This window comes from Primulina eburnea, chromosome 3 (genome assembly GCF_022965805.1).
Source record: "Primulina eburnea isolate SZY01 chromosome 3, ASM2296580v1, whole genome shotgun sequence".
NCBI classification, from domain to species: Eukaryota; Viridiplantae; Streptophyta; class Magnoliopsida; order Lamiales; family Gesneriaceae; genus Primulina; species Primulina eburnea.
In genome coordinates this window covers 38,396,096-38,468,184 of record NC_133103.1, presented here as the reverse complement: position 1 = coordinate 38,468,184, position 72,089 = coordinate 38,396,096, and the positions used below count along the sequence as shown (strand labels likewise).

General features: G+C 36.3%; 3 protein-coding genes across 18 annotated transcripts in view; 2 read left to right on the top strand and 1 right to left on the bottom strand.

Annotated features, from left to right (window-relative positions):
- Window positions 1–33,252: 33,252 nt before the first annotated feature.
- On the bottom strand, window positions 33,253–33,948 carry LOC140827339 (lipid phosphate phosphatase epsilon 2, chloroplastic-like). The gene is given in 3 exon segments (XM_073189992.1): window positions 33,253–33,468; window positions 33,571–33,644; window positions 33,717–33,948. Coding segments are annotated over 3 exon segments (522 nt in total).
- A 6,814-nt stretch (window positions 33,949–40,762) lies between these two features.
- On the top strand, window positions 40,763–53,855 carry LOC140827580 (uncharacterized). 15 transcript variants are annotated; one of them, XM_073190305.1, is made up of 13 exons: window positions 40,763–41,158; window positions 41,768–42,005; window positions 42,631–42,781; window positions 43,114–43,366; window positions 43,543–43,668; window positions 44,343–45,253; window positions 45,361–45,544; window positions 48,819–49,012; window positions 49,358–49,414; window positions 49,514–49,609; window positions 53,413–53,472; window positions 53,562–53,600; window positions 53,686–53,855. In XM_073190305.1, the coding sequence occupies exons 3-13, from the start codon at window positions 42,707–42,709 to the stop codon at window positions 53,725–53,727; spliced, it is 2,037 nt and encodes a 678-aa protein (XP_073046406.1). In that variant the 5' UTR covers window positions 40,763–41,158; window positions 41,768–42,005; window positions 42,631–42,706; the 3' UTR covers window positions 53,728–53,855. The 15 variants fall into 15 exon arrangements, with proteins under 15 accessions (XP_073046406.1, XP_073046407.1, XP_073046397.1 ...); XM_073190306.1 differs by lacking the exons at window positions 49,358–49,414; window positions 49,514–49,609 and having other exon boundaries at window positions 53,686–53,854; XM_073190296.1 differs by lacking the exons at window positions 48,819–49,012; window positions 49,358–49,414; window positions 49,514–49,609; ... (1 more) ...; window positions 53,562–53,600; window positions 53,686–53,855 and adding an exon at window positions 45,658–48,723 and having other exon boundaries at window positions 41,832–42,005.
- Window positions 53,856–68,857: 15,002 nt separating this feature from the next.
- Window positions 68,858–72,089, top strand: part of LOC140827578 (U-box domain-containing protein 44-like) — a 3,680-nt gene continuing 448 nt past the window's right edge. Inside the window, exons 1-4 of one of the 2 annotated variants that reach the window (XM_073190288.1) lie at window positions 68,858–69,174; window positions 69,602–70,171; window positions 70,267–70,576; window positions 70,751–72,089. The exon at window positions 70,751–72,089 is cut by the window's right edge and continues 448 nt beyond it. In XM_073190288.1, the coding sequence (XP_073046389.1) occupies window positions 69,617–70,171; window positions 70,267–70,576; window positions 70,751–72,089 (2,204 nt within the window). In that variant the 5' untranslated portion in view covers window positions 68,858–69,174; window positions 69,602–69,616. Of the gene's footprint in view, window positions 69,256–69,601; window positions 70,172–70,266; window positions 70,577–70,750 lie in introns of both variants that reach the window. The other variant, XM_073190286.1, reaches the window with a different exon arrangement.

Sequence of the window (72,089 nt, the reverse complement as noted above, 5' to 3'; positions counted from 1 at the left end):
CAGTAGAGTCGACGAAGATCCTGATACATCTTTGTACTGCCTGGATGAATCGAATAAGGTGCGGTATGAGCCTCTGTCAGAATGTCTCGTCGAATATCATCGCCAATAGGAACACAAATACGGCCTCTGAAAGTCACCAAACCATCACCACTCGAACCAAACTCTGAGTTGCCTCTCTCCTCTGCTCTAGCTCTCAACTCTGTCAACTGAACATCAGTCGACTGCTCTTTACGGATCATGTCCGTCAAAGTAGTCCGAATGACCAACGCTGAAAGGCGAGCAATGGTACCTGGAATAACCAGATCTATCTCCTCTCTCTGCAAATCCATCAACAATGGCCTCTGAATCAAAGAACTCAATGAAGCACTCGACTTGCGACTCAACGCATCTGCCACAACGTTTGCCTTCCCTGGGTGGTAACTGATAGTCACATCATAATCCTTGACAAGCTCTAACCACCTCCTCTGTCGCATGTTGAGCTCTTTCTGCGAAAACAGATACTTCAAACTCTTGTGGTCTGTGAAGATCTCACACTTTTCGCCATACAGATAATGTCTCCAAATCTTCAGGGCGAAAACCACAGCTGCTAGCTCCAAATCATGCGTCGGATAATTCCTCTTATAGTCTTTCAACTGGCGAGAAGCATAGGCAATGACCTTACCTCGCTGCATCAGCACTGCACCAAGGCCTCTCTTTGACGCATCTGTATAGACAACAAAGTCCTCAGAACCACTAGGCAATGAAAGAATAGGAGCTGTCGTCAATCTATCCTTCAACTCCTGAAATGCACTCTGGCAATCGATGGACCACTCGAACTTCACAGTCTTCCTCGTCAGATTGGACAATGGCAGGGCAATCTTGGAAAAATCTGAAATGAAACGACGATAATAACCCGCCAAACCAAGGAAACTGCGTACCTCAGAGACAGTGGTAGGAATAGGCCAATTCTGAATCGCCTCTATCTTCAATAGGATCAACAGCAATGCCATCCCTCGAAACAACATGGCCTAGGAAAGAAATCTGATCCAGCCAAAACTCACACTTCTTCAGCTTGGCAAACAACCTCTTCTCTCGCAACAACTGAAGAACCACTCTGAGATGCTCTGCATGAAGCTCTCTGGTCTTGGAATAGATAAGAATATCATCAATGAAGACAATGACGAAGCTATCCAGATAAGGCTTGAACACACGGTTCATCAGGTCCATGAAGACTGAAGGGGCATTGGTCAAACCAAAAGACATCACAAGAAACTCAAAATGACCATACCTGGTCCTGAAAGCCGTCTTAGGGATATCAGACTCCCTAACCTTCAACTGATAGTAGCCAGACCGAAGATCAATCTTCGAAAAGACAGTGGCACCATGGAGCTGGTCAAATAGGTCGTCAATCCGTGGCAACGGATACTTGTTCTTGACAGTCACTTTGTTGAGCTCCCTGTAGTCGATACACAGCCGCAAGGAACCATCCTTCTTCTTGACAAACAGAACCGGAGCTCCCCAAGGCGAAGAACTCGGACGAATAAAACCCTTGTCTAAAAGATCCTGCAACTGAGTCTTCAACTCCTTCATCTCGGTAGGGGCCATCCTGTACGGAGCCTTAGAGATAGGAACCGTACCTGGAGCTAAATCGATAACGAACTCAACATCTCTGTCCGGCGAAAACCCGGAACATCATCCTCAAACACATCAGCAAACTCCCTCACAACATCAATATCATCTATATTCAACTTAATCAGTCTATCCACATCCACAATAGAAGCAAGAAACCCATCGCAACCTCTACACAGCAATCTCTCAGCCTCAAGACAAGAAATAAAAGGAAGGACCAGCGAAGTACCTGAGCTGGCGAGAACTCCTCCCTGGCCATCATCTGCAAAAGTCACCTTCTTAGCAACACAATCGATAACTGCACGGTAAGTCGAAAGCCAATCCATGCCAAGAATAACATCGAAAGCAACCATAGGAATAACAATCAAATCAGCGAAGACAACTCGCTCCTCAATACGAACAGGGCACGCAAAGACAATCGATGTCGGGCACAAGACATCTCCCGAAGGCAAAACAACACTAAGCTGGAGGGGAAGAACAGAAGGAACTATACCCAACGATCTCAAAAACAAATCAGACATAAAAGAATGAGTAGCACCAGTATCAATCAAAGTAGTAGCTACTCTGCCTGAAATCAAAATAGTACTAGAGATCAATGAAGAATCGTGATTAATACCTTCCTTCGACATCGCAAAGATACGACCCTGCACCTTCCCTTGGCTAGCTCCTCGTGGACAATTTCTGGCAACGTGGCCTGCCGTGCCACAACGATAATAAGTATGAGTGCCAAGTCTGCACTCTCCTCGATGATGCTTGCCACACTTAGGACAAAGTGGCTTCTCGAGATCAACTGGAACTGGTGGTGGTCTAGGACTCGATTCCATCTTGCCCTTGCCCTTGAAACGATCCCTGCCCCTCTGATTAGAACCCTGGCCTCTCTGAACAACAGCTTGATGCCTCTCTTGCCTCTCCCTGGCGATATCCTTCTCATCCTGCTCGGCCAACAAAGCTTTGGACACGATATCCTTGAAAGTAACAGCCTTGGACATGTTGATATCACGAAGAATCTCAGCTCTAAGGGCTCAAATGAAATGAGCGCCTTTATATTTGTCATTGGAAGCAATGTACGGAGCAAATAGACAACCCTCTTTAAACTTCAAAATGTACTCACCAACATCTAAGCTCCCCTGACGAAGCTCCAAGAACTCCGTAACCTTCCTCGCTCGAAGTGCATCGGGGAAATACTTGTCGTAGAACAGGTCAGTGAACTCTGACCACTTCAGTGTCGCAACAGTAACACTGACCTTCGTCGCATTCCACCAAATGCGGGCAGCCTTAACCAACATGAACACTGCACAGCTGATCCTGTCTTTGTCCTCATACTGGAGATGATCGAAGATAGCTTCAAGCGCCTTGACCCACTCGACAGCAACCAAAGGATCGGTGCTACCTGCGAATTCCGGTGGATCCATTCTCTTGAAAGCAGAAAAGACGGCATCAGTGCCAATAGCCTGAGCAACCTGACCTCTCACTTGGCCTCGACCCTGTCCTGCTCCTTGCAATCGGAGCAACTGCTGAATCTGATCGCTATGCACCTTAGCCTGCTCCTTAAGCAACTTGCCGAACTCGTCGACAACTCTCGAGGAAGAACTATCCTCACCCTCTGCCGCCTTACGCTTAGGAGGCATACTCTACAATTGCTCACAAGACACCAATCAATATATAACAATGAATAAATAGATGCAAGAAAACATACCCGGACAGTTGAAAGTAGACGAAGTCATATGCATTGGTCCGAAGAACACCGCTCTGATACCACTAAATGTGACTCCCTGACCCGTAACAATAAAAATAATACAGCGGAAATAAAATTTTCTTTTAAAATATGGAAGGAATTTCAAAAATACATTTCATAAAAATGTTTACAAAATAGCAATACATGATCATTTAAATGACGTAACAAAATACAAAATATCATTCCTATGATCATGCCAAAATCTTCCTTCCAACGGTGCATGCATATGACCCCTATCCACAGTCAACGTCCAGGGCCTCCACTCTGATCTGCATCACATGAATAAACTTAAATGAGAATAAATCTCAGCAAGTGGAACTCTTACATAACAATGATACATAGTATACTCTGTAAAACATGACTTTAAAATCATAAATACCATCAACTCTGAAACATGAATACTGTAGCAATAACTGTAGCAATAGCAATAGATAGCAATACGATGGTATTCTCTTTTCTATGGTTGGATTGATATCAATAGTATCGCTGTCTGTGGTTGCAAATATCCTATCGATATAAATCGATAACTGTGAGGGGATAAAAGCCTATGGTCGATGATCATCTAATTGCATGCAATGCTCTGACTATGATTAATCAATCCAATAAAACATTTGAACTCTGAATATCATTTAAAGCCGTCGTTTCGAAATCTCTATCTTTTGTATTCCCTTTTTAACAATAGTGAGACATACAATGCCTCCAACAGATAATCAATGAAATCAATACATAACAATGGATCAATGGAAGGGAATAACACTTTGAAACCTTTAAAACACAATACATATAATATCATGTGAGCAAAGGGATGAAATTCCACTTACAAACCAATCGAACACCTCAAACTTAGCTCTTGGTCACCACCTACAACAATAATCCATAAATAATACCAATATCAACTCTATATCCACAAATACAAGTCAAATAACCCATTAATCAACTCAAACATCAAGCCCAAGTCAACCCTTAACTCAAAACTTTAATAGAATCGCACCAAAAAGTTACATAAGCTTCCTTATACCACGGAGAACGTCGATCTCAAGTCGGAAATCCAAACAAACCCAAGAATCAAAGGTAGGAAGTGAATGAAATGGTAGAAAACCCTAAGAAAATGAGAGGAAATCGGAAATGAAGGGGAAAGATGAGGATAAGGTATGGCCAACAACTCCAAAAAGCAACTTAAAAACTCGCCCATACCTATACCGCGGGTGCGCTACCACAAGCACCGCGGGTGCGCTATGCCTTCGGCCAACCAAAATAAATCCCATGCACGAACACCGCGGGTGCGGTGCTGCTAATACCGCGGGTGCGGTCCTTGCACTGCCGCGGGTGCGGTGATGCCACGGCCTTACAAAACCAAAATGATGAATAGTACACCGCGGGGGCACTCCTCTAAGAGCGCGGGTGCACTCTTGCTTCGGCAATGAACAGTACACAACCAAATAAAATCAAACCGAAACACTGAAACGAACAACCAACAACATCTAATACCTCATGATAACATTAACCAACAATACTATAGCCCAAAACACAACTCTAAACATCTAAATCACATAACCCAAATAATATACAAAACTTAAATCGTACCGTATACCGGGCTCGGCTATTACATCGACGTGCCCAACGAAGCCTGCAACTCAAAAACTTCAGAACATGATGAACATCATGTTCATAAGATTGCATGTTTGAGCAGTCACACAAAAACAACCATAACTCACTCGTTTCTTATCCAAATATTTCGAATTTACTGTCAAATCAAAGGTATCAAAAAGTTCTACGTTTTATATGTTGAAAGTTTTTCCGAACAATCGGCCGAAAAGTCGCAGTATTTAAAAAGACAGCAAATTTCGAGTTTTCAGATATAAAATCGTTTCAAAACCGATCCAACAAATTTTTGCTCAAATTTTTTACAAAATACATGGATTTTTACGCATAATAAACATGAGAACATATAATATAACAATATTGATGCAGAAACAAAAGATTATACATGCCTTTTGATATTTAAAATTATCGAACCGACGATACCGAAGCGGGAACGGTACGAGGGTTGATCCAGGACGATCGTTGAACGATTTTCTTGAAGAAAAGTGACGAAAACTTGCTGAAAAATTACAGAGGATAGGGGCGGCTGCTAGAACTCCAAGAACCATAGGTTTTTGCTCTAAAAAAGAATCTGAATTGATGGAATAAAATGTGTGTGTGTGATGTCGTGTGAGAGTGTGTGTGTGAAGTGTGTGCGTGTGTTAGGAAATAAATTAGTGAAAGGATTTTCTAATTACTCAATTAACAATGCTAATTAAAGTGCTAATATTAATAAAAAAATTTAATTCCCACTACTAAGCAAAGTCCACTAATTTAAAATAATATGCACATTTGCTAAATTTTAAAAGTTTTAAATCCTAAAATCACCAAATAAATAAATTAGGTTTTGAAAATGCTAAAAACCCAATAAATCATTTAAAATGCCCTAAACCCAACTTAAAATAAAATACCACATTTTAAAATTGCCAAAATTGTCGTCGGTCTCTTTTCCTCGATCCCGCATCGAATAATCGCATGAAACATGAAACTAAAGAAAAAATTTTAACATGCATCACATAAACATAAATAATTTAAATAATTAAATTAAATGGATCATGCATCGCTATAAATCATTTTAAACTTGATTAAATAAGTTAACAATTAAATAAATACATGAGATTTATGTGTATTGATTTTGGGCTCTACATTTTATCAGTCATAGGCTTGTTTAAGGGTTTTTTTTTCCCTATTGTTGGTTTTTTCAAAACCGTCTGCCAAGTTGGATCCTTGTAAAAATTCTCTTGTTGGAAAATTTGGCAAAGAATTAGATTTTCCAGAAATATGTATAATGTCAAAATCAAAGCATGCTAAATAGCTTGTCATCTAACAAAAAATTTTTTAGATGCTATAATTTTTACATCTTTTAAAAAAATATCTTTTGCTGATTTGCAATCAACTCGTAATAGAAATTTTTTATTTAAAAGATCACTTTCAAATTTAGTGATACATTTAACAATAGAAAGAATTTCTTTTTTAATTGTGGAATAATTCTTTTGAGTATTATTCTATATTCCTGATGTATATCTAACAAGAATATCTTTAGATTCATTATTAATTTTTTAAAAAATATTCCTGCATATCCAATTTCAGATGCGTATGTTTCAACTAATTCGAATGCTTCGGGATTAGCAATAGCTAAACAAGGAAGTTATTTAACTGGCTCTTTTATTTTTGTATTACTAAAATATGACTATTAGTTCATGGTTGGAGATTTTTCTTCAACCTTTGAAATAATAATTTACAGTCTTGAACGCGATCTTTATAAAAATCTCTTATATAATTAAAACTACCAAGAAATCTTTGTAATTGATTTAAATCAGTTATTTTATCTGGAAATTTATCAGCAAAAATAATTGTTCTTTCAATAGGAATCATTATTCCATTTTCAATATAATATCCTAAGAATTCTATCTTAATTTTGAAAAGTTTTACTTTTTTATTATTTACTGCTAAACCTGCTCTTTTAGTGGCTTGGATAAATATATTAAGATGTTTAAAATACTGATCAATATTATCTGAATAAATAAGAACATCATGTATATAAATTATGATATAATCTATATATGGATTATAAATTTCATTCATAATATTTGGAAACTTCATTGGAGCATTTTTTAATCCAAATGCATAACATTCCATTCATAATGCCCAAATGGAACGGTAAAAGCTGTTTTATATTTATCTTCTTTTTTTAGAAGAATTTGATAAAAACCTGATTTTAAATCAAAGGAAGAAAATATTTTCTTTTAAATAGTATATTTAATAAATCTCTTTTATTTTGTAATAAATGTTTTATCTCTTTTAATGCTTTATTAAGCGGTTTATAATTAATAACAAGTTTAGGTGCCCCTCTTTCTATTTCAACAGCATTTTCTACATAAAATGCTAGGCAAATCCAATGACTATTACTTGGTCTAATTAATTCTTTTTAAGAAGAATATCTATTTCTTCTTTACAATATTTTAAAAGTCTTATCATCAGTAAAATCAGTGTGGCCCCATTGCATAAAATCATCATGGCCCCATTGCAATTGGTCTTGCTTTGGCAGGAATCTTATCCTTAGTAAAATCATTTATATAAGGAAGACTTGATTCTTTTTTTTGTTCCAAAAAACATTAGAAACCTATGCACATATCTTTTTAGATATGTTTTCTGAAATAATTTTATTTTTTGTTGAATTTTTTCTTTAATTTTTTTAAAAATAATTTCATCTTTTAATGAAATAACAAAATTTTATTTATTAGTTACTATTTTTTTTGTAAAATATTAATAAATTTTGATACTGGTATTGTTATGAATGGAAAAAACAAAAAATTTCCTTTAATATTAGTATATAACTTTTTCATTAATTTTATTAATGAGAAACAACATTTGAAAAAAAATGTGTTCCTAATATAACATGAGTAGATATTGTAGGATCGAGTGCTTACCGCTTTACCAAAAGCTATAGCTAGTGGTAATGGTACAACTCAAATCTTTTAAACCGCACAGCAGCACAAGCACCATGGTTCGATCGCTCTACCAAGCAAGGACAATTATTGCACCCAACAATCTCCCTCCCAATAATTACACTCCTTGCAATCAATGGGAATCGAACCCATGACCTTGGCTCTGATACCAATTGTAGGATCGAGTGCTTACCGCTTTACCAAAAGCTATAGCTAGTGGTAATGGTGCAACTCAAATCTTTTAAACCACACAGCAGCACAAGCACCATGGTTCGATCGCTCTACCAAGCAAGGACAATTATTGCACCCAACAGATATATTTTAATGAGAACAAAAGTAATATTTAAACAAACTCTTGAATTACATATTGCTATATCAAACAATTTATAATTAACTATAAGTGGGGCTTATCAGCAGCTGTTATGAATTGAGTAGTTTTTTTATAATATTTAGAAGGAACAATTCCTTCATTAATACAATTTACATCAGCTTATGTATCAAGGAGTGCTTCTATAGTAATTTTAATTTTTTTTATTAATAATAAGTGTTACTTTTGAGTACCACTTTTGGGAAATAATTTGATCAATTTTATTGATCTTTATCATTTGATTTATTTCATTATCTTCTTTAGATAAATTATGTTCTTCTTCTTCTTCTTCTTCATCTTCAGGAGTAAACTTTTTTCCCAAATATGATTATTATAAATAGTAAGAGTATTTACTCTTTCTTTTAAATGTTTTATTTCATATTTTATCTGATCTATTTCTCCTTATAATTCAGATATAATAGGTTCTCTTTGTTTTTGTTTTTGTTTTTCTAATATTTTATAATATGAATATAATTCATGTTCTTGTACAGTATTTTGTACAAGTTTAGTAGGCTTTTGATTCGCCATATTCAAATAATGTTCTATAGCTTTTCTTTTTTATATAGGCTCTTTTATTTGATATATAAGATCTAAAATGAAGGTTTCTTCATTTGATATAACATTTATTTCTAATTTCATACAATTTACGAGAAAAGTATCACAATCACAATCTGAATCACAAATTTTATTTTCTGATATTTCCGAATCATTATCTGAATCACTATTAAAATCTATAGATAATTCATAATCAATAATATTGATATAAAAGTTTTTTTGTTTTAAATTTTCTTCTTTATTTAGAAGAATATATATTAATGATTCTTTTAAATCATTGTCTATATTAAGATTATTAATATTTTTCTTGACATAACACTTATTAGCCTTATGTCCTATTTTTCTACATTTCCAACATACTGGAACTTTATTTTGCTTATTTTTTGTAGTCTGTTTAGACATTTTTTTGGAATATTTTTTAGATTTATTTTTATCTATAGAATAATATTTTTTTTTCTTTTTAAAAGGAAATATTTTTCTTTTCTTATCACTTTTAGGATATTGTATTGGTTGTAAAACTATTTGTTCACAAAAAGCACCTGTAATATTATGATTTTCTTCTTTTTGCATATCAAGTTGTCTTTTTAACTTGATATCACTGCAAAGAGTTATTCAATATACAGTTATTTCTGCAGATAAATCATCATAATGAGTAAAATCCAATCTATAAAGTTTGTTGAAGATTTAGATTTTAATCTATTTTTAACTATTTCAGCAAAAAGAACAGGAATTCCTGAAATAAATTTTTCTTTCAAAAAATTTGCATTGCAATCAATTCTAGTTAAAAAAAAATTCATAAAAACATCTTTATACCATCTGAATTCAAATAATGTTGGACCTCTCAAATTCATTAATTGCTCTTGAGATCTATCTAATTGAAGCTCATTAGCTCCAATAAAATTAGATAATATAGTATAAATAAGTGTATTTACAGCATCTGATTCTTCTCTACCATTAAGATCAATTATGGAAGAATTAAGAATTTTATTCTTTGTTTCTTTTGATAGATAAAAATTTCACCAACCTTGAAATTGACCAGTAAAACCAGTAATAATGGCTTGAGCAATTTGCCTATCATTTTTACGTTTTATTTTAGCGGCATAAAATTATATTAACATCTGTTTAATAGCAGTTGTTATCTGATATTTTGATTTTCCATCTATTTTCCATTCATTACTGGCTTCCCTATTAAATTGAACGTATTCTTTCTTCTCTTTAATTTTAAGATCAATTGATGTTGTCTTTTTATAAAAAGATTTTACAATTGAAACTTTATGCATTTTATTAATTTTCATTTCTTCATCAAAAGGGCTTGAAAAGTTTTCAAGTTGTTCAGTTTTGGTTATTACCGAAATAGAACATTTTTCTTTTATATTAATTTTTTGTAATATGTCTATTAGACCTTCCATGAAACCTTCATCTTTTTTAGAACTTAAAAGAAATTTTTCTTTTTTAAGATTAGGAGGGGGTGTTATCATTAAAGTTTTTGAACATTCTCCACCAGAAGTTTCTTGTTTAGATTTTGATAAAATTTCTTCTATCGTAGTAGTTCGATTTTTTAAAGAATGTAAAGTAAGATCAGTAAAATTATTTTGCTAAATTATATGGTCAAAATTACTATTTCCTAAGTCAGATTTTATAGGGGCATCATAAATTTCTTTATTACCCTTTTTAATTTGTAAAGTAGGAAAATGAGGATGAACTTCTAATGATTCTTCTCCAGTTTCATTGACATATAATTTATATGTTGATAGTATTTATAAAAGACTCATCTGAAAAAATTTGGAAATTTCTTATTTCTTGGGAAGTATAACTTCTCCATCCATTTTAAAAAATCTAAATTTGACTTAGTTTCTTCTACTCATTTTTTATATCTTAAAGATATATAGATTATTGTTTAGGTTTTAAACAACTTAAAAACCATTTTTTCTTGTTTTGATTTTTAATTTTATTTAAATTTTTTTGATTAAGAATGTCATCACTAATGACCATAACATTATAACCCATATCAGAAAAAGTAGGAGAATTAGAAGTTCTATTATTAACAGAATAACTTCTTTGAAATCTAGAATTACTAGATTCCGGAAGATCAACCTTATATTCTGGTTGATAAATATTTGCATTGGTTTTTTGAGTACCAGATATACTTTTTTTTTTAAAATCATATATAGAAGAGGGAGAATTTCTACTTTCTTCAGATAATTTAATACGTAGATGTCTTTGAGATGAGAATTTTATTTCAACGTCACTATCTACATATTGAAGAATATTGCAGTGTCCAAATTCAGTACACGTATAACACATGCATTTATTTATTAGTAAAGCATTTATTTAAGTTAAATTGAGTTTTAGCCATGCATGATTTATTTGAATGCATTGTTTTTAATTGTTTATGTGATGCACGTTAAAATGTTTTTCGAGTTTCTTGTTAAGGCGATTATTCGAGGTGGGATCGAGGAAAAGACCGGTGATGATTTTTAGCAATTTAAAATGTAATATTTTATTTTAAGTTAAGGATGGGACATTTTAAATAATTTATTAAGTTTTTAGTATTTTAAAAGCCTTATTTATGTATTTAGTAATTTAAGAGTTTAGAACTTTTAAAATTAGTGTGTAATTATTTTAATTGAGGAGTTTGATTAAAGTAGTGTGTATTAACCTTTAATTAGTATTTTAATTAGTTAATTTAGCGCTAATTTCTCCTAATAAAAAACCCACACACACGTTACACACACTCACACATACTTACACGTTTTACGCACACTAAAACACACAACACACCCTACACATCTTATTTTCAGATTTTTAAAAGAGAGAAAAACCTAGGGTTCTTTAATTTTCAACAGCCGCCCCTACCCCCCTGACTTTCCAGCGTATTTTCGTGTGTTTTCTTCAAAGATTTTAGCACCACGATCGTCCCGGATCAACCTCACATCTCTCCCCGCTTCGGTATCGTCATTATGGTATTTCAAATTATCAAAAGGCACGTATAATCTGTTATTTCTGCATCGATCTTGTCATATTATGTGTCGTATTATTTTTATGCGTAAAAATTTATGTGTGACGTTCGTCCTTTGAGCAGAAAATGGTTTGGATGAGTTTTGAGATAAGTTTTAGATATGAAAACTCGTTTTTGCTGTCTCTTTTAAATACTGTGATTTTCGGTCATGATTTTGAGAAAACGTTCAACACAAAAATTGTAGAACATTTTGATACCTTCGATTTGATATAAAATTCGAAGTATTTGGATAAAACTTGAGTGAGTTATGGTGATTTTCATGGGACTGCTCAAACTGCGTTTTCTGAAAATGTGTAATTGATGCGTTCTTGAAGTTTTATTGTTGCGTGCTTCGTTGGGAATCGACGGGTGATCGCCGCTGTGTTTAGGAATATGGAGTATGAGTTTGGGGTGAGTTTTGATGCTTCGTTCCGTGTCGATAGTTGTTGGTTGCATTAGAAATTGTAGGAATCAATTGGTGTCAAAATTTGAGTTTACGAATTGGTTGCTTGTTTGGCGTACGTCGTCATTTGGGACGTTTGTGGAGTCGAGTCAGTGACTTAGTGTCCTAGGGTGAGGCTCGAGGTGTTGTCACTGTCGGTGTAATCGAAATTGGAGAGTTTAAGTTTCAGAGTCGCGAAGTTCAGTACCCTCGATGCCCGAGCGGTAATTTCTTAACGCCTGAGCGCCACACATTCTATCGAGAGTTTTTATTTTTAAGCTTGGCGTCCGAGCGGTAATGTTTTACAGCCCGAGCGCCACTCTTTCTGTCCAAAAATTTGGTTTCCCCTTCTTTTCAAATTCAAATGGTGAGTTCATATCTTTTATGGTTGGGAAATGTTCACACGTCATTTTAGAGATTGTTCGGTGTTCGATGTCATGGGTTAGTACCATGATTTAACGAGGTCAAGTCACGAGTGATCTAGAATATCATAAGCTATCTATTTAATTCGGTGGTGAGCAAGAATACCTACGTCTAAGTATGCAAGTTAAGTGTTGAAATTCATGTTAGTATGTACAGCAGCGGCCCCAAATGATATCAAATGAATCCTTTAACACCAAGTAAGTATGTTGACGTGCAAGAAATTATTTTAAGTTTTTGAGGTATGCTAAATGTCTTGTGACCAAATTATGTTTAGGATTGAAAAGCGTTAAATTATGAACGTGGACCAATCCACTCGTTAAATTATGAACGTGTTTAGATCGAGATTGGAAAGCGTTAAATTATGAACGGGGACCAATCAACCCGTTAAATTATGAACGGGGATCTCATGTATGTGGCAGTGGATTCGTCCCTGTCAGCCCAGTACTGTGGTTAGTCTGATCAGGCGATTATGTTATGGGTCACTTGCTTTGTAACATATCTCTACGCAAAATGACGAATTTATGTATGTTCAAGTATGCAAGAATGTTTAAGAAAAGTTTATGTTGATGGCACGTCTAAGTATGTATGTATGTATGTTCAAGTTTAGTGCAAGTTCAAGTTTCAAGTATATATGTCCTATTTTAAAGTTGCATGTGATCTTATTATGTATTATTCGTTACTTCCATTTTATACGTGTTGAGTATTTAGACTCACTAGACTTGTTCGATGCAGGTGAGGATGTTTATGAGGAGGCTGGAGGTGTGGGCCAAAGAGCAGGCTTGGACTGAGCGAGAGGCTAAACCCGAGGACCGCCCAAGTTTTAAGCTTTTATGAAAATGTTCAAATACTTTTGTCAAACTTTATTTTCAGATATTTTGTTGCAACAACTTTTGAGACCTACAGTTTATTTTATCGAATTTTTAAGGTTCACGAATTATTTAAGAAAATTTTTAATTTTTCCGCAAACTTTGAGTAGCAAAAGTACGGTACGTTACAGTTGGTATCATAGTCGTGTTCTTGTAAAGGGTTATGCCTACTGCTAGGCGCAAGAAGCTCACGAAGGCACACCTCAAGTCTGTAAGTTTTAAAGTTTTGAGTTATGTTATGTACTAAGCATTAAGCCATGATTTCAGCATGTCTATATTTTAAGTTCAATTTACGTGCATCTTTTTTATTGATATCATGTTCATACATCTGGGATTTACGTGTTGGGTAAATTGTTGGAACAATATGCCTCCTAGAAGTCTAATTAACCGCGAAGCTAGAGAAGAGGGCCAAGAGCCTCGAGATGAGGAGAGGGCCAATCCCCCACCTCCACCGCCAGATATGCAGGCACAGATGCTTGCAGGCATGACTCAGTTCTTCGTACAGTTTGCTAGGAACCAGGCTGCGGAAAATACAGAAGCGAGGCCTTGACCAGAAGCAGTATACGAGAGGTTCAAACGGATGAGCCCAAAGGAGTTCTCGGGGACCACTGACCCGATGTTAGCTGAGGGATGGATTAAATTCATCGAGGTGATTTTTGCCTTTATGGAGTTGCAAGATGCAGATAGGGTTAGGTGTGCCACATTCCTACTGACTGGGGACGCCAGACTGTTGTGGGAGAGCACGTCAGTGGCAGCGAACTTGCAGACCCTCTCTTGGGATGGTTTTAAAAAGATATTTTACTCCAAGTACAACACTGAAGAATTACGATCCAGATTGACAAGAGAGTTTATGTCGCTGCGGCAGGGAGACAGCAGCGTGGCAGACTTTGTCAGGAAGTTTGAGAGGCTGTGTCACTTTGTACCCCTGATAGCTAATGATGCCCAGAGCAAGCTGAGGCATTTCATGGATGGATTGTGGCCGATCTTGCGCCGTGACGTCCGATTTGCTGGTCCTAGTACCTACACGGTTGCCATGTCAAGAGCTTTGGCGGCAGAACAAGATCAGAGAGATATTGAGGCAGACAGGCAGGGCAAGAGGCCCTATCAGGCTCCAGCGTAGCAACAGCAACAACGACCTCAGTTTGAGAGGTCGTTTCATGGGCCGCCAGGGAAGAAACCATATCAGGGACCGCCAAAGGGCAAGGGTACAATTCAGCAGCAAGGGGCTCCTTAGAAGCCAGTTGTTTTCCCGGTATGCCCTAAGTGCAACCGCTAGCATCCGGGGCAGTGCCTATATGGGTCAGGCAAGTGTTTTAAATGTGGAGCTACTGACCACATGCTAAAAGAGTGCCCACAGTGGAAGCAGCCAACTCAGGGCAGAGTGTTCGCCATGCATGCACAAGAGGCGAACCCAGACACGACTTTACTGACCGGTAAACTTTTCTACCTAAGCTCAATGTTATTTTTGCCTTGCATGTTTTGGAATTTTTATTTGGGATTATTAGGGTGCTAGTAATATTTTGAGTGATTTGGGATAGTAATTTTCTGCTATGTTTGATGTTCATGTTAGAATTTTTGGGATATAAGTTTGTGTTGTGCTAATGTCTCTCAAGAAATATTTTCATTAAGAGAATAACCACTCAGGTGCCACCCATTCTTTCTTATCACAGACGTTCGCTAGTCACTTGGATATCAAGACAATTGGTCTCGACGTGAATTACTCAGTCACAGTCCCATCAGGGGAAGAATTATCAGCTACTAGTGTGGTCAGGGACATTGATCTGGAATTACACGACCACATAGTGTATGCCGACTTGATTGTCTTGCCGATGCCAGAATTCGACATTATTTTATGAATGGAATGGCTGACGAAGAATAGATAGATCTTCGATCATGGTATCACCAGCTGAAAGTGAAAGACGCAGACGTTCACAAGACAGTCTTCAGGACTAGGTATGGGCATTACGAGTTCTTGGTGATGCCATTCGGACTGATGAATGCTCCAGCAATTTTCATTGACTTGATGAACCAAGTATTTCAGCCCTACTTAGATCAGTTCGTCATATTGTTTATTGACGATATTCTTATTTACTCGAAGAGCCATGAGGAGCACAGTCAGCACTTGAAGACAGTTTGGCAGACCTTGCAAAGTCGCAAGTTATTTGCTAAGTTCAGTAAGTGGGAGTTTTGGTTGGAGAATGTGGCGTTTTTGGGTAAATAATATCTAGCAGTTGAGCCGAAGAATACATCAATAATCCGCAGTTTTCTGGGTTTAGCCGGTTACTACCGTAAGTTCATTCAGGGGTTTTCGTCCATAGCAGTGCCACTCACTTCACTGACCAAGAAGAATGCTAAGTTCGTGTGGAGTGGCGAGTGTCAGAAGAGCTTCGATACTTTGAAGCAAGCTCTTATTTCAGCGCCAGTGTTTAGCCATGCTGACAGGGCAAGGTGATTTTGTGTTATACACCGATGCATCTAAGCTCGGGTTAGGCGCAGTGTTGATGCAGCAGGGTCGGGTTATAGCATATGCCTCCAGGCAGTTGAAGGTGCACGAGAAGAATTACCCGACGCATGACTTAGAATTAGCCGCCGTTGTCTTTGCATTGAAAATTTGGAGACATTACTTGTACGGCGAGAAATGTCAGATATTTACCAATCACAAGAGTCTCAAGTATTTCTTCACGCAGAAGGAACTGAACATGAGACATAGATGGTTGTTAGAATTGGTGAAAGACTACAACTGCGAGATTAGCTACCATTCGGGAAATGCTAATGTCGTCGCAGACGCCTTGAGCAGGAAAGTGGCAGTTGTAGCACAGTTGTCAGCACAGAGACCTCTTCAGTCTTAGATTCAGAGGTTTGATTTATAAGTTTATCGCAAGGGCAGAGCTCCAAGGCTGTCTAATCTGACAGTCCAATCTTCCTTGCTAGACCGTATTCGTCCGGGCCAGCCTTCAGACGAGCAGTTGCAGAAGTGGAGGCTGAAGGATGAAGCCAAGGGTAGTGTACTCTATACAGTGTCAGATGGTATTGTGAGATACAAGGGTAGAATGTGGGTGCCTAGTGTTGATTCGATCAGAGAGAATATTCTGACAGAGGCACACGCATCTCCGTATTCTATTCACCCAGGAGGTACCAAGATGTACAAGGACCTACAGAGTTTGTATTGGTGGTCAGGAATGAAGAGAAACATCCGCAGATTTGTGTATGAATGCCTCACTTGTCAGCAGGTGAAGGCAGAGCATCAGAGGCCAGCATGATTGGTTAAGCCACTCCCCATCCCAGAGTGGAAATGGGAGAACGTTACAATGGACTTTGTGGTTGGTTTGCCAAGGTCAGTCAGGGGATCCAATTCTATTTGGGTTATAGTGAATCGACTCACTAAGTCAGCGCATTTCTAGCCGGTGAAGACGACTTTCTCCGTGACGCAGTATGCGGAGCTCTATATCAAGGAGATAGATCGGTTGCATGGGATCCCAATTTCAATAGTGTCCAACATGGACCCGAGGTTTACATCGTCCTTTTGGAAGAGCTTACATGCAGCCATGGGGACGAAATTGCTTTTCAGTACAGCTTTTCACCCGTAGACAGATGGCCAGTCTGAGCGAGTGATTCAGGTTTTGTAGGATTTATTGCGAGCCTATATGATCGATTTCCAAGGGACTTGGGAATCGAATTTACCTCTAGTGGAGTTTACCTACAACAACAGTTTTCAATCATCTATAGGTATGGCTCCCTATGAGGCGTTATATGGAAGGAAGTGCAGATCACCAATTCATTGGGATGAAGTTGGTGAAAGAGCAGAACTTGGTCCGGAGATACTTCAACAAACTGCAGATGTGGTGGTCAAAATTGGAGACAGAATGAAGACCGCCCAGAGTCGCCAAAAGATCTATGCTGATAAGAGAAGGAGAGATCTAGAGTTTGCCGTTGGTGATCACGTTTTTGTCAAGATAGCACCTATGAAAGGTGTTATGAGATTCGGAAGAGAGGCAAGCTCAGTCCGAGGTTTATTTGACCGTTTGAGATCGTTTACAGAGTTGGGACACTAGCTTATCGTGTTTCCCTTCCGCCGAATCTGGCCGGGGTACAGAATGTGTTCCACGTCTCGATGTTGAGGAAATATCTAGCCAACCCTTCGCATGTTCTGAGTTACGAGCCATTGCAGTTGGCTCCAGACCTGTCATATGAGGAAAGACCCGTCGAAATCCTAGACAGACAGGAGCGGAGACTTCAGAACAGAGTGACCAAGTTGGTCAAAGTCCGATGGCTAAACCAATCCATGGAGGAAGCCACTTGGGAGGCAGAAGCAGATATGAGGATTCGCTACCCGGAGTTGTTCGGTAAGACTTAATTTCGAGGACAAAATTTTTATAAGTGGGGGAGTAACTGTAGTGCCCAAATTCAGTACACGTATAACCCATGCATTTACTTAATTAGTAAAGCATTTATTTAAGTTAAATTGAGTTTTAGCCACGCATGATTTATTTGAATGCATTGTTTTTAATTATTTATGTTTATGTGATGCATGTTAAAATGTTTTTCGAGTTTCTTGTTCAGGCGATTATTCGAGGCGGGATCGAGGAAAAGACCGGTGACGATTTTTAGCAATTTAAAATGTGGTATTTTATTTTAAGTTAAGGATGATGCATTTTAAATAATTTATTAAGTTTTTAGTATTTTAAAATCTTTATTTATGTATTTAGTAATTTAAGAGTTTAGAACTTTTAAAATTAGTGTATAATAATTTTAATTGAGGAGTTTGATTAAATTAGTGTGTGTTAAGCTTTAATTAGTATTTTAATTAGTTAATTTAGCACTAATTTCTCCTAATTAAAAATACACAAACACGTTACACACACTTACACGTTTTTAAACACTAAAACACACAACACACCCTACACATCTTATTTTCAGATTTTTAAAAGAGAGAAAAACCTAAGGTTCTTTCATTTTCAGCAGCCGCCCCTACCCCTCTGACTTTCCAGCGTATTTTCGTGTGTTTTCTTCAAATATTTTAGCACCACGATCGTCCCGGATCAACCTCACATCTCTCCCCTCTTCGGTATCGTCGTTACAGTATTTCAAATTATCAAAAGGCACGTATAATCTATTATTTCTGCATCGATCTCGTCATATTATGTGTCGTGTTATTTTTATGCGTAAAAATTTATGTGTGACGTTCGTTGTTTGAGCAGGAAATAGTTTGGACGAGTTTTGAGATAACTTTTAGATCCGAAAACTCGTTTTTGTTGTCGCTTTTAAATACTGTGATTTTTCGGTCATGATTCTGAGAAAACTTTCAACACAAAAATTGTAGAACTTTTCGATACCTTCGATTTGATATAAAATTCGAAGTATTTGGATAAACATTGAGTGAGTTATGGTGATATTCATGGGACTGCTCAAACTGCGTTTTCTGAAAATGTGTTATTGATGCGTTCTTGAAGTTTTATTGTTGCAGGCTTTGTTGGGGATCGACGGGTGATCGCTGCTGTGTTTAGGAATATGGAGTATGAGTTTGGGGTGATTATGGATGCTTCGTTCCGTGTCGATAGTCGTTGGTTGCATTAGAAATTGTAGGAATCAATTGGTGTCAAAATTTGAATCTACGAATTGGTTGCTTGTTTGGCGTACGTTATCGTTTGGGACGTTTGTGGAGTCGAGTCAGCGCCATAGTGTCCTAGGGTGAGTCTCGAGGTGTTGTCACTGTCGGTGTAATCGAAATTGGATAGTTTAAGTTTCAGAGTCGCGAAGTTCAATACCCTCGGCGTCCGAGTGATAATTTCTTACCGCCCGAGCGCCACACATTCTGTCGAGAGTTTTTATTTTTAAGCTCGGCGCCCGAGCGGTAATGTTTTACAGCCCGATCGGCACTCCTTCTATCCAAAAATTTTGTTTCCCCTTCTTTTCAAATTCAAATGGTGAGTTCATGTCTTTTATGGTTGGGAAATGTTCACACGTCATTTTAGAGATTGTTCGGGATTCGATGTCATGGGTTAGTACGACAATTTAACGAGGTCAAGTCCCGAGTGAGCTAGAATGTCATAAGCTATCTATCTAATTCGGTGGTGAGCAAGAATACCTACGTCTAAGTATGCAAGTTAAACGTTGAAATTCATGTTAGTATGTGCAGCAGCGGCCCCAAATGAAATCCAACGAATCCCTCAACACCAAGTAAGTATGTTGACGTGCAAGAAAACATTTTAAGTTTTAGAGGTATGCTAAATGTCTTGTGACCAAATTATGTTTAGGATTGGAAAGCGTTAAATTATGAACGTGGACCAGTCCGCCCGTTAAATTATGAACGGGGATCTCATGTATGTGGCAGTGGATTCGTCCATGTCAGCCCAGTACTGTGGTTAGTCTGATCAGGCGATTATGTTATGGGTCACTTGCTTTGAAACATATCTCTACACAAAATGATGAAGTTATGTATGTTCAAGTATGCAAGCATGTTTAAGAAAAGTTTATGTTGATTACACGTCTAAGTATGTATGTATGTATGTTCAAGTTTAGTGCAAGTTCAAGTTCCAAGTATGTATGTCCTATTTTAAAGTTGCATGTGATCTTATTATGTATTATTCGTTATTTCCAGTTTATACGTGTTGAGTCTTTAGACTCACTAGACTTGATCGATGCAGGTAAGGATGTTTATGAGGAGGCTGGAGGTGGGGACCAAGGAGCAGGCTTGGACTGAGCGGGAGGCTAAACCCCAGGACCGTCCAAGTTTTAAGCTTTTATGAAAATGTTCAAATACTTTTGTCAAACTTTAATTTCTGATCTTTTGTTGCAACAACTTTTGAGACGTAAAGTTTATTTTATCGAATTTTGAAGGTTCGCGAATTATTTAAGAAATTTTTTAATTTTTCCGCAAACTTTGAGTAGCAAAAGTACGGTACATTACAAATACTTTCTAATTTTATATTATCTTCTTTAAGAGAAGGAGTAATATTCTCCATTTTTCAGATTTCTGGAAGAGTGACTTGACTCCAATTAATTGTTTTGGGAATCATGATATTATTTTTATTAATATCAGTTATAAAAAAGAGTCGTTTGTCCTCTTTTTGAGCTAATTTGATTAGCATTAATTCTAAAATTAGAAATTGTTGAGTCCATTACTTTATAACAAATTCTATGTAATAGAGCAACATTTTTTGTTCCATCAATCATATCAAAACCCCTAGTCTTTATATTCAAAGTGAGTGCTTTATAATATTTGAATCAAAAGAGAAATAGAGAAATTAGGGAAGCAACTAAAATGTATTGGTTTTTCACATAATGAAGTGTAGTGCCCAAAAATTCAGTACACGTATAACCTATGCATTTATTTAATTATTAGATCAATTATTTACTTTTAAATGAGTTTTGGTCATGCATAATTTATTTAAATGCATTATTTTAAATTATTTACGTTTATGGGATGCACGTTAAAATGTCTTTCGAGTTTCATGTTTCAGGCGATTATTCGAGGCGGGATTGAGGAAAAGACCCGGGGACGATTTTTGGCAATTTAAAAGAAGGTATTTTATTTTAAGTTGAGAGTGGAGGTATTTTAAATAATTTAGTGAGTTTTAGCATTTTTGAGCCTAAATATTTAATTAGTAATTTTAAGACCTTTAAACTTTCAAAGTCTAGTTTGGTGTGTTATATTTTAATTAAAGAGTTTTATTTAAAAGTTAAGAGTGAGTTAATGTTTTGATTAGTAGACTACTATTTTAATTAAACAAAAGTTAGTCTCCTAATTTATTTAATACACACGCACACACACAAACCCACTTTTACACACACCTGTAACACGCCTAAACACACACACACACTCTAGCATTCAAGTTTTATTATTATTTTTGAGAGAGAAGTTAGGGTTCTTGAGAGCATAGGTAGCCGCCCCCTTCCCCCATCATTTCCAGCAATTTCGTTGCATTTTATTCAAGAAAAACGGTGCCACGTTCGTCCCGGATCAAGCCTCTCTCCATCTCCGCTTCGGTGTCGTCGTACGGTATTTTTAAATATCAAAAGGCACGTATATTCTGTTCTTTCTGCATCGATCTTGTCATAGTATGCGTTGTGTATTTTTATGCGTGAAAATTCATGTATGACGTTCGTCGTTTGAGCGAAAATTGATTTGAATGCGTTTGAAATACTTTTTAGATCTGAAATCTCGTAACTTGCTGTTATTCTCGAAACTGCGATTTTTTCGTCGAGAATTTGAGAAAACTTTCAACTACAAAATTGTAGAACTTTTCGATACCTTCGTTTTGATATAAAATTCGAGATTTTTGGATGAATATTGAGTGAGTTATGGCGTTTTTCGTGGGACTGCTCAAACTGCGACTTTTACGATAATTGTGTTCTCGAAGTTTATTTGTTGCAGGCTTCGTTGGAGATCGACGGACGATCGTTGTTGCACCTAGGTATGATTATTATGTTGTTGGGTCGATATGTGGTATGTCGGTTAGTGTCGATAGGCACTCGAATGCAGTAGAATTCGTAGGAAAGAAATTAGTGTCGATTGTCACGTTTTTGAAATTGTATGCGTCGTAAGATGAACTTCGTGGCTTGAGATGTTGTACGAAATTGGTTTTATGTTATGGTATGCTAGGATGGGTCTCGGGGTGTCGGTTCATAGTTCGTGCAACCGGGTCTAGAAAGTTAAGCAAAGCATGTACAAGAATTTTCGTAAGTTCGCGATCACAGAGCCTGCACGGACCCTTACACGGACCCTGGCACGGGGTCCGTGCCTTTGTTCTTCCGGAGTGCCCTTTTTCCAGAGTCTGCACGGACCCTGGCACGGACCCTGGCACGGGGTCCGTGTCCACCCTTTTTCATGGAGTCTTTCACCCGAGTCTACACGGACCCCTACACGGAGGTAGGCACGGGGTCCGTGTCCCTTCTTCTTTCCGAGTGTCACTGCACCGCACCTAGACGGACCTGTACACGGACCCGGGGTAGGGGTCCGTGTACTCACTGCTTTGAAAGAATTGTAAGTATATTTTGGGAATTGACGTCATGGTTTAGTGCAAGGATTTTCAAGGTCGTGTTATGGGAAATGTTAGAACGTCCTAAGAATTGATTTGGACTTGAGAGTAAGTATGATTCCTACGTTTAAGTTATGCAAATTCATGTTAGTTGGTGCAGCAACGGCCCCGATCGAGGTCCAACGAATCCCTCAACGCCAAGTAAGTATGTTGACGTGCAAAGAAAATATGTCAAGTTTTTGAGGTATGCTAAATGTCTTGTGACCAAATTATGTTAGGATTGGAAAGCGTTAAATTATGAACGGGGACCAATCCGCCCGTTAAATTATGAACGGGTTAGATCATTGTTGGAAAGCGTTAAATTATGAACGGGGACCAACCAGCCCGTTAAATTATGAACGGGGATCTTATGTATGTGGCAGTGGATATGTCTCTGTCAGCCCAGTATTGTGGTGTGTCTGATCAGGCGTTTATTATGTTATGGGTCACTTGCTTTGAAACATGCCTCTACGCAAAATGATGAAGTTATTTATGTTTACGTATGCAGTATGTTTATGAAAGTTTATGTTGATGGCACGTCTAGTTTTGTATGTACGTATGTTCAAGCTTCTAATTATGTATGTCCTATTTTAAAGTGCATGCGGTTTTTATTATGTAGTACTCGTTATTCCAGCTTATACGTGTTGAGTCTTTAGACTCACTAGACTTGATCGATGCAGGTGAGTACGATGAGCAGGAGACAGGAGGTGGCGACCAAGGGGCAGGCTTGGGCTGAGCGGCAGGCTAAACCCGAGGACCGCAAGTTTATGTTTATGCAAACTTTTAAAATACTCTGATGTTTTGATTTGAATGTGAGACGTTTTGAGACAGCGTTCTTTTAGCAAACTCTTATTTGGTGATGGATTGTTTTAAAGATATTTTATGTATGTTGGGTGATGACCGTACGGATGTTTTATTTGATTAAAATTTTTAATTTTCCGCAAATTTTAAGTATGAAAAGTACGGTTCGTTACAGTTGGTATCAGAGCGGTGTTCTTGTAAAGGGTTACGCCTACTGCTAGTCGCAAGAAGCTCTTGAAGTCACACCTCAAGTCCGTAAGTTTTAAAGTTTTGAGTTATGCTATGTACTATGCAATAGGTCATGATTTCAGCATGTTTATGTTTTAAAGTTCAAAATTTCGTGCACCTTATGATGTTGGCATTATATTCATGCATGTTGGGTTTACGTGTTGGGCAATTTATTGGAACAGTATGCCTCCTAGATGTGTGATCGACCGTGAAACAAGGGATGAGAACAGAGAGCACCGAGTAGAGGACAGGGAACATCGAGATGAGGAGAGGGCCAATCCTCCACCACCTCCACCACCAGATATGCAGGCACAGATGCTTGCTGGCATGACGCAATTCTTCGCACAATTTGCGAGGAACCAGACTGTTGCAGGCCCCGAGGAGAGGCCTAGACCGGAGGCAGTATATGAGAGGTTCCGGAGGATGAGCCCAAAGGAGTTTTCGGGTACTACTGACCCGATGGTGGCTGAGGGATGGATCAAGTCCATCGAGGTGATATTTGACTTCATGGAGCTGACGGACGCTGACAGGGTCAGATGTGCTATATTCTTGCTGACAGGGGACGCTAGACTATGGTGGGAGAGCGCGTCAGTGGCAGTCAATCTGCAAGTGCTGCCTTGGAATGGATTCAAAGAAGTTTTCTACTCAAAGTACTTCACTGAGGAAGTACGCTCCCGCCTGACCAGGGAGTTTATGACACTGAGGCAAGGGGATAGCAGCGTGGCAGACTTTGTCAGAAAGTTTGAGAGGGGGTGTTACTTCGTACCCCTCATTTCGAATGATGCCCAGGCAAAGCAGAGGCATTTTATGGACGGTTTGCGGCCGATCTTACGCCGGGATGTGAGGGTAGCTGGTCCTACTACGTATGCAGTCGCCGTGTCCAGAGCTTTGGCGGCAGAACAGGACCAGCGAGATATAGAGGCGGATAGACAGGGCAAGAGGCCCTACCAGGCACCGCCGCAGCACCACCAGCAGCAGAATCAGAGGCCCCAGTTTAAGAGGCCGTTTCAAGGGCCGCCAGCTAAGAAGCCTTTTCATGGACCACCAAGGGGCAAGGGTCCAGTACAGCAGCAAGGGGCGCCTCAGAAACCCGTTAACTTTCCGGTGTGCCCTAAGTGCAACCGTCAGCACCCGGGGCAGTGCTTATATGGATCGGGCAAGTGCTTCAAGTGTGGAGCTAGCGACCACATGCTGAAAGAGTGCTCGCAATGGAAGCAGCCAACCCAGGGCAGGGTATTCGCCATGCACGCACAGGAGGCGGATCCAGACACCACCTTACTGACTGGTAAACTTTCCTACCTAAGCAGTATTATTTTTGCTTTGCATGTGGAATTTTCATTTGGGATTATTAGTGTGCTAGTGTTAGTTTGCATTGACTTTGGATATTGAGTTCTGTTGTGTTTTAAGTTACTGTTTGCATGTTGGGGATATAAGTTGGTATTGTGCTAACGCATCTCAGGAAACATTTTTATTAAGAGACTATCCACAACTGCACTGGTAGACTCAAGAGCCACTCACTCTTTCATATCGGAGACGTTTGCTAATCATTTGGACCTCAAGTCCATAGGCCTAGACGTGAACTTTTCAGTGACAGTCCCGTCAGGTGAAGAGCTGTTGGCTACCAGTGTGATCAGAGATATCGATCTAGAACTGCATGGCCACCTGGTATATGCAGATTTAATCCTATTGCCGATGCCAGAATTCGACATTATCTTGGGCGTGGACTGGCTGACTAAGAATAGAGTTCTGATAGATTTTCAGAAGAGGTCAGTTTTGGTTAGACCGCCGGGCATGGAGCAATTTCTTTTTGAGCCAGCCAGATGGAGAAGCTTTCCTCGTATGATTTCGTGCATGCAGGCGAAGAGCTTGATCTCCAAGGGATGTCAGGCCTTCTTGGCTAGTATTATTTCAGCGCCTGACGTGCCCACTCCATCCTTATCAGAGGTGCCAGTAGTCAATGAATTTCCAGACGTCTTTCCTGATGACGTCACCGGCCTTCCACCAGAGAGAGAGGTGGAGTTTGCAATCGAGCTCGTGCTGGGCACAGCGCCAATCTCCAAGGCGCCATACAGATTAGCTCCAGCTGAGATGTTAGAGCTCAAACAGCAGATTCAGGAGCTCCTCGACAAAGGATTTATCCGCCCTAGTTTCTCACCGTGGGGCGCACCAGTGCTCTTTGTAAAGAAGAAGGATGGGAGCATGAGGCTGTGCATCGATTACCGTGAGCTGAACAAGGTAACGATCAAGAACAAATACCCTTTGCCTAGAATCGAAGACTTGTTCGACCAATTGCAGGGAGCCACCGTGTTCTCTAAGGTAGATCTTCGATCAGGGTACCATCAGCTGAAAGTGAAGGATGCAGATGTCCACAAGACAGCTTTCAGGACCAGATATGGGCATTACGAGTTCTTGGTGATGTCATTTGGATTGACAAATGCTCCAGCGATTTTCATGGATCTCATGAACCGAGTATTTCAGCCGTTCCTCGATCAATTCGTCATAGTATTCATTGACGACATTCTTATATACTCGAAGAGCCATGAGGAGCACAACCAGCACTTGAGGATAGTATTACAGACATTGCAGAGTCGCAAGTTATTTGCGAAATTCAGTAAGTGTGAATTTTGGTTAGAAAAGGTAGCATTTTTGGGGCATATAGTATCTAGCAGTGGAATCGAGGTGGATCCAGCGAAAGTAGCGGCTGTCAAGGAATGGGTTGGGCCGAAGAATGCATCTGAAATCCGCAGCTTTTTGGGTTTAGCAGGCTACTACCGTAAGTTTATTAAGGGATTTTCATCCATAGCGGTGCCACTCACTTCACTCACCAAGAAGTATGCTAAATTCGTGTAGGAGTGATGAATGTCAGAAGAGCTTTGATACTCTGAAGCAAGCTCTTATTTCAGCGCCAGTGCTAGCCATGCCGACAGGGCAAGGTGAGTTTGTGCTTTATACCGATGCATCTAAGCTCGGATTAGGAGCAGTGTTGATGCAGCAAGGTCGGGTCATAGCTTATGCTTCCAGACAGTTAAAGGTGCACGAGAAGAACTACCCGACGCACGACCTTGAATTAGCCGCCGTTGTCTTTGCATTGAAGATTTGGAGACATTACTTATACGGCGAGAAATGTCAGATCTTCACCGACCACAAGAGTCTCAAATACTTCTTCACGCAGAAAGAGCTGAATATGAGACAAAGACGGTGGTTAGAACTTGTGAAAGATTACGACTGCGAAATTAGCTACCATCCGGGAAAGGCTAATGTTGTCGCAGATGCCTTGAGCAGGAAGGTGGCAGTTGTAGCTCAGTTGTCAGTGCAGAAACCCCTTCAATTTGAGATTCAGAAGTTTGGTCTAGAGATTTATCGTGAGGGTAGAGCTCCTAGACTGTCTAATCTGACAGTCAAATCTGATTTGCTAGACCGAATCCGAGCGGATCAGTTTTCAGATGAGCAGTTACAGAAATGGAGACTGAAAGATGAGGCCAAGAGCAGTGTTCTTTATACAGTGTCAGATGGGATTGTGAGATACAGAGGTAGAATGTGGGTGCCTAGTGTTGGTTCGATCAGACAGGATATTTTGACAGAGGCGCACGCATCTCTGTATTCTATCCACCCGGGAGGTACCAAGATGTATAAGGACCTCCAGATTCTGTATTGGTGGCCAGGAATGAAGCGGGACATCCGTAGATTTGTATCAGAATGTCTCACTTGCCAGCAAGTAAAAGCTGAACATCAGAGGCCAGCAGGATTGGTTAAGCCACTTCCCATTCCCGAGTGGAAGTGGGAAAACATTACTATGGATTTTGTGGTCGGGTTACCGAGATCAATCAGAGGATCGAACTCCATTTGGGTTATAGTGGACCGACTCACTAAGTCAGCGCATTTTCTGCCAGTGAAGACGACTTTCTCCATGACGCAGTATGCGGATCTTTATATCCGGGAGATCGTCCGGTTGCATGGTTTCCCAGTCTCTATTGTGTCCGACAGGGACCCGAGGTTTACATCGTCCTTCTGGAAGAGCTTACATGCAGCTATGGGGACGAAATTGCTTTTTAGTACAGCTTTTCACCCGCAGACAGATGGCCAGTCTGAGCGAGTGATTCAGATTTTAGAGGACTTGCTAAGAGCCTGCATGATTGATTTTCAGGGAGCTTGGGAGTCTAGACTACCTCTAGTGGAGTTCACATACAACAACAGCTTCCAAGCATCTATTGGTATGGCCCCCTATGAGGCACTGTATGGGAGAAAGTGCAGATCACCAGTTCATTGGGATGAGGTTGGTGAGAGAACAGAGCTTGGGCCAGAAATAGTTCAGCAGACTGTGGACGTGGTGGTCAAGATTCGTGAGAGAATGAAGACTGCCCAAAGCCGTCAGAAGAGTTATGCAGATAAGAGGAGGAGAGATCTCGAATTTTCAGTGGGTGATCACGTTTTCGTCAAGATAGCACCCATGAAGGGTGTGATGAGATTTGGAAAAAGAGGCAAGTTGAGTCCGAGGTTTATTGGACCGTTCGAGGTTTTGGACAGAGTTGGGACACTAGCTTATCGTGTAGCCCTTCCGCCGAATCTGGCCGGGGTGCACAATGTGTTCCATGTCTCGATGCTGAGAAAATATTTGGCTAATCCTGCTCATGTTCTGAGTTATGAGCCGTTACAGTTGACTCCAGACCTGTCTTATGAGGAGAAACCAGTCCAAATCCTAGACAGACAGGAGCGCAGACTTCGGAACAAGACGACTAAGTTGGTCAAGGTTCAGTGGCTGAATCAATCAGTGGAGGAAGCCACTTGGGAGTCAGAGGCCGACATGAGACTTCGCTACCCGGAGTTGTTCGGTAAGACTTAATTTCGAGGACGAAATTTTTATAAGTGGGGGAGGAACTGTAGTGCCCAAAAATTCAGTACACGTATAACCTATGCATTTATTTAATTATTAGATCAATTATTTACTTTTAAATGAGTTTTGGTCATGCATAATTTATTTAAATGCATTATTTTAAATTATTTACGTTTATGGGATGCACGTTAAAATGTCTTTCGAGTTTCATGTTTCAGGCGATTATTCGAGGCGGGATTGAGGAAAAGACCCGGGGACGATTTTTGGCAATTTAAAAGAAGGTATTTTATTTTAAGTTGAGAGTAGGGGTATTTTAAATAATTTAGTGAGTTTTAGCATTTTTGAACCTAAATATTTAATTAGTAATTTTAAGACCTTTAAACTTTCAAAGTCTAGTTTGGTGTGTTATATTTTAATTAAAGAGTTTTATTTAAAAGTTAAGTGTGAGTTAATGTTTTGATTAGTAGACTACTATTTTAATTAAACAAAAGTTAGTCTCCTAATTTATTTAATACACACGCACACACACAAACCCACTTTTACACACACCTGTAACACGCCTAAACACACACACACACTCTAGCATTCAAGTTTTATTATTATTTTTGAGAGAGAAGTTAGGGTTCTTGAGAGCATAGGCAGCCGTCCCCTTCCTCCATCATTTCCAGCAATTTCGTTGCATTTTATTCAAGAAAAACGGTGCCACGTTCGTCCCGGATCAAGCCTCTCTCCATCTCCGCTTCGGTGTCGTCGTACGGTATTTTTAAATATCAAAAGGCACGTATATTCTGTTCTTTCTGCATCGATCTTGTCATAGTATGCGTTGTGTATTTTTATGCGTGAAAATTCATGTATGACGTTCGTCGTTTGAGCGGAAATTGATTTGAATGCGTTTGAAATACTTTTTAGATCTGAAATCTCGTAACTTGATGTTCTTCTCGAAACTGCGATTTTTCCGTCGAGAATATGAGAAAATTTTCAACTACAAAATTGTAGAACTTTTCGATACCTTTGTTTTGATATAAAATTCGAGATTTTTGGATGAAAATTGAGTGAGTTATGGCGTTTTTCGTGGGACTGCTCAAACTGCGACTTTTACGATAATTGTGTTCTCGAAGTTTATTTGTTGCAGGCTTCGTTGGAGATCGACGGACGATCGTTGTTGCACCTAGGTATGATTATTATGTTGTTGGGTCGATATGTGGTACGTCGGTTAGTGTCGATAGGCACTCGAATGCAGTAGAATTCGTAGGAAAGAAATTAGTGTCGATTGTCACGTTTTTGAAATTGTATGCGTCGTAAGATGAACGTCGTGGCTTGAGATGTTGTACGAAATTGGTTTTATGTTATGGTATGCTAAGATGGGTCTCGGGGTGTCGGTTCATAGTTCATGCAACCGGGTCTAGAAAGTTAAGCAAAGCATGTACAAGAATTTTCGTAAGTTCGCGATCACAGAGCCTGCACGGACCCTTACACGGACCCTGGCACGGGGTCCGTGCCTTTGTTCTTCCGGAGTGCCCTTTTTCCAGAGTCTGCACGGACCCTGGCACGGGGTCCGTGTCCACCCTTTTTCATGGAGTCTTTCACCCGAGTCTACACGGACCCCTACACGGAGGTAGGCACGGGGTCCGTGTCCCTTCTTCTTTCCGAGTGTCACTGCACCGCACCTAGACGGACCTGTACACGGACCCGGGGTAGGGGTCCGTGTACTCACTGCTTTGAAAGAATTGTAAGTATATTTTGGGAATTGACGTCATGGTTTAGTGCAAGGATTTTCAAGGTCGTGTTATGGGAAATGTTAGAACGTCCTAAGTATTGATTTGGACTTGAGAGTAAGTATGATTCCTACGTTTAAGTTATGCAAATTCATGTTAGTTGGTGCAGCAACGGCCCCGATCGAGGTCCAACGAATCCCTCAACGCCAAGTAAGTATGTTGACGTGCAAAGAAAATATGTCAAGTTTTTGAGGTATGCTAAATGTCTTGTGACCAAATTACGTTAGGATTGGAAAGCGTTAATTATGAACGGGGACCGATCCGCCCGTTAAATTATGAACGGGTTAGATCATGGTTGGAAAGCGTTAAATTATGAACGGGGACCAACCAGCCCGTTAAATTATGAACGGGGATCTTATGTATGTGGCAGTGGATACGTCTCTGTCAGCCCAGTACTGTGGTGTATCTGATCAGGCGTTTATTATGTTATGGGTCACTTGCTTTGAAACATGCCTCTACGCAAAATGATGAAGTTATGTATGTTTACGTATGCAGTATGTTTATGAAAGTTTATGTTGATGCCACGTCTAGTTTTGTATGTACGTATGTTCAAGCTTCTAATTATGTATGTCCTATTTTAAAGTGCATGCGGTTTTTATTATGTAGTACTCGTTATTCCAGCTTATACGTGTTGAGTCTTTAGACTCACTAGACTTGATCGATGCAGGTGAGTACGATGAGCAGGAGATAGGAGGATGGCGACCAAGGGGCAGGCTTGGGCTGAGCGGCATGCTAAACCCGAGGACCGCAAGTTTATGTTTATGCAAACTTTTAAAATACTCTGATGTTTTGATTTGAATGTGAGACGTTTTGAGACAGCGTTCTTTTAGCAAACTCTTATTTGGTGATGGATTGTTTTAAAGATATTTTATGTATGTTGGGTGACGACCGTACGGATGTTTTATTTGATTAAAATTTTTAATTTTCCGCAAATTTTAAGTATGAAAAGTACGGTTCGTTACATGAAGACTCTATTATTCTTAATAAGGAATCTTCAAATTTATTATGTCCTTTGATCTTTGACGATTATTAAGGCTGAGGTATTAAAACCTAATCTTGTAAGAGACTTTAAACCTACTTGGATCATTCCTAAATGCATAAATTTATATGATTGACTGTGAATATTAACAAGCTTTTGTGATAACAAACTAAATGAATCATATCATCCTTTTAGAGGAATTACTTCTTCTATTGTTTTATGATATAATCAGATCTAAAATTAAAACTATCAGATCTATAAATATTTGTATTTGAAGATGCTGGTACTGGAAGTCTTGAATAATTTTTTCAAAATTTTCAAAAATAATTAATTCTTTATTTTTGGTATTACCACTAGTAGAAGATTTCTTCTAGTGAAAGATCTTATTATCTTGTCCATTAGGAATTCAAGTAGATATTGTCAAAGATTTATTCCTACCTTACCCTTCAGGCTTTGCAGGCTTTATGGATACCTGACTTAAGGATGACTTAAGGAATGCTCCCAGGTAGAGCTACCTTCTTTCCTTTTGAACAAGAGAATATGATCTCTTTAACTTAGAAGAATTTCTTCAGTAATGGCTCTGATACCACTTATGGAGCGAGGATTGAGCTTTGTTTTTCAAAAGCTTTTAAAGATTGTTTTAATCTTCTTAAGTTTGGTATGACAAACCAACTTTTAAAGATTGTGTTGATATCTGGATTTTTGAGTTGATTTGCAGCAAAGGAAATATGATCCTTTGTTGATTTTATTTTCTTTTTAAATTTTTTCGAATAATTTACTTCTTGAGGCATGATTTAATCGATAGGAGGACTGAAGATATACTCAAATTCATAACTGATAAAATATTAAAATGATTATGATTTTTGAAGACGAAGGTTAGACAATGCTTCGGGAGAGAGCCAAGCTTTGAAAAAGAATATAAAACTTTTACCGCATAAAATTTTCGTACCTAATACAAAGGAGAACGCCTCCTTAAATAGCACAACATAAAGTACTATTACATGAAATAATATTCGCTTTCTACTGTACATGATAAAACACGTTGTTGCATTATTGTACCATTAAATAATATAACCATTATAATAATGCAAACAACCACTACAATAATGCGAACCATATTGGATTTTTATGACAATACCCCACTATAACAACCACAAATTACAATATTACAAGAGTACTTCACAAGGGAGAAAAACAAATCAAAACTTAGGCCCTTGAGGGATTACTTTAAAATCAAACCAACTTCGTTATCTAAAAAGGAAGAAAAATAAAGGGTGCACTTTATTTGCCATTGAGATGCAGTTTATTTTCTTTTATATGCAGGAATCATTTAAATATATATATATTAAATAAATTCTACTATATTTTCACTTTCGGTTCTCTCACGGAACACACGTGCTTTGGAGGCTAATACATATAATCCTCTTTTAAAAATGTATCACCTCATAATTGAGGTGTTCCTATAGTCTTATCCAAATTTTATCAAGTCCGATCCCACACATATTTTTCCAATTATGTTCAATTTTGTAAGCAAAATTGTCAAATCTCATTTGAAAAACTCTGTTACATTTCTAAAAGGTTGGAATTTGAAATTGCGAGCTCGGATATATCTAACTCCGGAGCTCTAACATGGATGGTATAAGAGAAGACATTATGTTTTTCAATCGACATACATTTCGTGAGCAGAATCAGCAAATCAACATCTAAAAACTTTGTCGCGAACTATAGAGGCACCGATGGCAATAGTAAAAATCAGGATTTAGTGGATCCAATGGACTCATCATTTCCTCTTGCACTTCATATACTGACTGTGATCCTAGTATTCAGAAACAAGGATAAGCAATCTTCACTCAACTAATAAGAAATTTTACTATTTTCCAGTTACTAATATATTAAGTTTTAATTACACAAAACAAGAAAAATATGGTATGCAAGGTGCCGTTAACTTTGATATAGCAAGCCACAGTAACTGCCTCTCGACTGAAAAAATGAACTGATCCTCATCATAATAGGAGAATTTGGGAAAACCAAGAAACAACAAAGATGGAAAAACAATAAGAAGAGAAAATACAATTTACATACATTAGAATCATTGTTCTTACATGATCGAGGACCAAGAAGCACGGAAAAAGGTCATATTATATCCAACTAAGCCCATAACAACAAGAAATTTGATCTATCAGGCAGGGAGGAACGGGTGCGAGACAAAGGTATTCCAAGACCAGAACCATAAGATTGAGAAGATGGATCCCAGCACAGCTCCTACAACGACCTGGCTCACCGTATGTGCTTTTTGCGAGACCCGTAGCCACGACTGCAATAACAACTAAAGGATGAATTTTGGTTTATCGCATCGTAAACAAAAAACGCCAAGATGCGGTGTACTAGTATCATGATGCTAAACTCATGTACTTACAAAATAGGAAGCAAACACAAAGAAAAGCCCACTTAAAATCACTGTAAGCCCACTTATTCCTTGCAATTCTGCCACTGAAGAAAGAATCAAATTATCAAGGCTGTATGCTGAAACAGAAGTTGACTATAAATGTTAAAATAGCGTACTCGACAGATTTAGGAATGTGATGGTGTAAAAGAAGGATTGTGAATGACAAGATGGCATCCCAGGGTCTGATCTTAATGCAGAAACCGGTCTTTGTTGGTTTAAAATTTTCTTAAGCCGGGTTGATATCGTAGCATTGACGACTGCACCGATTAACGCCCATAACGATCCCGCATCGTGTCTCCACAGCATGATTGCGCCAAAAACGGCTGACACAACCCATTTGCTCTGCATACATCAATCTGAATTTAGGATCAATGTTCTTAAATGGCGAAAATTGCAAAAATGGTAAAGTAAGTTGGCATGTTTTGACCATTCGTCCTCGAAGTTTGATCTCAGTGCAATAAGTTGATTATCCTTTTATTTTTACTCCTTATCCTTTTATTTTTACTCATTTTTACTTGTAGATAATTTAGCAATGTCTATTACCATGTAGATGTGAAGTTAGCAATTTTCGATGTTACATCGACCACAGTGGCGGAGCCACATAAACATAAGTCCAGGTGGCCTAATTTTTTTTTACAAAAATTTATATATAAATTTTATATAATTTTGGAATAACATGATATTAACCCGGGTAAATCAATTTAGAATATTATAAGATTTTAGAGTTTAAAATTCTACTTCGGACGACATGTTTTTGTCTCCGCCACTTATCGACCATATCCAACACTAAATCAGCATCCCTCAGACAAAAAAAGACTAGAAAGTAAAAAAAAAAATTAAAAAACCAAATTGCACCAAGACTAAAATTTAACGCAACGAAACCAAAACATACCAAAAAATGGCAAATTACAAGACAGTTTTGCCGATTTTCCATTCTTACATGCGTGAACATTTAACGACCAGAAAACAATATACCAACCGAACTATCGAGTGTGGCATGAATATTTTGGTGCTCAAAACTTTTGACAGTTCCCATGATAGTAGTCGTATTTAGATGGCCTCTCCATCCGATGTTCCTGCAAACAGGTTTCCTGCAGTTTGGAGAAGAAAAGTCCAATCTTTTTCTGTTCCATTTTCTTGACTGAAATGCAGTGGCACCTATGGCGGGTTTGTTGAAAATGGCTGACATTTTTGGCAGAGTTTTGTGATTAGACCATCATAATTAAGCTCATTTCCTGTAAAATCCAAAAAGGGTATCTTCTCATGTTTGCTCAAACCTACAAACGACAAAATCCCATTATGCATGAGAAGTATTAAATCTACCAAAAAGACAAAATTTATTAGTATCTCGGATAAAAATCGTAGAGTAACTTTTTTTATAATATTAAGGTTGCATGCACAAGTACCATAAATCATTTAAAAGAAAAGGACAAAAAAATGTAATTTTGAACAGGAAGAAAATAGTCGTTGAATTCAGGATATATAGTGCATTTTTATTGACAGAAAATTAACATGAATAGCGCATAAAATTGAATTTTTTAAACATCATTTAATTTTAAGATCTTTTTGTAGTTGATTTAGTAATCTCTCTTATGACGATAATAATGCCTTTTGGTAGTCCGACATCAATCACGAACGGAAAATAATTGATTTACACAATCCAAATTCTTCAAAACTGATGATATAATTTTTGTTTGATTTACACCAATCCAGATGTCAAATGTTCAATTTTTCTCTATCTCTGCCTTCTCAATTTGAGTTTGTCACATAGGGTTTTTCCAACATTCCTAGTTTGGATTTGCCACACAGGGCTTTTCCAATGTAGTTTACATAGTCAGCGTGATTTGCAAGGTACTGCATCCGGTCAGTATTAATACACGAACCGTTAACCATTTATAGTTTCTTACATATATAAAATCTGATATCAGATAAATTGAGATTTTGTCCCTCAATTCAAACATAAATTGAGATTTATCGTTCTTATTATAATTACTTAGGTTCTACTCATTGACTATATTTTTTCCTATTTCAGCTCTCCGAATTTAAAAACACTAAAATCATAAAGCGTATATCTAATTTGAGTCTGTTGGTACTATTAATGCCATGTTTGGTTCGAATGATATGGTTATTGAATGATTGATACGAAAAATGATACACAAGGAATTGTAGTATGTGATGATAAAATATGTTGTGTTTGGATTGATTTTTATGAATATGATTAAGTGAGGAGGATTTGGTATTATACCCAAAATATCCTTGGAATTTTTTTAAAAAAGAAAAGTAATAAAACTCTCTTCAAACCCTAATGTAAAATATAACAAGGTCATTGTTGTCTACGATTAATGGTCTGTTAAATCTTGTAGAATCAAAATTCACTTATGTGTTTAAAAAATTCTCATCAAAACCTATATAATCTTAATAAAAATCGATTGAGAATAATATTTTATTTTTAGATTCAGTTTTATGCAATAATGAAGGGGACATATACTAAGAAATTTTTTTTGTTTCGATTTTTGAATTTGGATATATATATTTTGTAAGCTATTTTTATTATTATTATTATATTAAAACATGTAATATACGACTACTGTAGCCAATACTAAAAAGTGAATTTGGTAGAATTTTTTTAATTATTATCAAACTAAGAAATTAGGTAATAAATATATAAAAATATTGTTTTAAAAAATTTATGGAAAGAAAACGCAAAGGGCATTTTAGGAATAATATGAATGTTTAAAATAAGGATTGTTAGAGCTTAGGTTGTACGTGGGTTTAATTGTCTACATTTACAGTTTGATACATATGATATGATAAGTAAGGGATATATAGTATAAGGATAAATCAAGAATAAATATATATGATAAGATAATATGTTGAATGTTTGATATGATTTTAACAAGAGTGATTAAATGTATATATTGAATTGTAATGACAAAATTAACCCTAACACAAAAACTTATATTTCATTGTTATCAAGATCTTGTAATTGCATATCTCAATTCTTAAATTATATATATACATATTTATATATACATACACATATATATACATGTGTGTGTGTGTATGTATCTATATATTTGTATATATGTATGTATTTAATAAACATTTAACATTAACTTAAATGTATTTAAATTATGGGTAATTAAGTCATTTGTAATGTATTTTATCATTACATTAAAATTATCACACATCTTACCAATGATGTTTTATCCTTCTCAAAATTTATTTATCAAAGGCCCATGGTATTATCATGAGCTTTTTAAAATGTACCAAACATGGGATAAGGGGGATTATTTATCAATCATACCCTTATCCCATGTACCAAACAATGAGTTTAGTAAAAATTGAACAAAACATGGGCTTAGGCTCAAAACCATCTCTTTATCCTACCTTAATAATTGATAAAATAGTGTTTTAATTTTAATGTTGTATTCCTAAATTTGAAATTTAGGTGCTTCAAAATACTTATTTTTGGTACACGAAATTGTTGTTAATTTGGTGTTTGAAAGTCATAATTTGTGTGTTAATGAGTGAATAAAATATGTAAAATTTTAAGCTAGGCAGTGAATAAAATGATTTTGTGTGTGTCCCAGAATGAAAACTTGATTTCCCTCACACATGGACTGGACATCAAAATATGTTTGATCACAGGGATTTATTCCAATTTACCCATGATTAGAAGTGTATTATTGGATTCTATATGAAAGTCGCAAATAAGTTGGCGACTTGAAAGATATTACTGTTACTTGTGATTTATAACATAGTTTGGTAGATATGATTGAATAAACATGTGATATATAATATAAGGATAAGTTAAGGATAAATAAGATGTAATAATAGTTAATGTTTGGTATGATTTTAATAAGAATGATTAAATTTATATATTAGATTATAATGACAAAATTAACCTTATCATAATAAATTATATAATTTCAAAGTTGTTGCTTGAGTTTATATTTTTTATTTGTTCATGCGCCGATAGTGCTTGAATGATTTATTTATTTTTACCTAATTTTATATATTATATAATATGATAATTGAGCCCTTGATTTTGTGAGTCAAGTCAAATATCAATTTTTAATGTTAATCGGGTGATACTAATAATTTTATTGAGATTTATAAAAATTATTTATATAATTATCTCGAATTCATTTATATAATTATCATATTATATAATATATAAAAATAAATAAAAATATTCATTTGATTTTAATTTCACTAGCATAGATTTATAAAAATCATTTATAAATTGAGGGTAATTAAGTCATTTATAGTGTATTTTATCCTTAAATAAAAATTATCGCACCTAATAGAAGAGATATTTTATCCTTCTAAAAAATTATTTATCAAGCGCCCATGATAATTTTTAAAAATGTACCAAACATGGGATAAGGAGGATTATTTATCAATCTCTCCCTTATCCCATGTACCAAACTATGCCTAAATGTATGCCAAGACTGGAAGGCCTGAAGTATATTCTCTTGCTGTCATATTGTTTTTGGATTTTATAGATTGAGGCGTATACATACCGATGTAATTCAACAATCAGACAATAGTAAAATAACGAATTTCAAAAGTACATAATTTTCAAACCAATCTATTTATTTTATAAAACAAAATATTGTCTTTACAGCTCCAAAATAACATATACCACAATGTTTTACAGTGGTTGAATGCAAAACGTAATCTAAAGAAAACAAAACTAAACAAAGGTAGTGGTCTTATTCTTTTTCACCATCTCCAAAACTTGGTCTATTCCTCGTTCTCTAATTGTTCCTCATTCTTATACGAGAGAAGTGAGTGATATAGTCATCACTCAGTAAGCGAGAAAATCCTCTCGGTTTTTAAAAATCATTTTTCAGCAGAAATTGCAAATACAACAGTAATATATATCATAAATATACAGAAACATTCTTATTTTTAGGAGTGAACAAGTATCAAACTTATGAACTTAGCATATTATGAATTTCATGGTAACTGATATTAGTCTTCTATATTTTAATCTTTTAAAGCGGCGAGACATGAATCAAGAATCGAGAATGTTCAAAATATATATTCCTACCATTTGTTCATAAATTTCAGTGTTTCAAATATAAAAATTTCAAGAATCATACATAAAATATATGCTTGTCGTTTTAAAAAAAATAGCACAACTTAAAACAGAAAGCCCACTTACTGAATTATACTCCAAAAACATGGAAAGAACAAACTAGAATTTATCGTCCAAAAATCAATCGCCTTGAAGAAATTTTTGCTATTTATTCAACTGTCGGATCAATCTTATATTTTTAATTATCACATTCACAAATAAGTAAAATAAATTTTGAACGATTAATATTGGATCTGGATGTCTTTTGGACCAATGTATAGACAAAAAAAGTAGGTATTCTATTCTCGCTTATAATCTGAGCAGTTTGTTTGAGGAGGCTATAAATGAAAAATGAATCATTGGAATAGACTGATTTTTGAATATGATATTTAAAACATAAGATATTATATTCCAAACGGTGGAGATAGCATTTGGAAATGAACTGCTCTCAAGGCAAGACTGGTTCACAAGGCTTAAAACATAAAGATGGAAACGATTTTGATGAGATCTTTGCATGAGTAGCCAGACTAGAGGCTATTCGAATTTTTCTTTTTTATGCTTCTTATAAAAACTTTTAAGTTTTCAGATGGATGTGAAGATTGATTTTCTAAATAGACTGTTAAAAGAGGAAGTATATGTGAAAGAGCCTCTAGGTTTTGTTAATCATATTTTACTGGATCATGTGTTTAAATTAAACAAAGTTGTGTATGGTTTCAAACAAGCGACATGTGCCTGGTATAACACTCTATCACAGTTTTTACTTGATCATGATTTACAATTGGCTCAATAGATAAAACTTTATTCACGTTTGTTAAAAATAATTATACATTGTTAGTCTAGCTTTAGGTTGATGACATTATCTTTGCATCCACAAACTCAAAACTTTGCGAAAAGTTTGCTAAACTAGGGCATGATAAATTCGAGATGAGCATGATGGGTGAACTGACTTTCTTTCTCGGATTTCAAGTCAATCACTTGGATACTAGAATCTTTGTCAGTCAAACAAAATACACCAAAGAATTACTGAAGAAATTTGGAAAGGAGTATTGTTCAGCGGCAGAAACCTCCATGAGCTCATCAGATAAGCTTGATAAAGATGAAGGAGGATATCGAGGTAACATTGTATCATGGTTTAATAAGTTCTCTTCTATGTCTAACTTTCATTCGACCTGATATATGTTTCTAGTTTGTATGTGTGCTCGTTTTCAGTCTGATCCAAAACAATCTCATTACTCAACTACCAAGATAATTCTTAAATATATGAAAATGTCATATTATTTTATGTTAAGGACTCATCGTTCAATCTAGTTGGATATTCTGATGCAGACTATGAAAGTTGTAAGCTTGATAGGAAGATTACTAGTGAATCATGTCATTTTCTTGGAGATCGACTAATTTCTTGGTTTAGTAAGACGCAAACATCAATGGTCACTTTAACTGCAGAAGCTGGATACCTAGCTATTGGGAGCTGTTGTGCCAAACTGTTGCGGATTCATCAACAACTGAAAGACTGTAGAATTGATGCTAGAGAGTCACCAATCTTCTGCCATAATACAAGTGCAATAACTATCACATACAATCCAGTTTTTCACAATCGGACTAAGAATATGACATAGTCTTCATTTTATCTGATATCATATATTAAAGAAGAATACACGATTGGAATACGTCTCTAGTGAACAACAAGCAGCCGATATCTTCAACAAACTGCTTACAGAGAATAAATTTTCTTCCTTTAAAAATATTTTAGGAATTATTGATTTATCATAAATGCGTGAATTTAGGGGGAGTGCCGAATCATTAAGCTCTACTGATAAAATGGTTGTCAGTTAATCTTTGATTTTACCAACTGACAGTTAGCCTCACAACCTAACTGATAGATAATATTCTCAGTCTAACTGATCTTATCATTTAGTATTGACTTTAATGATTTACTTAAATTCTCATTATCTTTTACTATTTATTAAAGCTAAGAGTCTTATAGTAACTGTATTTGGTCTGTTTTTTGAAAACCCAAAAATGCCCCGCATCTCCTTTTAATTTCTCCCCACTTTCCTTTCTTCTTCAATCAAATCAAAGCATATCAGATTTTTTGAAATCCCACGTTCCTCTCTTCTTCCCTCAAATCCAACTCACAAAACAAATAATTTCAGAAACAAAAAATCCAGAAACAGATTTTCTATAACAACACACCCGCAAATCTTCATGGTTGTTGCTTCCTCCTCCACTTCCTCAACAAACCAAACACCCGCTGCTTTATTTATTTTCTCCCACTGCTTAAAGCGGCACACAACAGGACATCCACTTCATAAAATCAATCTGTTCAACCATCTCCGCAGCAAGTGAAAGAATGGAACAAATAGTCAATTCATTTTACAATCCTAACTCCCAAATTTCTGTCTAAGTGCATGAGATATCTCTTCATCAAAAAGTTCCAGTCTCCAGAATCTTCGATTCTCATGCTCACTGGTAAATCGAGAAAGATTGAAATCAAATTCCGTCTTTTCGCAATTTTCGATCCTTTTGTATGTATGTGGCTATCTGTGTTTTCCTTTTCTTGACAAATTTGGGAGTTAGACACAAAGATGGCTACGATGATAACTGCAACAAATGCGAAAAGTTAACAAACTTCTTTTTCTCTGATAACCAGAATGTGATAATCTCATCAAGCAAGCATAAAACCTTCCCCGTCGTGGTAAAAAAATGTCATATTTTCGATTACGATGGTGGAGCCATCATTGGCATCGTCAAAATTTTGAATTCTGTTAAAATTTCTGTTTCGTATCCAAATACCTATTCCGGAATTTGGGTTTCGGAAAATTCAACTGTTTTTGTTTCAAACACCAAATTTTTTACGGGAAATTCAAATTGGGTTTGTGAAATTCATTTGTTTTGGGAGTCGGTAAATTCTATTGGGTTTGTGAAATTCATTTGTTCTGACAAATTCCATTTGAATTCTTACATGCTTTCTGAAAGCATTTCGTGTATGTATTGTCGCAAGAGTTTCAATTATTCAAAAGTGTATGTGTTTGAGTGGCTAACATGATTTATAGTAGCCATGTGATTGTTTGTATTCAGTTTGCAAGTACTCATAAATTATTCGAGATCAAGAGCGCCAACGAGAAGCAGTGGTGTCACGCAGGAAGCCCTTCCATTTTCGTGACGGCCACAAATTTCTTTCCTCCCAACTACGCTCTGCCCAACGACAATGGCGGGTGGTGCAACCCCCCGAGGACCCATTTCGACCTCGCCATGCCTATGTTCTTGAAGATCGCCGGAATATCGTCGCCGGAATTGTGCCTTTCAATTATCGTAGGTATATTAATTTCTTTTCCATACGTTTCTTTTTTTCTCTTTGCCTACCCACGTTACTTGGCGTAACTACGGATATATTTTATTTTTTTTATTTGTTTTTCTATGTTGATCTTTCAAGATTGAATTTTTTATTTTTATTTGTAAAAAGGAGATACTTTGTTTTTTTTTTCCCTAAAAAAAATGAGTATAATTCGGCAAAAATAAAGTAGAGAATAAATTGCAACAGAAAATTAAAAAACTTATTTAAAAAGGACCATAAAATCTTACACGGAAGCTACTATCTGTAATTTTATTCTCGATTAAAAAGTTAAACATATGAATTAATTCTTATTTATAGCTGTTGGATTATGGATATACTTACATTTTTTAAATTATTGCAGGAAAATTAAATGCAGTTTTATTTCTTAACCTTTCAATTAATTACGCGAATTTTGGACCATTATTCATGATTCTACCTTGCATATGTCTTTTACATTTTCCTATAAAAAAAAAATTGACATTAATCTTCTAATTCTCAAAATGTTTGTTTACTAATACTTCTTAACAACTTGCACTAAATTTATCATTTTTTGTGTCATCATTTTCAAAATTCTTTAAATAGTTTAGCTATTGGGTTTTAAATCCAGTATTTTAGGTGACGCTTTGGCTCGAATTTGATGGAATGAGAATACATTTCTCTAGCAGATATTTGCACATTGGAAAATGGAAGCCACGAGTTCGGGAGAACATACACCAAACAACAATAACGTCACACATCAACAACAAAGGTCTACGCAGGTATGAAATTTTTTTAATTCAAATTTTCAAGTCAACATTTTAATGTTGTATTGTGAAAATTTTAAAAAAAAATCAACATATATTTATATTTTACTAAGCAATTACATTCATGAACAATCAACATGATACAATAGCAATCATATATATATTTTTAATATTTCATATTTAGACAAAAATGATGACTTATGAGTAAAATATAGCCTCAAATAGGTGACGACAATGACATGTACGAAGATACAAAAAATATTCATTCAAATTTTCCTTAAATGTATTCCAATATTATTTACTTATTGTAATAAGAACATTAACTATTGGTCTGTAATTCTATGCAGAACGTGAGAAGTTCTAACTCTAGCTCTTACATCAATGAAAGGCGACAGATGCTAACGCATAACGAACGTGAAAGAATACATTCTATGACCCAACAACGACGACAATCTTACCTTGCTCGACGTCGATCAAATTATCGAAGGAGACAAGATAACGACAGATCATCAATTCCAGATGAGTCTAATCTTGGTAATAGTAATTTTGTTGCACCAACTACAATGATTCAACAATCGCCTCATAACATCGGTGAAAATCGTAAGTATCTTTTCCAATATTTGGAATTATATCCGCAATGTAATGTTGAACAATACTTTCCTGGCGAAACAATCATTTATTAACTTTGATGTATTATACAAAACATCCCAAATAGTTCTCATTTTCAAATACTTCTACCAAATTAAAAAAAGCTACACATTGGTTGTTCATGACAGTTGTTGATGTCACTACAGTGCGACAAACCTGTCGCTCAGAGCCAATATCTTTTCGTACTTTGACATCAAATTACGAACGTGGAAGTTCTAGCACGTGTCTACCAAGGCCAAATTCTGTTATTCAAGGTATTCTATTTGTGACATACATGTGTACTTTTTTTTTAAAAAAAGTAATTATTGTATCTTTTTTCAATTTACTCTCTCACATTCGACGTTTAATATTTAATGACTTCAATAAGAGTGGATCAAACAGGTCATTGATTTTTATTTTTTGTTTTAAATGCCAATATTTTTTGAATAAATATTTACTATTTTAAATGTTTCAGAAGTTGATTTAAAAATTAACTAGGAAGCATCTTACATTAAAAAATTTATATTCTAAAACATGTAAATATAATTCAAACATATTGTACATTTTTTAATGTCTTATTTTCAAAGTTTTGTACAACAAAATTTAATTTATTTAAAATAATTACTCATACTTTTCATAAATTCATATAAATAAAATAAATATTATTTCAGAATATGGTAAATTTTTCAAACATAAACTAGAAAATAAATGACTTTTTTATCAGACCATGTATGCATTTCATAAATTCAATTAACATATATGAGAGAAACGATTATTCTGGAATTTTGCAATATGCAATATACATCGTCATATATTTGGAAACTAGATTAAATTTAAAAACAAAGTTTACAAATAGTTTATAATAATAATTTTCCACTACATAACTTACTTCCAGCAACAACTATTTTTAAAATTGTTAGTTTCGATATTAATCTGCGAATTTTTGCAGGAAACATTTTCAATGAAAACAATGTGATTACTAACATACAACGATATCCACGTCCACGTCGATATCGTAACCTAGCAAGAAATTTCAGTGAAAGTGAGATAAATTATCGGTGGAAATTGTCTGACCCAAGAATTTGTATACATTGCCAAGCTCTACTGTTTCATGGTGAAACATCACAATTCTGCTGTAGAAATGGAAACACAAATTTGGATGTTATCCCTTCTCCCATTGAATTGCAAGAGTTGTATGCTGCAGATAACGAGGAAGGCAGACATTTTCGGCGGTTAATAAGGGCATACAATCATGTTTTCTCTTTTACATCGATGGGAGTCAATATAGATGAGTCCTTAACAACCGGTACACATGGAATTTACACATTTCGTGCCCAGGGATCAATATATCACTCGATTGGAAGTCTTCTACCAAATGAGAATTGTAGGCCAAGGTACATGCAGATGTGGATTGTAGACACAGATCATGATATAGACAACAGACTTCATGAAAATCCAGAACTAAGGCGAGAATTGCTGCTTAAGATACAAAACATTCTTGATCAACACAATCCATTTGTGCACGTGTTTCGACAAATTGGCAAATGTCAAGACATACCTAACTGTAGGCTCATCATCAGGCAGCAAAAACCTAATGAACATCAATATAGTTTACCTACAACATCTCAAGTTGCAGCCGTCATTGTTGACAACGAATGTGCAGAAACTTTGAGCAATCGAGATATTACCATACAAGGAATCGGTGGAAACCTTATCAGCATTCAAGATGTAGTTGGCTATTATGATCCTTTACAATATCCCCTCCTTCTGCCATATGGTACATATGGTTGGGACTTAAATAGCCGAAATATCAATGGTACCCGATTAACATGCTTAAATTACTATGCGTATATGCTACAGGTTAGTGAAAAAAATATTTTACTTTATTCTTTTTTTTAATAAATAGAAAAATTTTAAACTTAAATTTACATCAATTCTCATATAGTGTTAGTTATCTTCTTAACCAGATACGAGAAAATTCACCATCTTTGATTCTTAGAGGAGGTCGTCTACTTCAACAATATGTGGTTGACAACTACGTAAAGATTGAAACACAGAGACTACGATGGATACGTTCAAATCAACGCGATATACGTTCAGAACTTTACCAAGGATTGCAAGATTGTTTACATGGAGGTGAAAATCATGCAGGTACGATAACTTAATGATTTGAATATTGTACAATAACTTAATGATTTCATTATCATTTTCACATATATGTTACAATTCACATCTTATACATATCTATCAAATACATTATACAGGAAATATTGGTACCAGAATTGTTTTGCCATCATCTTTCGGTGGTAGCCCACGTGATATATACCAACGATATCAAGATGCCATGACTTTGGTACAAACATATGGAAAACCAGATTTAATGCTTACAATGACATGCAATCCGAATTGGAATGAGATAAAAAATCAACTATTTCCTCGGCAATCACCTCAAGACCGTCCAGATTTGATTACGAGGATATTTCGGTCAAAATTTGAGGAATTTAAGAAAGACATTGTGGATAGAGGGGTTTTAGGTAAGGTCCGTTCTTATTCGTACGTCATTGAGTATCAGAAAAGAGGGCTTCCTCACGTTCATATGTTGGTCATATTTGAAAATAATGACAAGTTGTCTACTCTCGACCACTTTGACTCAATTGTACGTGCTGAAATACCTTCACAAACAGAAGAGCCCAACCTACACAAAGCAGTTGTCCACCATATGATACATGGGCCCTGTGGATCAATCAGTCCTAATTGTCCATGCATGGTAAATGGTAAATGCAAGAAGAACTTTCCAAAGCCATTTGTGGAATACACATCTCGAGGAAATGATTCATACCCTTTGTATCGAAGACGTGAAGGTGGCCAAGTTTCAATTCCCAACAATGACGATGTTTTCATTGATAATGGTTGGGTTGTCCCGTACAATCCCTGGCTTTTATTAAAATATGATTGTCATATTAATGTTGAAGTATGTGGAGGGATTAAGTGTGTCAAGTACATATATAAGTACATCCATAAAGGTCCTGATCGGGTTGCACTAGAGTTACGAAATGGACAAAATTGTGATGAAATCCAACAGTACGTGGATGGAAGATGGATTTCTGCACCCGAAGCATTGTGGCGAATTTTCTCATTTGAGTTCAGTAGGATGTATCCTTCAGTCATTAGGTTACAATTACATACACCGAACCAACATCTGATTTATTTTGACCCCCAACAACGCGTAAGTGATCTACTTGCAGATGATGACAATTCTAAGACTATGCTTACAGAATTTTTCAAATTAAATTGTGAACCTGACATGACTGAAAAGTATTTATATCGAGAATTTCCACAATTTTACACATGGATAAAATCTGGGAAAAAATGGATTCGTCGAAGAAGCAACAATAAAGTGGTTGGAAGAGTATATGTGGTGTCGTCATCTGAAGGTGAGAGGTTTTATCTTCGTATCCTTTTAAATCATGTCAGGGGCCCGACATCTTTTGAAGATCTGATGACTGTGAATGGGGTAACGTATTCAACATTTAAGGAGTCTGCTCAAATGCGCGGACTTCTCAGACAGGATGATTATGTAATACAATGTCTGCAAGAAGCACGATCTGTTAGAATGTCATCTTCATTGAGAAGGTTATTTGTATCGATACTGGTGTTCTGTCAACCAACAACAGTTCGAGAACTCTGGGATGAGTTCCATCCTAGCATGTGTGAAGATTATGGCAGAGAAATTTCATCAAGTAACTTCATCATCAATAAGTTATTGGTTGAGATACGAAGGTTGTTGCATCAGTACAAAATGAACCTTGATGATTTTGATTTGCCATCAATAAGTGCTGAGTTTTTAGAAGACGCACCACTACCGAGAATAATTGAGGATGATCTTTCTTATCATATTTCTGATGATGATTTGAGATCTATTGAACGTTTGAATGCTCAACAGAGGATTGCATTTGACACCATCATAGAAAGTATTACGCATAACCAATCAAAACTTTTCTTCATTGATGGTCCTGGAGGCACTGGTAAGACTTTTTTATACCGCTCAATGTTGGCACATTTAAGAAAAATGGGTAAAATAATAATTGCGGTAGCAACATCTGGAATAGCTGCGACATTGTTGCCAGGTGGAAGAACTGCACATTCACGTTTTCAAATTCCACTTAGACCAACCGCATCAACTCTTTGCAAAATAAAAAAACAGACAGAACTTGCAGATCTAATAAGACGTGCATCAGCTATAGTATGGGACGAGGCTCCAATGGCAAATCGATATGCTTTTGAATCTGTCAGTAAGAGTTTCCAAGATATTATGGAAAATCAAATACCATTTGGAGGGAAAACAATGGTTTTTGGTGGCGATTTTCGACAAGTGTTACCCGTTGTTAAACGAGGGTCAAAGGCAGAACAAATTGCTACAAGTATTTCAAGGTCAACATTCTGGAATTGCGTAAAGATAATACACCTTCAACAAAATATGAGATCTGCTCAAGATATTGAGTTCTCGCAATTTCTCTTGCGCGTAGGTGATGGATTGCAACATACTGTAAATCGTGATTTCATAAAATTACCAGATTCAATTATCATACCATGGGAAGGTGAACAATCAATTCAGATGTTGATTGATTCTGTTTTTCCTAATATGATAAATCATGTTAATGATGAAAAGTATATGGTTGATAGAGCAATCATCACACCAAAAAATGTTGATGTGGACAATATTAATCAAATGCTCATTCTCAAGTTTCCTGGAGAGGAAAAAGAGTATACATCTTGGGATAGTGTAGAAGACGACAATCACAACCTTTTTCAAGAAGAATTTTTGAATTCCCTTAGTCCAAGTGGTTTGCCACCCCATAAAATCATATTGAAAGTAGGGAGTCCTGTCATGCTCTTGAGAAATGTTGCACCTGAACTTGGTCTATGCAATGGAACAAGATTGATATGTCGCATTCTTGGTAGAAATTTTATAGATGCTGAGATCATAACAGGTCCTCACAAGGGTAACAGATACTTTCTACATAGAATGCCCTTGAAAAGTGAAGATAATTCTGGATTACCATTTGAGTTGACACGTTGACAATTTCCGATAAGGCTTAGTTTTGCTCTGACAATAAACAAAGCACAAGGTCAAACAATCCCAAATATTGGCATATTTTTGCGTAACCATGTGTTCAGCCACAGTCAGTTATATGTGGCACTTTCGAGAGGAGGCTCACAAAATTCTACAAAAATTTTGGTAAAAGACGGGAATTTAGAGCGTCAAAATGGTGTATTCACAAGAAACGTGGTTTTCAAAGAGGTATTGCTACCTAATAGAGAATGATAAAGTGTAAGTAATTCAACTCTCTTTATTGTAAATTTTTTAAAATAAATTATGTACGAATATTTACAGTAATCGTTAAATACATGATATATGTTACAGGATTTCAGAGGAGGAAGAAACTTACCATGATAGTGATACACAATATCTTTGCCCCAGATGATTGGTCCTTCACGTTCTTTGAAGGACTTAACAGGCATCCGGACTCTATTTTAAGGTACAAAACTGTAACCGAGCTTGGTAGTGGAAATGGATGGATATCCATAGCTATTGCTGAAAAATGGTCACACCTGAAGGTAAGGATTCTTTGATGATACACTACCTGTTTTTATAATACCCAAGTTTTTTCATATAAGTTTTCTCCAATTAAGGCACAATGGTTTTTATCTTATATTTTCTGGAAACTTGATAAATATGGCAAATGATGTTCCTTAACTGGGTACAATGATATTAATCCAAGACCAGTAAAAATCTCTTGGATAAATCTATATTTTAATTCTTTAGACGAGAATGGCCAACCTATTTATGAAGGGCAGAAAAAAACTTTACTTGATCGGGTGGAGTTTCATGAATTTGATTTGCTATCCTATTGTAGAGATAAACATTTAGAACTTGACCGAATTGTTGGTTGCATACGACAGGTATTTGATTTAGTGAACTCTTGCCGCAAATTTTTGCCGCTGAACCTTTTTCATAAGGTCACTTAACACTATTTGAAAAGTTCATATACTGATAAAAATTACCATGGATGGACTCTTCACACGTTTCCTAATGTTTAGCATTTGGAATTTATGCAGTTTCTAAACCCCAATCCAGACGCAATGTCCAAAATGATTACAGAAAATGCAAGCGAAGAATTCTTGCATTCTCTTAGCAACTACTGCGCCCTTCAGGTTGTCTTATGCTTCAACTTAATACTCTTATCCAGCGTTGTGGGTTTTAGACTCCTAACTAGAATCTAAATGCTCCATGCTATTGTATAAACTTACCTTTACATTATTAATATCAATATTTTTGGAAATGAATTGGAATGGTGAATGCAGTCTGATAATTTCTCGGAATAGGCATTATTTTTTTTCACGATTTGAGTTTGTTCGAGATTCTGGTAATTTATTTTTTTGGATCCGGTTTTAAAGTTTGCTTCTTTTTCAATATATTGTTTTGCGTGAAGCTATGGCGTAAATTATGGCTCCTTGGTTTGTGTTTTTGAATTGTCGAAGCAGCTGATTTTTCATTTCAAATTCCGGTCGGTTGTTGCATGAGAGTATTCGATTTTGTATTGAATTGGGTCTTGATTTATGTGGTTGGATTCACCTGAATTATATGATGGATGCCATTTCCTTCACGGGTTTCTGAAAACTGAGAAATATATAAGATATTATACAGTGAATTGACTGTTATTTAGAGTTTGGGAGAGGGGTTTGTGTTAGAGTAGGTGCCCGTCGAGCCAAGTGTTGGCCGAGTGTTCACAATGAAACTCTATGAATAAGCAGTCTTTATTTTAATAATATTTGAAATTATTACTTTGGCAAATCTTTATCCGTATACCCATGCTAGCTGCATAGATAAAGCCCTTGAATATACAAATAGTAGAAAGAATATGAGCTGCTCATATGATGAGTATCATGAAACTCATATTTGTAATACTGTATATTCTAAACGGTTCCTAGTCGATTCAGCCGCCACTAAGAAGGATATAGGCCGCTCGAGTTAGAGACTAGTATCTGCGATGTGAGTACCATGTTTCATTGGTAGGGGACATTGTGATGTCCGAACATGCAGATAGGTGCTCCTTGTAGAGTGCACTGAACAACCCTCCATAAAAGGACTTTCCAAGTGGTTCTCACTTATCGAGTGGAAAAGTCCTGGTTTATGGTTGTACAGAATTAGTCCTTATGACCCGGGACAACATTGAGACTCTATGTGCTAGAATTACACTTTGACTTGTTTACCGACTCTCATGGGGTCATCAGGTGGCAAGATTGGGTGTTCTGTCGAAACACATAGGAGTCGATGCATTGTAGTCGGGGATTCACCGCTTACCTTCGGGTATGGATATCCTATGTGTTATCATGTGTATGTAGATCGAAATCTCTGGCCAGAGTATGGTTGTAATTATGAAAGGTGTTTCATAGATTACACCATCGATGCAACTACGACATGACACATAGTATCGATTCATTGACAACTCTCGATAAACCAATGGTTGTCGAATCGATCGGGATATATGAGTTGAAGGGACCGTACTGTACGCTAACCATAATTGAATGGTTCTTGCAGGCACTATCATGTGATACCTAGGGAATCACGTAAGCGATGCTGCTAGGCGTTTAACGTGATTGGTTGGGTACTATCAAACTTGAGTTCTGACGTTCTTACTATCAAGGAGTTGATAAGTAAGAATGGAGCAATTGGGGTATGCTCGAATAAGGACATGTTTAGTCCGAATCACATGGAGATGTGAACCCACGGCTAGTTGTATCAATGAACCATTGAGGGCCACACAAGTACTAGCTTTGTAAATCCCGATGAGAAGTAAAAATAGTTCAATGTGTTGAACGGCTTATAAAGGAGTTTATAAGCGTAAGGAAAATTAGAAGTATGACTTCTATAAAGGAGAAAATAGTTCAATGTGTTGAACGACTTATAAATGAGTTTATAAGTGCAAAGAAAAATAGAAGTATGACTTCTATGAGAGAAATGTAAATTTTGATTTATGGAAGTGTTCCTAAATTAAAATTTGGCCAAGTGAATAATGTAATTGAAAATTGTGATTTTCATAAACATTATTATGGACTAAATAAATTAATTCAAGTGTTGAATTAATTAAACACTAGTGGACCTAGTAGAGTCCAAATAATTAAATTAATTCAAGTGTTGAATTAATTAAATTATATTGAGTCTTGTAGAGCTCAATTAAAATAATTATTTAACTAATGGGACTTGAGTAAATTCAAGTAATGTTTAATTAGTCTCAAATGTGTTTGAGATTATTAAATTTAGTCCAAAGTTTTTAATTTGATTAAAAACTATATAATATACATGCTTGGGAGGTGAAGAGGTGGAGATTACTTTTGAATAAAAAATTGCATGGCATGCAACTTTTTCACTTTTGCTTTTTGCAACACCTAGACAAGAAAATTAACTCATTCTCCATCTCCCCACATGTGTGATGGCCGAAACTTCTCTCATTTTTCTCTCCCATTTTTCTCTCCTTTTGTTCTTCAATTTGTTGAGGAAATCTTGCACTTCTCTTTGAAAAATCCTCATATTTTTCTAGTGCAAAATATGAGGGGATCTACCTAGTTGGTGGTGGGCTTAATAGTTGAGCAAGGAGTGCTCATTGGAAAGCTTGAAGATAGTTTCTACCTTTCAAGAGCTTTGTTGTTTGACAACAAAGTTGGAGCCATAATCAATCTCTTGAGATTGATAGGTATATTTCTTTAAAACACCCTATGTATGACATTTTTGTGTTTTATTGTATTTGTTGCACAAGATTTAGGGGTGGCCGAAATTTTTGTATGAAAAATAAAATTTTTGAGCTTCCGTTGCGCTTCCGGTCACCGTAACCGGTCCGCTTTCAGTTTGTTTGTTATTGGTGAAAACTATGGGTTGTGTGTGTGGTAAAGCTTCTTCAGTAAACATAGACAGTGAGGATAGTCCTAAGCAAAGAGAATTGATTAGGAAAAAATCAGAATTACGCGCGGCTCCAGCTATCTCCTCAAAAAGATATGAGAACTTTAGTCTGAAGGAGAACTTGGAGAATCGTAGTGTAAGAATTGCATTGATTGATAAAAAAGTAAACGTATCAAGAAGGGTTAGAGATGATTAATATGACAATAAAATAGAAGCCCCTGAAGCTGCTAACAATTTTCCTTTAGTGGCAAATATTCCTAAAGCCGTAGAAGGAGAACAGGTTGCAGCTGGATGGCCACCAAAGCTAATTGGATGAAAATTATTTTTATTTTGTGTATGATTTAATGTTATCAATAGTTATGTCGTTTCAATTGTGACGCAAGATAAACTTACTATTTTAACTTTCTTCAGTCTTTGCACAATTTTATCTTTTAGCATACTTATTATTAGACATGTTATCCTTAATATTCATGCACAACACCGCACATGCATCGTAATTTAAGCATATTGTAATATCATGAATGTTTAATATATTAGCTCAATATATTCATGACACACGCAACGCTAGATGAACGATTAACGTGTTACGAAAATAAGCTTTTCTGAGTTATAAGTAGTTTTTGAGGCCATAGTTTGGTTACAATTTGTTTTATGTGTTAGTGGTTACATTTGAGTAATAAGATGAAGGCCGAATAATTATAACTTCTCTGTTTTCCAAGCTCTCCTCCTTTTGTTCTGCATAACTTCCCCTCTTAAACCCCTTTAGTCTTCTAAATTACTGTGGTTTAGCAATTATACTCTTATTAATGTGTTAAACTTTTGATCTATTTTTTTCATGTTCCTTTGGGATCAAAACCTACTAATTCAACCTTGAATTGTCTTTTTCGGAGACAAAATATTACCTTTAAGTGTTTATATTAAAAAAATTGGATCTTTATCCGAGCAAATGTAAAAGAGGCTAATGCCAAGAACCATGTGAGTTTAAACTATATTATTCTTTCTGAATATGCCTGATTTCTTAAGAATTAGAATTTGTTTGTTTAAAATCGTGTCAATGCAGGGATTCCCAAGCAGCGTGACTCCTGATTATGCCCCCTTTCAATTATGGGACTTTTTGCAGGTTGGAAATTAACTGACTTCCTTTTTTTCCAAGTTTGGTGACTTACCTTCCAAACTGCCAAGAGTGATTAATGGTTTGTTCTTTTCTAGGGCCTTTCAACTTACATGAGAACAATGCTATCTACCCAGGTGAGATATGCAACGGATTGAGGTTAAGACTTAAGATTTATGTTGTGTCTTAACCCATTGACTTTTGGTCTATAATTTTATGCAGGACATGACAAATTCTAACTCCAACTCTTACATCATGGATTAACATATTAGTATGACTTTAGCATGGTTTAATGAGTTTAGCGTTTAATTTGTGTAACTTTCTGTCTTTTTATTTTTACTTAATATGTTTTTTATGGCTTGAAGGCTTTGGACATGACATGTATTTGGTAATTTTTATGACATTGATTTGCTAATGCATAATAAAAAATTACAATTTTTTCTTTAGACTAAACATGGTTTCTTGAGTTTAAAATATAATTAGTGTAATTTTCAGTCTTTTTATTGTTATATTAAAGGGTTTTTTTTATTGCTTGAATGCTTTGGATGAGACATGTTTTTAGTAATTTTTATGACATTGATTTGCTAATGCATGTTTTAAACATATAATTTTTACTTTATACTAAACTTATTTTCATGAGTTTAGCGCATAATTCGTGTAATTTTTTGTCTCTTTGTTTTATTTTATGAGTTTTTTTATGGCTTGCAACCTTTGGATCTGACATGTTTTTGGTAAGTTTGATGACATTGATTTGCTAATACATATTTTAAATGTTCAATTTTTTTATTTTAAATATATATTCATGATACAAAAAATTACGGTGCATGATGTTATAGTATCATAAATGTTTAATATATTAGACTCATATATTCATGACACACGCAACGCGTGTGCCTCGGTTGCTAGTTAACCATTAAGTGCGACTTGCTTATTTCATTTTGAAGGATTGAGTGTGCTAGTGCCTTCGAAGGCATTTCAAACACTACATTCTCCAATGAGCTGCAATAGCTCGTGTTCTAAGAATGTTAACATCGATGAATTAAATCGAGTTTGGTTTTAAAACCAAGCAGAAGAAACTCGAAGTAATCCTTCGTGAAGAAGACTGTTATATTAGAAAACATTTTAACTTATGTAAACTGAATAACTGGAAAAAAAAAAAAAAAGGTAGATTAGTTTTTGCATTCATTAGTTCAGTTATGGTGACAATTGAACTGATAGATACTCTAACTGATCCAAACAGTTTAAAACAGTAGTTAATCAGTTAAATACACAAGATATGTTTATGAATGTTCGGAGACTTTAACTGCTCTTACATCACCCCTTCTACCAACCCGGGTAGGATCCACTAGAAGACTTTGATTTATACAACTACTTGTAAAAACCCACTCAGCTTAGGACTTATCCACTGCCTAACTGAACTTCTAGTTTAGACTGAAGGCAACACCTTCCATCCAACACTTCTTTTACGTCTATGTGAGAAATACTATATACACAAGTTTAACGTCTTTGTGAAATACTGTATTTGAGTGGGGGTGAGAGTGTTGTGTGTGTGTGTGTGTGAACTGAACAAATATGTTCTCACACACTGAGGGAAATAAGCTTCTTATCTAAGCTGATATGGCTGTGAAGAGTTCTCTCTGGGCTGATTGCTTCTGAAAGCTGATGTGCAATGTGTGTGCCCTTCTTTTCTCTTGTATTTGCGTTGAAGCTTCTTGTCTCTGTATGTTGAGTCTTCACTGATCTTCTCTTTATATAAGCGGGAAAATTGTACATTTAGACTCAATTATTGTATCCGTTGCATCTCGAATTCGTTTCTTGGACTTTGTGTCTCGACTTTCCAACTGCTCTTCTGAAACATTTTGTCTTGAATGCTCTGATGCAACGTCCATTATTGTCCTTTGACTGGACAATTACTTTGTACCTATGTGTATAGCTGGAATCCTCATAAAGAGTTTGTCTTCATCTACAGCTGAAAGATTCTGACTGATGCTTCGAACTAGTCAGCTGAACTGATCTTCAGTTGGGCTGGTGAAATCAGCTGACTCTTCAGTTGAACTGATTTCACTCTCGTTCAGTTGAACTGATCAGCTGAGTTTCTTCATCAGTTGATCACTCCTTCGGCCAGCCAGGCTTTTGAGGTTCTCCTGCTGAACCAACTATCAACTGGACAATCAGCTGGATGGCTCAATTGACTTAACAATTAGACTGATTCATTTTGTGCGATCAGTTGAGTCCTCAGTTTGCGATGTAAACAGATCGTGACTGATACTAGCTTCTACACATTAAGATAGATTATTAGTAACACAAATTAACAAGTTTTGTTAACATCAAAATCAAGATTGAGAACTTGAAAAGTTCCAACAATCTCCTCCTTTTTATGATTACAAAACTTGAGCAGTTAAGCACAATATATTCAGTTTAAGGGTTAGTACATTCAAACATCATTAAAATATCTCCCTCAAGAACTTAATTAAAGAAGTTTTGAAAACTATTTAGAGATAGATGATAAAAGAAAAACTTCCTCTCCAAAACTGAATTGAAAACCTCTTTGAAAAATAAACAGAATTAATAAAACACTTTTCAGTTGATGAAAAAGGAAGAATTCTTCTCAACAACTGAATTTTAACAACTGATTGAAAAACGATTTTTCAGTTTGAGGGTAAAAGAAAAACTCCCCTTCAGAGACTGAGTAAAAGCCCGTATTTGAAAAATACTTTGCTAATCATTGATTCAGAGGTTATAATCATTCAAGCATCGTAGACAAGAAATCTAGAAATATCCATTCAGTCACAACGAAACACAGCTGAATAAACATCATGTTTATTTAAATAGATTTCCTTGTATATACATCTGAGTACATACATCAGTTGAAAAAGAAAATTTGCTACAACAATAGCATATTTTAAACAACATCATATATCGGTCGGTTTATGTGACAGAACTGGATATAACATCAACTGGTTGCTTGACTGCTTGAAATGCTGCATCGGTCATGAGTTCAATTTGCTAGAGAAACAAGTTAAACTGCTTTGAACTTAACCCATGTGCTTACCCAACTGGTCGAGCAGACTCTGACTAGGCTCACGTGGAATTCAGCTGGTGAATAAATCGACCAACATCCCAACATGGATGAGTTTCGTCTGAAGAACAGCTTACCTGGTAGGCTTGCAACTGAAATCTTGTTCATCGAGCAATTTAGCTGTTCATCTCTGCTGATGATTCTCAGTCCTCTGCAGGCTGATTAAAACCCCAAACCTAAGAATCTAGAGAAGTGGCTACAACATTAGCTGCAGAACCAATCCTCTCAACTCTTTGCTAAAGAGCGACATATAAATATTTTCAAATATTTTTGAAAATTGTATAAATACTTTTAAATAGATTTTAACATTATTTTAAATTAATAAATTTTAAAACACAGTTTATTCAAATGTTCTTCTTAGAACAACTAGCTCTGATACCAATTGAAGGATCGAGTGCGCTAGTGCCTTCGAAGGCATTTCAAACACTACATTCTCCAATGAGCTGCAATAGCTCGTGTTATAAGAATGTTAACATCGATGAATTAAATCGAGTTTGGTTTTAAACCCAAGCAGAAGAAACTCGAAGTAATCCTTCATGAAGAAGACTGCTATATTAGAAAACATTTTAACTTATGTAAACCGAATAACTGAAAAAAAGGTAGATTAGTTTTGCATTCATCAATTCATTTATGGTGACAACTAAACTGACGGATACTCTAACTGATCCAGACTGTTTGAAAACAACAGTTAATCGATTAAATAAACAAGATATGTTTATGGATGTTCGGAGACTTCAACTGCTTCACATCACCACTTCTACCACCTCAGGTAGTATCCACTAGAAGATTTTGATTTATACAAATACTTGTACAAACCTACTCAGCTTAGGACCTACCCACTGCCTAACTGAACTCCTAGTCTAGACTGAAGGAAGCACCTTCCAGCCAAGACTTCTTTTACGTCTATGTGAAATACTACATACATAAGTTTAACGTATTTGTGCAAGACTGTATTTGAGTGGTGGAAAGAGTGTTTTTGTGTGTGAAAATTGAACAAATATGTTCTCACACAATGAGGGAAATAAGCTTCTAATCTAAACTTATATGACTGTGAAGAGTTCTCTCTGGGCTGATTGCTTCTGAAAGCTGATGTGCAATGTGTGTGCCCTTTCTTTTCTCTCATATTTGCATTGAAGCTTCTTGTCTCTGTATGTTGAGTTTTCATTGACCTTCTCTTTATATAGGCAGGAAAACTGATCGTACAATGAGACTCAATTATTGTATCTGATGCATCTTGAATTCGTTTCTTGGACTTTGTGTCTCGAATTTCCAACTGCCCTTCTGAAACCTTTTGTCTTTAATGCTCTGATGCAATGTCCATTATTGTCCTTTGACTGGACAATTACTTTGTACCTTTGTGTATAGCTGGAATCCTCATAAAGAGTTTGTTTTCATCTACAACTGAAAGATTCTGACAGATGCTTCGAACTAGTCAGCTGAACTGATCTTCAGTTGGGCTGATGAAATCAGTTTACTCTTCAGTTGAACTTATTTCACTATCGTCCAGTTGAACTAATCAGCTGAGTTTCTTCATCAGAATTCAAGATTTCATTTCATAAATGGCAGCACCAAAAATTCCTTCCTAGATCATGAATGCACTCGCAATCGATTTTGAATCAGTTTACTCCATGAAGATGTTGAAATTACTCAACTTTTCAAAGTGATCAACTCATTTGGACTCAAGACTTTTCTTAGTTCATCTTTAAATATCTATGTGGCTGATCTGAAGAGTTTCTATGTCAGAGGGAAAATTATGGAAAATTGGAAGATATTGATACTTATGGGAGAAGACAATTTGTTGGTTGAACAATATTTCTTCTCAACATTGTTCCAATTGCCCTCTGAAGGACTAACTGACGTCTCTGAAGTGTCTCAGCAAGCAGTTGAGGATATGAAGTTGAATTCTTTGCTTCTAGTGATCCAATAAAGCCATCGGGAAATAAGAATGAATTGAAGCTGGAGCATCAGTTGCTGGTTGAAGTGGTTTCCAAGACTATTCTAGCAAAGGAAGGTTCCTTTGATGCCTCACCATCGAGAAGTTATTGGCGATGACAGCCATTGCCACAAGAATGAAGATCAACTGGTCGGTCCATTATGTTTCAGATTCTGAAGGAAATTATTCAAAAGGAGAAGCAATCAGCATGTTTTTTCATCCCTTTGAGCCGGATGTTTGAATATGCAGGAGCCTTGCTGAGCAATTATGTGACACTAAATAAATTCAAGGCTCTCACTACAGCTAACATACTATCTCTTATGCTTGTAGGCCTAAGGTACATGCAATGAAGATCGCTGCTGCAGGACTGTGGGCAATTAAGAAAAAAATTGGAGATGAAATGGATACAATGCAGAAAACTATGTAGAAGAATGTCAGTAAAGACACCGTGCCTAAGCCAAAGAGGAAACAGATTCTTCAATCCAGTGATTCTTAAGTGGCAACCCCCTCGAAGTCAATTATAACAAAAACCAGACTAATGCCTACACCAATCAAGATTGTACCTATTTCTCAGGTACAAGTAGTCAAGGCTACTGAAGAGCCAATAGAGAAATTGGAACTGATAGTTGTGACAGCTCCGCCAAGAAATAAGCATGCCAATAGCTCTTCCTTCTCCAATAGAAACAAAAATACTGATAATAGAGATCCAATATAATCAACCAGATCGGGATTGGATTCTGCCCTCTCAACAGCTTTAGGGAAAGGGAAAGAAAATGTTGTGGAGGTTAAGGAAACTGAATCTATATCAGCAGTTCTGATGCAGATTGACTTGTTGATAGACGAGGTAAATGAATTTACTGAAGAAAAAAATCAAATTTTTTGATGAATGGACGGAGCTTCGGACAGTCACCTTCGCAAAGAAATAGGAAAAGAAGGTTGTATTGGAAAAGTACATAAGACTTGAGAGTTTAGTGTTGAATCAGGCGGAGATTATGGTCATCTCTGAAGCTCTTCAACGCCAAGCGTACCTTATTGATCTTTTGAAGATTCAAAAGTTGGCTATAGTTTGTGCTGAAAAAAGATCAAACTATGATCTCACCTGTCCGAAAGCTTTTGATGACATTCAAGTGATCAATCAACTTGATATGAATCTTGTCATACCACAGATGAAAATATGATTTTGGGAAAATGATAATAATTTGTTCAGCCAATGGAGTCCAAGGACAAGAAGGTTGTTGGATCTTCATCTCAGTCTCTGAGAACCCAACTGAATCAGCTCCCAAAGAAGTCAAACTATCTATTCAGCTAGATATTGCCACTTTTCCTTTCCTGAGGCAATCACTTTGACCAATGTATAAGAAATTGTACAATCTATTGTACAAAAAAAACAAACTGATGGAGATGATGAAATTATTCTGAGTACACTCATATCTACATCTCAAGGAAATTGAAAAACTGATGCAGTAATCTCTAAAGTAAAAGTCATCCTATCTGAGGATGTACTCATGGTAGAAATTGAAGAAGCTGAATTTTTTCAAGGAACAGAGCAGGAGGTAGTTGAAATTGCAATGGCTGAACGAGATATTACAGAAATTGATGCTGGGCAAATCAGTAAGGTTGAAGAGGTTCATATTGAAGCATTAGTTAGTCATACTAACTTATGGTTTTTGATGATTGAACAGGCATGTCCTTCAAGCAGTCAGGATCCTGATTTGACACTTTCCGTATCATAGAAACTTCCTAGAACAGAAACTTCTTCTCTTGATCTGAATATATCTTATGAAAACACTTTGGACCAGATTCATTCGAGCCTCACAGCTATCTCTGCTTCCATCACAGTTATTAAAAGAAGCCATCTGAATACTAGGAAGCTTTGGACTCTTTTAAAGATAAGATGCTCAAAGAACTGCCAGATTTATCTCGAGGAATGATTGACATATTCACTCAATTAGAGCATATTAAAAAGTCTCAAGTGGCTACTGTTACTCAAATTGGTGGGAAAATTCAAGCCAATAACTTTCATATTTGCACCAAGATGGAGTAAGTACAAGCTAATTTCATGAAAAGATTGACGGAGTCAGTTCATAGTTAGCATATGTTCTTGCTACTTGAAGGCACCATCTGGTGTTCAAAAAAAAGGAGAATAAATTCACTACAAGAAAAATGGTTTTTCGTGGCGCGATATCAACGGCGTGCATTAAAGGCATGCTTCAGATAATACTTTCTATGGCGTGCGTAGAAGCGTGTGCTGTTAATATTGTTACACCTTATAGAAACAAAGACGTGTATTAAATGCACGCCGGCGCTTTTTTACGTGTTATTAATGCACGCCGTGAATAGTTTTAATAAAACACTGCATACTTATGATGCTAGCTGCAAATAATTTGTTTACGCCATGCTTCTAGATGCTCATCGCGAATACTCTATTTTTTCTTTTCCCCTTCACTTTCTTTTTCACATTTTTTAATTCACTAAGAGGAAATTACCGATCCCCATTTTTCTCAATCCCTAGCCCACTAATTTTCTCGTCGTCGAAGCTTCACCACCACCGTGATGCCCACCGAATTCTCGTCATCAAAGCTTAACCACCACCGTGAACTTGAGCCCAAGAGTTCACGACCCTGTTTGCCACTTGAATCGTCTGATTTGAGACCGATTTTGGCAAACCTGAACCGTAATTGCACGAGCTCCGTTCTACGCGTAGCTTATCCGGTGAATTTTACGATTAATTCGCAGCTAGAAAGCTCGGTCTTAAGCCTTGGGTTTCTAGTAATTGAGCCCTAGACTAAGTTCGAAGCAAGCCCAACCTTCTTTTTTATATATTTGTTGTCCATGTTCGTTTGTGAATTTCAAATATGTAAAAATACAAGTTTCTTAATGTCATGTTGTTGTTTATTTATATATTTCATGCTTGTAACCTTCATGTTTCAAATGTGAATGAGTCATTTTTTCATTCTTCATACTAATGGAGCAAGGAAAAGCTACTGGGGCTTTTGATTTTGATGTTATGGTGAAATCTTTCAGTTGTTTGAATTTTTACTTCGTCTGAATCATAGTTGTCAAAGGCTCTCGCCTCCCGCCTTAAGACGAGAGGCTCAACCAGGCGTGGACGTTGCGCCCGGGGCCGTCCCAGGCACAAGTGGAGACTGTAACTGAATATGAAACGCCGCACCTCAATCAATACAGCTTAGAACAACGCATTTCGGCTAAAGCAGTTAAGACGCCGCATTACAATAAATGAAGCAAACAATGACCAAGCAATAATGAAGTGGCAATCAACGGATACAAAGATTCAAATATATCTCAAGTTACCGTTGTAAGGGAAGCTTATAAATATGACAGAAGAACAACTGAATAAGAAGAAGATCACTCTATTCAAAGCATGATGTTACTCTGCCAAAATCCTAGCTCACTCTTACTTGGTTTATTCGTAGCAGTCAAGGCTACAATTTGAGCTCATTAGCACTTTGTAATAATCGTTAAATTCGATAGTGCTAAGATCAGTTACGCACTGAGAACATTTTGTAATACTAAGAGTTTCAGCTTTTGGCAGTGATAACTCCAAACTGAAGTGGGTCAGTACAAATCTTGTATTTGATCAAAGTCTTTTAGTGGAAATCCTATCCTTGAGATAGAAGGGGTGACGTAGGAGTAATTGAAATCTCCGAACATCTAGAAACAATCATTGTGTATTTTATTTCAGTTTTGTATCCTATCTTTCAGTCAGTTACTTTCCGCAACTACTTTAGTTTAACTGATTGTCATTGACCAGCAAGATTCCGAAAATCAGTTTGTCACCAAACTGAACTCAAAATTCGAAAAGATGAGTTTTAATTGTGAGTGTTTATTCAACTTCCCCTTTCTAAACACTCTTGATACGTTAATCGATCCTATCACATAACATGGTCCAAAAAATTATGAGAGAAAATTCTAGTCTATAGATATATCAAAGATTCTCTACAAGACAAGTAAAAAAATTCTTAGGAAGTCCTTGCCTAAGAAACAGAAAGAATCATCTAATCTATAAAGTTTTTAGAAGGGAAATGGCAATCCTAATGGAACTTACAGGAAATAGAATGGAAATGCAATTAATTTCTTCTGAAAAAATTAAGGAGTAATTACAAAAACTCCAGATAGCAGTAGCACGGACTATGTCCTGGATTCACATCGGAGCAATCTAGATTATGATAAAGGCTACTTTTAAAGAAGGAATAGATTCACCCGTTGATATTGCTATATGCGATAAAAGAATGGGGAACCTACAAGATTCAGTACTTGGAACTATCTCAAGAATGCTCCGCGCAGGAAAAATTGTAGGAGTAATCTACCTGAGAATTGCCTACAACCTGGCAGATCGAGATTTCAGTCGAGTCTTGACATTGCACCAAAATTTCAAGGAAAAAAAGCTGATGAAAGAAGGTAATAGACCATATTCTATTACCTATCAAATTTCATACGCTATATCTAACACACATCATTCAGAGTTGTTTATTAGAAATGAATTTATTGAAATACCTGATATATTTATAAAAGTTGCTTAGAAAATTTATCCAGAAAGAGTTGAGCTTCCTTTAATACAGGAAACTGATATCCAAATACAAGACAATCATATTCTACAAAGGAATCAAAGTCTTAGATTGGAATCAAGAAGACTATCTTTTCAAGAAGATAGAATTACTAGTTCCAGGTGGTGAAAAACACATGTCCAAGAAACCCAACAGGAGCCAAAAAGCTTTTCTACCATATGAAAGATTAGATGTCCAGAAGGGTGGAAGGAAGTTGAAATAGTATTTGATATTACGAAACAAAAAAATCAATTTCCCTATAATACCATATACTATTTGGAACAACATATGATAGGAACTTAGCAAGGAATGATTAATATCGGAGAATTAGAAGTTCATATTAAAGGAATTCCAGGAAAAGAATCAGATCGACTGGTTCTTGGACTAGAGTTTCTCGAGGAACATAAACCCTAGAGTATGGAATGGATTTATGACAGATGATAGGATGTGGAAAATCCAATGACCACAAGCTCATTCTCGATATACATTCTGGTAGGAATGTTGTATGAACAATATACGGCAGAATATTTGCTCCTTATATTGATTCAGGGCCTGGAATCTGTACAGCAGAAAAGGGAGTCTTTCCAAATAATTTGGAAGAAAAATTACCCAAGATTGCTAGAAGAGATTTTTCCAGAAGAATATTAATCTTATGTAAGAGGATTAAGATGACTGAAATTATGATCGGAGGTGCTGGACAAACACCTTGGTATAAGGTGAAAACACCATCAATTTATTTTCATGATACAGGAGCTGAAATTTTGCTAGGAAACAATTTCCTACAAATGTTTAAGTCATATACGCAAGAAAATGAGACTAGGAGATTAGTGTTCAAAACACCTTGTGATCATAAAATCATAGTCCAAAGACTAAGAGGTGCATTTTACAGAAAAATGTCAATTCAGTTTCGCAGCAAGCGTGGTGATGATAGAAAACTTCTAAACCCAAAAATGAAAGATTCTAGACGATTTGGAGAAACAATGCTCCAGTTGAGAGTAGATAAAAAGCTCCAACTAGAAGAAAAAGAATGCCTTAAGAAAGCTCTACATAAGAATGAGGTAGAGTTTGAATCTAAGGTATCCTTAGAAGATGTCAAGAAAAAGATCAAGGAAAATTATAATGAAGATTCCTTAACATGGTGGGACAGAAATCAACTCAAAGCTTGCTTTAAAATTAAGGAAGGCAAAGAGTATGAATTTTTCCATTGCAAGCCTATCCCAATGAACATAATTGATTAAAGGGATATGCAGATTATAATTAAAGAATATTTGGACCTTGGTTTGATGAAAGCAATAATTTCACCATATAGCAGTCCAGGTTTTCTAGTAAGAAATCATGGTGAGATAAAACGAGAAAAACCCAGATTGGTTATTAATTGTCAAGAAATAAATAATATTATGGAGTTTGATGGGTATTTTATACCTAGTAGAGAACACTTGATTAGTCGCATACACAATGCCAAGATATTCTCTAAGTTTGACTGTAAGTCCGGATTTTATCAAATTCGGATGCATGAAGAAAGCGAGAAATTCATAGATTTCTCCACACCCCAAGGACATTATATTTGGGAGGTATTACCAACGAGATTGGCTAATTTACCTCAGATATTTCAAAGAAAAATGGATAATTTTTTCAAAGATTATTTTAAATTTATGTTTGTTTATATTGACGATGTTTTAATAACATATAAGAATATTGAGGAATATGTTAAACACTTGGAGATTTTCTCCAATGTTTGTGAAAAAGAAGGACTGGTTTTATCTGAAAAGAAATCAGTCATTGCAATAAGAAAGATTGAATTCCTCGGAAATGAAATCGATGAGTCATGAATAATTTTGCAAGAACACATAATCGAAAAGGTGTTGAATTTTTCAGAAAGTCTCGAAGACAAGAAGTAACTTCAAAGTTTCTTGGGAGTTGTTAATTTTGCTGGGATGTTTATTAAAAACCTAGCAAAACATAGAAAAGTGTTTAGTCCATTATTGAAAATATATGTTAGATTTATATGCACATAAGAACACACAAAAGGACTAAGCCAATTAAGAGATATTTATAAAAATCTTCCAAAAATGGTTATTCCCCAAGATGAAGATGATCTGGTATTATATATCGATGTCAATGATCATTGATGAGCAGCAGTTCTTACTAAGTTCACACCCGACAGAGAACAACCATGCAGATATTGTAGTGGACTATTCTCGGATGCAGAAGCCATAAGATGACATATTAACGAAAAAGAATTCTATGCAGTAACAAGGACTTTTGAAAAATGGCCATTATTTCTACTTGCAAAGAAATTCACTTTGAAAGTTGATAATACACAGGTGCAAGCTTTCTTAAGGAATAGAATTGAGTTTAAACCTGAGAAGGCCAGATTATTAAGATGTCAAACAATATGTCAGAATTATATTTTTGATATTGTGATAATTAAATCTCATGAAAATATTCTTGCAGATTTTTTAACAAGAGATGGACATCGGTGATATCGATGTTATCATCAAAATGCATAGGCATTTGAGGGAACACCTTGAAATGCTTCAAAACGAGTTTAACAAGTTAGCACTAAACGCAGAAATTGTGGGAAGGCTCCAACAAGCAGATAAGAGAATTGTCTCTGATCGAATCACATGATATTTACAGGCATATAGTCAGTTATGGTCTGTAATGCAGAGTCCTATCCTCCAAGGCATTGAGAAGCCATTGGTTTCTAAATGGAGAGTTTTCGAGTACAGGACTCTTACCTGAGCAGGGGATTCAAATAACCTTAGCACAAGTGTTAAGTCGGGATCATCTCCAGATGAGTTGGCTGAAACAAAAATTGAGAGTCCAGATCCTTATCTCGAGTCCTCAAGTCAACTCTTCACCTCGAAGATTGAAGAGGGAAATATCAACCTTAGGCCTAATACTGACAAGGGCAAATCTAAGGTTGGTAGTAATGAAGCTACAATTTCTCCATTACAGGTCTAACAACAATTGTGGGAGAAATTAAAAACAAGAGTAGGCATTAACCCCGCTACCAACATGGTTGATGATTCAGGAAAATATCCTAGGGTATGGATGAAACCAAATTCATATCCAAAGAAGGTAAAGCTTGGTATGAATTCGGGGCTCTTGCCTCAGTTTATATCACATCACCCAGCTTCCCAGAAATTTCAGGACTACCTAAATGGATCCAAGAAGCTATTCATGAAACTTGGGCGAATAATGATTATTTTTCCAGAGGAGATATTCTGGAGCTGTATTTTTTTAGTGCAGCACCAGAACCAGCAGGGAAAGGCTCACATGAAGCTTTCCATTTCATTAAGCTAAGGAGGCTAGATATGAATATACATAAATTCATCAGGGATACTCCTACAAACGAAACACCCTTGGTTTCTTCACTTAATGAAGATGACATCTCTACCAGGAGAGCATGGGAATTTTGGGTCTGTCTAACCGAGATAGACAAAGTCAAGTTTCCGTTTAAGTTTTATCAAAATTCGATAAACGGATCATTCTTGTTAAATATTATGACAAAAAAAACCACAAGCTTTGCAGAAGATCTATTCGAAAAGAAAAGAAATATTCTGTGGGACAGCAAGCTGCCGAGGAATAAAGAGACTCGTTGGAAATTCTGCAACATGGCACATGTGGGAAGATGGTCGGAAAACATCTGCCCAAAATACCAGAACTAGAAAGAACCAGAGTTTGATAAAGGATTCAAGCCGAGATCTGATCGAAAACACTTTACCGATACCAGTACAGGTGGGGAAAGACCACAAGCACGTTTTCCTCGTGGATACAAAAAGTCAAAGATTCCCCGACGAAGCTAAAGTAGAATGTGATCATCCCACTAACAAAAGAAAGGACCACCATTTGAGTGGAATATAAAGACCACCAATAATCGATGGTAAAAGACAAAGAACATTGAATTCCCTATCTTTAAAGATAAAAGAAATCCAATAAACATGCAAAAAACTTAACACGAGAAGCATCTATAAAAAGAAGTTAAAATAGATAAAAGAAACACACAAGAAAATATACTAAACTTGAAAAATACCAATGTTCTTTGAATATCTTACGGCAGTCAAGAGACGTATCAAAATGAAAAGAGAAGAGCTAAGATTTTTCCGACCCTATCATAAACGATTAAAAGATGAAGGCAAAGAAAATTGTGCAGAAATAGCTCAAATAAATATCGACCGAATATGCCGAAGATAAGACGAGAGGAAAAAGCTCTGTCTAGATTCATAATCTAGACAAAACCAAGGACCACCTCAATTGTGGAGTAAAGGGACCACTCAACCACTACAGAAAGTGGTCCACATGCAAGCTATAAAGGCTCATCAAAAGTTGAAGTTCGTGTTTCAAATCCGGAGGGCCTTTTATAAATAAGCAAGAAGAAGGAAGTTGGGATCATCGAATATTTTCTCAATTTCTTTCAAAAATAAGTTGTAATATTTTCTTTCGAGTTTATGTGTTTTGTAGCTAAACAAGTTTCTCCTCCTCTACAGGAGGTTACTATGTAATAATAAATGTTTGTGTTTGAATAAAGAAATCATTTGCTCTAGCTACTCTCATGTATTATTTTCAAAATTTTATTTTTTATTGTACACCTTAAGGTAGGAAACGAATTAGGATTGTGCCAAGTGCTACTGAGGGAATCTGCATCAGAAACCATCAGTTGCGATCGTGTGGTTGGACTGTGAGGAGCTGTTTATGAAATTTGGTGGATATAACCTCGTGACACTCCGGTCAAAGACATAAAAAATTTAATTTATATTAAGGAAATATTACGAGCCTTTATAAGTTGCCCAAAAAAATATATAAAAAAGGCATATTTTTATAATGAATAACAATTAAATAATTACTACAATAAATTCAAGATATTAATGAGAGAAGGGCACATGAGTAAATTCAAAATTAAACTAATAAATTTATTAACCGTATCAGTACTTTCATATTCGTATATTAAATAATTAAAATGAATTTTAATATATAATGAAAGAAAAGAAAGAGATACATAAGTATTTTTTACAAGAAATAATAATTAACTACATTAAATTTAAAGTATTAATGAAAGAATAAAACATGAGTAAATTTACAATTAAATTTGTATATCCTGCACATAAATATATATATATATATATATATATATATATATACGAATTTGTTACCCTGCACACCAGGTGTGCAGGGTATCATGAGCACCGCTTACGTGGCGGTGCATGATTGGTCAGCCTTTTTAAAAAAAACAAAACAAAAAATTTTGTGTGGTTTGTGGGCGTGCCACGTAGGCAGGTGTCCACAGGTGTGCAGGGATAGAGTGTGCAGGGTATCATTGCTCTATATATATATATATATATATATATATATATATATATATATATATATATATATATATATATAGTTTTGATATCTTGCACACCTATCGTGTACACCTATGTGAGTACCGATGAGATGTCACTCATATATTGGATGTGATGAAATATAGAAAAATTGTGTATTTAATGGGTGAGTGACACCTCATCGGTGCTTACATTGATGTGCACGATATACAAATTTAATTGTAAATTTACTCATGTTTTATTCTTTCATTAATACTTTAAATTTAATGTAGTTAATATTTAATTATTATTTCTTGTAAAAAATACTTATGTATCTCTTTCTTTTCTTTCATTTAATATTAAAATTCATTTTATATATATATATATATATATATATATATATATATATATATATATATATATATATATATATATATATATATATATATGAGGTATGATATACAAGTTTGGTGTGAACAATTGTCAATTTGGAGAAAACGTGAAGATTGAAATATTTGACATAAAAATCATACGAAATGTGGATTTTGAGAATAGACATCATCGCAGTAATTGACTGAGAATTCAAAGCTGTCATCGTTGACTTGAATGCTATTTTGTTGCGGTGCTCCTTCCCCGCGACGACAATCCTCTACATGAATCTGAAGCTGAAACATCGCGTGCAATCTACACAACGTTGACTGTTGGTTGTCTCGGTCAACTCCTCCATTTTTCACCATTATTAATTCTTCGTTATTCTCTGTTGTCGGTCGTTCTTGGAGGAATCAAGCGAAACCCGGTGATCGATCCGGGGTTATTTCAAGATTCAGGGTTGTGAATTACTTTTAATTCCAATTTCTTTTTTATTGGATTTTTGATGATCCGTTAGCACACTGCGTTTTTTTATTCAAGGTAATGTTTCTGAGTTGATATTTTGCATGTAAATCAATCAAATGATATTGTTTGCATCCCATTCTGCACCATAGTTTAGTTTAGAGCCAGAGGCCGAACTCAACTTTATATGTTTGTAGTGTGGTTGGGAGATTTTGAAATATTTTTGTAACATAGATTGGAAAATTAAGGTCAAGCCCAGGAGCCAAGCTGGTGATCTGGGGTCGCGAATATGTCATGAGAAAATTTTAATTATTTTAAACAAGCTAGTGATATGAGCGCACGAGCTCGAGCTCTTTTTTTTTTTTTTATATGATGAAGCCCAATCATGAGTAAGGAAACAATGATGCTGCTGTTTTTGTGACAGCTGCTTTGATTTTTCATGGCTGGAAGCTGGGATGGAAGTTATGGCGAGAAGGATCACTCAGATGACAGCCACCATATTGAGAGACTACATATAGAACCTATTTATGACGCATTCATATGTCCCTTAACAAAACAGATGATGAAACATCCTGTGACATTGGAAAATGGGAAAACTTTCGAGAGAGAGGCGATCGAGAAATGGTTCAGGGATTGCCGAGAGAGTGGCAGAAGGCCGGTTTGCCCTCTAACATTGAGAGAGTTGAGAAGCACGGAACTAAATCCAAGTATCGCTTTACAGCAAACGATTGAAGAATGGAATGCAAGAAACGAAGCTGCTAAGCTTGACATGGCTCGCAGGTCATTATCCTTGGACAGCCCAGAGAATGATATTCGACAGGCTTTGAAGTTTGTTCAGAATCTCTGCCGAAAAAGTCAAGCAAATAAGCAAGTAATTCGTGATGCAGAGCTGATACCAATGATCATTGATGTGCTGAAGAGCAGTAGTCGCCGAGTTCGCTGCATGGCTCTTGAAACTCTTCAAATTGTGGTGGAGGAAGACTTTGATAATAAGGTTGTCAAAGGTTGATGATTTATTTTGCATTTTATGTGATTGTCTCAGTTCAAGTTGTCGTTTATGGCAAATACTTAGCGCTATTGGTTTTGCAGGACATAATGGCTGAAGGTGACACTGTGCGCACCATTGTCAAATTTTTATCCCATGAGCAATCCAAAGAGAGGGAAGAAGCAGTTTCTTTACTTTATGAGCTCTCTGAATCAGAAACACTATGCGAAAAGATTGGTTCAGTGAATGGAGCTATTCTTATTTTAGTAGGAATGTCAAGCAGTGATTCTGAAAACCTTGTAACTGTTGAAAAAACAGAAAAAACCTTAGAGAATCTGGAGAAATGTGAGAACAATGTAAGACAAATGGCTGAATGCGGAAGATTGCAGCCTCTCCTGAGAAAACTGCTTGAAGGTACCTTTTTTATGTTAGATTTATCATTCTTTTGGAATGCTATTATGAATGTCGATGAAAGAAATAGCCTTATACTAGTGATAGAGTTGCAACAATGATATTACTTTTGATGGGCTTACAGAAAAATTTACTAAAGAACTAACTGTAGCAAGACTTTGGTATGAATCATTGCAGGCTCTCTGGAAACTAAGTTATCGATGGCTGCCTTTCTTGGAGAACTGGTACTAAACAATGATGTGAAAGTCTTTGTGGCCCGAACTGTTGGCTATTCGCTTATCAATCTTATGATGAACAATAATATGCAATCCAGAGACGCGGCTCTCAAAGCTTTAAACCAGATCTCATCAGACGAGGCTAGTGCCGAGGTGTTAATAGAAATCGGTATCCTCCCACCTCTCGTTAAGGATTTGTTCGCCATTGGGGCTAACCAGCTTCCAATACGGTTGAAAGAAGTTTCGGCAACCATTCTTGCGAATGTTGTGAATTCTGGACATGCTTTTGATTCAATCCCAGTTGGACCAGACAACCAAACACTGGTTTCTGAAGGAAAAATTCATAGCCTCCTACATCTTATCAGCAACACTGGGCCAGCAATTGAGTGCAAGCTTCTCCAAGTACTTGTCGGGTTGACCAGCTCTCTGACAACTGTATCAGGTGTCGTTTCTGCTATTAAAAGTTCTGGTGCCACTATTAGTTTGGTTCAGTTTATTGAATCGCCTCAAAGGGATTTAAGGGCGGCCTCGATAAAGCTTCTTCAAAATCTTGCGCCACAAATGGGGCTGGAATTAGCTGGTTGTTTACGTGTTACATCTGGTCAGCTCGGAAGCCTAATGAAGGTGATATTTGAAAATACAGGAATAACCGAGGAGCAGGCAGCAGCTGCTAGGCTTTTAGCTGATCTCCCCGAGAGGGATACAGGCCTCACCAGACAGATGCTAGATGAAGGGGTATTCCAGCTGCTTATTTCCCGAATAAAACGGATTCGACAAGGGGAAATGAGAGGCAGCCGCTTCATGACCCCTTATTTAGAAGGACTTGTGAAGGTATTAGCGAGAATTACATTTGTTTTGTCCGAGGACTCAGGGGCTGCTCTCAAGCTTTGTCACGATGACAATCTAGCATCACTTTTCATAGACCTTCTGCAAGCCAACGGGCTGGACAATGTGCAGATGGTATCAGCCACGGCTTTAAAGAACTTATCCCAAGAGTCTAAAAACTTGACTAAACTACCCGAGTTTCCTGCTTCGGGATTTTGTGCCTCAATTTTCCCTTGTTTAAGCAAACCACCAGTCATAACTGGATTGTGTAGGGTTCATCGTGGGATATGTTCTTTGAAAGAAACATTTTGCCTTTTAGAAGGGCATGCCACAGACAAGTTGGTGGCCCTTTTGGACCACACTAATGACAAGGTGGTGGAAGCAGCATTAGATGCGCTGTCCACTTTATTAGATGATGGTGTCGATGCAGAACAAGGAGTTCAAGTGTTGCTAGATGCAGATGGAGTGAAGCCTAT

Bases quoted from the DNA above. Each gene is read 5' to 3' on its own strand.
- LOC140827580 (XM_073190296.1), top strand. From the start codon at position 42,707: ATGGAAGCCACGAGTTCGGGAGAACATACACCAAACAACAATAACGTC. The intron at 43,367-43,542 runs GTAAGTATCTTT...TGTTCATGACAG, and splicing joins TCATAACATCGGTGAAAATC to TTGTTGATGTCACTACAGTG. The intron at 45,545-45,657 runs GTACGATAACTT...TACATTATACAG, and splicing joins TGGAGGTGAAAATCATGCAG to GAAATATTGGTACCAGAATT.